The following is a 72,089-nucleotide window of genomic DNA, read 5'->3' on the forward strand; positions in this document are numbered from 1 at the left end:
CATGCTTTGCTCCAAAGATTTTGGAAAGATCATTGTAAAGCCTAGATGGCTAATGAATTGGTGGGGAAATTTGGATTTTTCTGGCCCTTGTGACAGCCATTGTCCCTGACCCCGGCTGTAGAGCAGCCATTTTTCTCCCTGTGCTTTTTTAAAAAAAATGGCACTAGAATATCATCTCAATAACTATTGTACCAATAGGTGTAGCAGTTTCTTTGAAGTTCCAGCTTTCATTTTTAAAAAGTCTCAAGCCCTTCCCCTTGGAAAGATATAAGGAGAAAGGCATATCTCATTCTCTGCAGTGGAAGGAGCTAGAGTCTTACAATATTTTAAAAATGAAAGCTTGGGATTCAGAAAACCTGCCACACTTATTGTTACAATGGTATATTAATATAAAAGATTCTAGTGCCATTTTTTTAAGAAAATTGTAAAAGCTCTAGTGGCCCAGGGGAGGAGGGGTGGTCACCCTCAGTGAACTGAGGCAGGGATACTGTGGAGAAACCTGTCATGTGTAAGCCCCATTTCTGCTGTACTTATCTGCAGCCATACCAGCAATGGGAAAGCACAAAATCATGATGATGATGATGATGATGATGATGATGATGATGATGATGATGATGATGATAACATTCATTTATATGTCACCCTTCAGGACAACTTAATGCTTGCTTAGAGCGGTTTATGCAGTGTGTTATTATTAGGGGTGTACGATTCAGGATTCTGATTCAGGATAAACACCTAAATCGGGCCCAATTAAGAAAGATTTGGGATTCCCAAATTGGCCTCAGCTGGCTTCAAGTGGAGGAGTGGGGAATCAAGCCTGGTTCTCCAGATTAGAGTCCTGCTGCTCTTAACAACTACACCAAACTGGTGAGCACATTGGTGGGCATTCTTTTTGTTATTATAGGAGCATGCTATAACTGCTATAGAGCATGCTTCTCTTTTTCAAGGCTCATCAGTTTTGAGAATCAGTTTTCTGTTGAAGCATTGGTCTTTGCAATTAAAGCACCCATTTAAAGAGTTTCACCAACATGAAGAAAAGTCCATCTTCACAATCTCCAAAACATTAATATGGGTTATACATAATTCAAAAAATATTTCCTATCTCAATGTAGAAAAAAGAAGCATTTAAAACCACACATATTTAATATATGTCCCTTTCATATCAAAAGAAAATTAATTACTTTTCAGGGATATGAAATACAAGATAATCTATCAGGAAGGGTAAGTCAACCCCCAATGCTAAATCATTAATAGAGCACCAGCAAGGGGGATTTGCAAATACGAATGTGGCCTATAAAAGTGGGATTGGTTTGCTGACTCATAGAATGTAAAGTAGGATTTCACAGAGCAGAGAACTGTTCTCGGAGTTATGGCTTCAGTTTTTTAAATGATAGAGAAGTGTACATTAAATTAAGGCCTCATTTTATTGAGGGGGATCATAGCAGGTAAGTTGGCAACCCTAAGACTGAGACTATTGAAAGTGACTGGTTGAACATGCATGCATTTAACTGATTTAGCATGCAATGGATATATGTAAGGTGGGTGAATTGGATATAAAGCAGTTGAGAGAACTGGAGGCAGCAGAAATACAAATCATAAGGGCTTGTGGCTTAAGGAAGTTATAAAGATTATAAAAACACCATACAGAAAGAAGTGCCACTCAGCCATATTGAGGTGGAAAAGGCCCAATATTGGGACTCAACTAGATGATATATGTGACATGTGTCATCATTAATGTTGCCAGCCAATGCCTGGCACTTGATGGGAGATGGAGGGGTGGGGACAGGGAGGCACCATCATCACACACAATGTGACATGACTTTGGGGGAAAGTGGAAATGATGTTATATCATTCTATGAATCAGTGGTGTCTGGCAATTCCTTGAGAGACATGACATATCTTTTGGGTTTGGCCTGGAACTGACATCACTTCACGTGAATAATGGTGATTTTTTAAAATTCTCCTTCTGCCCAAAGGAGAGGTGGCAGGAAGCTCGCAGAAGATCTTCCACCATAGTAGGAGTCTTGGCAACCCTAGTCATCATTTGTAACATTGGGGAGCTAATGTTCCCAGCACTGTGGGGTTAAATATGGCTCATAAGCATGGAGGGAGGGGCCTTACCTCACTTGTTGCCCTTACTGGCCAAATGTGGCCCTGCAGCACTTGGGAACATTAGTTCTCCAAGGTTGCCAGTGACATCAATTGTGTTGGGAGAACCCCATCCAGACCCATTTCACACATGTTGTCTAGTTGAGCCTATGGTATGATGCCTGCCTTACCGTAAGTTCCTATCTAGTATATGGGGAACATAGTATTTTTGCTAGACAGTATAGAACTAGTATTTTTTGCTAGAATGTATAGGACTAGAATGAGAAAATATCAAGGCAAAGAACAAAATGATTTTATTGCATTCTTTAGCTGTTGATGGTGATGTGTGATCTCATAAATGATTATAAACCAATGAATTTTCAAACTGAAACAGGGCCACTATTCAATGTAATATCCTTAGAACATTAGAAATCATATCAGTCTGAACCATTTGAATATTGAAATTCCATATTAATATACTCTAGGAAAAGACTAAGTATTTGATCATTTGAATTGCAAATATAAAGACAAAAACAGCTCAGCTAGAATTCCAGGTATACAAGGACCCGGACTCAAATCTTGTACAAAGCATTAATTTAATAGAAACCTATTGAGAAGATAAATGGGATGATGATTGCAAAGGTGTGTTTCAAAGCCTAGGATGCTTATCAGATACTTATCCATAAAACTAAATCCAAAATTGCCATCTGTAATGCATGTAGCTCAGAAGGTAAAGGTAAAGGTAGTCCCTTGTGCAAGCACTGAGTCATTACTGACCCATGGGGGGACATCACATCATGACATTTTCTTGGAAGACTTTTATTATGAGGTAGTTTGCCATTGCCTTCCCATCATCTACACTTTACCCACAGGAAACTGGGTACTCATTTTACCGATCTCGGAAGGATGAAAGGCTGAGTCAACCTTGAGCCGGCTACCTGAACCTGGCTTCCACCAGGATTGTATTCAGATTGTGAGCAGAGCTTGGGCTGCAGTACTGAAGCTCTTTACCTCAGAAAAATGTAGTAGTATTAAGGGTTAAAGTTCAAAGTTATATGGAAAAACTGGAAATATGAAAGAATTAGTTTTAGAGTAGGTCAACTGATGTATTGTTTTGGACAAGATTAAGAATGTAAGAGCAACCATGATGGATTACACTCATGGTCTATCTAGTTCAGTATGATTCACACCATTTATTTATTCATTTTTACCCTGCCTTTTCCTCCAATAGAGCCTCAAAGCCGCTTATATTGTTCTCCTTTCCTCCGTAGGTTAGGCTGATAGTATGTAACTAGCTCAAAGTCCCCCAGCACACTTCCACTGCAGAACAGGGATTCAGACTGGGTATCCCAGATCCTAGTCTGACAACCTCTATACCACAATGGCTAACTAGATTCCCCTAGAAGGTGTACAAGCAGGAAATGGCGACCCAAGCCCCCCTCTTTTGCTTTTCCTTAACACTGGTATTCAGTAGGGTTTTTTCTGCAATTTGTGGTAAACCTTTCTGATCACTAGGCCTGTTCAGGTTAGCACCAAAAGGAGAGGAAAGAAAGAGGCACCACATGCATATTTGGGATGAAAGCAAGGTCACGACTTTATTCCTCCTCAGCTTCCAGAAATATTTTGGCATTAACTAGTATGGGGATTTCAGATATGCCAAGGTCTGCAGCAACATGCCAAAGATCTGGTTGATTGATTTTGGCCAGTCTGACTGGAGTGTAAGACCACCTGTACAATGGAAGCCATTCTCTGAGATGCCTACGTTCCTCAAAGAAATTAAAATATTCTTGCATAATTTAAATCATTTTTTTCTGGGATATTTGTTAACTGATCTCTTTTCCAGATAATTTACAAACAAATTAAATAGCACTAGTTCCATGCCAATTCCTGTAGAACCCCACTGCTTACTTTTCTTCATTAGAAGAATTACCCATTTAGTCCTACTCTTTTTCCTATTGTTTAACCATCTTCTAATCCACAAGACCATTCATCCTGTTATCACATGACTATTATATTTATTCTGCAGCCTTTGATGAGTGACTGTGTCAAAAGTTTTTTAGAACTTTAAGTATATTGTGTCTGCTGGGATCACCTTTGTACATGTGTTCATTAACCCTCTCAACTGTCCAAAAATGGCAATAGTGGTAACATGAATACATTTATTGGCCCAAGATTATAAGTTTTACTAAATCAAACAGTTAAAAAACATGGGGCCATGGGGGGAAAAGAGTTTTGTTCTATTATACTGTCCCTATTTGCCTATGCTTCTTCAGGGGGATGTAGAATAATATTTTTAAAAAATCAAGAAGCTGAATTCTTATAGATCCCCTTGAGGAATCATAGACAAAATGTCTAGGGGTAATATAATGGAACAGAACTATTTTTTTCCCCAATACACCATTTTTGATTTTTGTTTGTTTGTTTGATCTATCTTTGCTGAGCCCCTCTTCTGCATTCTGTGTGAGTTTTACTCGTTGCCAATCCATGAAACAGCAAGAGTCAAGGAATTAAAGGATCTACTAACAAAAGCACCTGTATTGCAATGTGAAAGAACCAGTAGCTGTGTCAGTAGCTGCCAGTTCTACAGGATTAGCTGCTTTATTGCTGCAGAAAGGCTCATCTGTTACACATGTTACTATAGCACTGACAGGTACCCAATAGTTCTATTGCTCAAACAGAAAAAGAAACATTAGCAGCAGTGCTGGGATCCAAAATACCACATATGGAAAAAGAAGAAAGAACTTGTTCTGAGGAGATATTGATATATATTTGGGAAAGTCTGACCTTAGAACCAAGCTGAAGGGATTTCAATTGGTTACTGCAAATAACAGAGTTTCTTTAAATCCTAAAAAGGACTATTTTGTGCACTGAATCACAGTTTGTTCACAAATTCCAAGCAGCACTCTCAAACATTTGAAAAAAAAATGTTTTAAAGAAAACATTCAAAAAAAGATTCCAAATGTTGCTTGCAGGTGCCTTCTCACTTACTCCCTCCATTACTCATCTGTCATCTTATTTGTATGTTGAAAAATCAGTTTAAAAAGGTGTTTTGATCTTGCTGGAGGGTTGGGGGTGGTAGGCTGCACAGCTTCTTTCTATTCCAACCCTGTCCATTTGCCTATTTTCTTGATCACATTGATCCAATCACATTCTGACACTGCTTTCCCTCTAGATATTCCCTGTCTATCATCCACTGAAGTTCTATTGAGATGAGATTAATATAAAAATCCCACTGCCAGAGATGCGTAAGAAACACCTAAGTAGTCTAGAAGATGTTTTTAAAACCCATCAGACATATGGTTGTTGTCAGCCAGGCTTCTTTGGCTGTTGGACTACAAGCATTAGATTAATAGCCATGTTGGTCTTAGTCAAGTAGGATTTGAGTCCAGTGGCACCTTAGAGACCAACAATATTTTCAGAGTATAAGCTTTCAGAGCTCCCTTCTTCAGTCTCTGAATATTGAGACACACTAGACCTGTTCACAATTTACATCGAACACATCTATAATGTAGTTTAATTCACAGAGAACACATATAATCCATGTACTGTATATACTTGATTTTGCTTTATATGTGCATTGAAGAATTCTCATGTTAAATTCAATACAAGTACAGCTGAAATAAAGCCAAATACTGGTCCCTGATTTTATTTATAAAGTGGACACTTGTTAGCTCTTTCTTCCAAACAGATGTACAACATTAAAGCTCCCCCTTAATGTTGTTCCTGTCCCCATTTCCAGAAGCAGAATGGGGGGGGGCATTTGGGGCTGCAGTGCAAGGGAAGGTGAGAAAGTCTTATTCCATGGCCAGAAATCCTACCATTACATTATTTTACTGGATGATATACATAGAGGAATACATGTCTAAAAACATCCATGTTATATTCAATTGGCTCAGTCAGGGTTATCAAACTAGTGTTCAAAGATATGTGCATATGGAGGTTAGCTGCAGAAATCACAGAAATTATAAGTTTGCTGCAGAAATCACTAATTCACAACAAATGTGTCTGCTACCTAAATTGTGGAGCTATTCTAATCTGATCATCCTTTTCCCAGAGTTATTGCAGGGGGAGGGGGGAGAGCTTAAGCATCTCCTTGTGGTCTTGAACACAACAGAGGGATTAAAATTTCATATGGATTGTTGTTTAAGGCTGCAATTGAAGCACACTGGTTAAGGTACAGATCTCATTGAATTCATTAGAAATTGTTTCTCTGGGAAATAAACATGTTTAAGATTCTGCTGCATGACTGCATATAGGAGAATCAAACAGTAGTAGTAGATCATCCTTTAGTTCACGCAAATTGTCACCCATATCAACAAGATTCATCAATTTATTATTTGAAAAATTTACATCCCACATTTCCAATTTCTTATCAAGGTAGCTAATTAAGTGAATACTTTTCTAATTTGGACTGCAATTATCTGTAAAATTGTCACATGCTATAGCCACAACTCATTTTCTTACACGCATGAAGGAGCAGGGTCATTTGTAGGAGAGAGACAGCAAGTAAAAAGAAGTTATCCGTAACCCTTCCGCGTGTATTCCCTTGTCTCTTCTTGTTTTTGATTTTTAAAAAGCCCTAATACTAGTGCAGGAGGCCAATACTTGTAAGGTAATTAATTAGCCAGTGGAGTATAGTGGCTAGAATGATGGACTAGGACCTGGGAGACCCAGGTCTGGTTATCTGCTGTGCTATGGAAGCTTGCTGGGTGACCTTGGATCAGTCAAATAATCTCAGCTAAGCTACCTCATAGAGTTGTTATGAAGGAAAAGAGGAGGAAAGGAGGAGGATGTAAGCTGCTTTGGGTCCCTACTTGGGGAAAGGTGGAATATAAATGAATTAAAAATAAATATAAATATAAATAAATACAATTAGAAGGGTTAAGCCTAGATTACCGTATATTTTCTCTAGCTAGCTAGCCGAATTTGTGGTCATTACTAATACTTTCCCAGAGAAGTATGGTCTTCTTCAAACATCACAATAAGCTTTGGAGGCACTTGAATTGTCTCTAGTTAGTCAGAGGCAATTCTGGGCCAAGCTACAAGTGATGAATGACATTTGAATGCCAAGTGGATCGAGTGGAGGGCAAGTGAACAGGGAGGAATACACTTGCCGTTCAAGTGTCATTCGTCACTTGTAGTTTGGCCCTAAGCTGAAAAAGAAACTGGCAGGGGGCAGATTTTGTCCCTGTTGCTCTCAGAAATGTTTGGAGCACCTGTGAATGTCAATACCTGTCTTGAAAGTGAAGCCCCATTTTGTTTGCACCTCCTAATGATGTCAATCTGAGCTTTGGAGCAAATAGACACAGAAGGATGCTCACTATGGTAAGCAAATAGGTGAATTTGTGGACTTTGGGTTAGCATCTTGTGACCTATAAGTTATCACTGCAAATAAACGTGGAGGACTGGACAAAGTAGGACTTACTTCCAAGTAAATAAATATAAGGCTGGTTGATTAGAATTTTGTTTCCACAGCCACAACAGATTTCTGTAACTCACTGAAAATAATTTGAAACTCCTTGTGAAGTATAGTTCATTCTGTATTTGCATGTGTCTTACTTTGTAAGGAATGCATGCATTTGCTCTTTGCTCATATACATGTTATTGTTCAAGGCAGCTTCACCAAACAAGTTGGGACAATCTAGAGTTGAAGGAAGCTCAAGGACAGAGCCATTCCCAAAGGTGCGCCTTTTTTGGCACTGGAATCACCGCTCTGATAAGCCAGCATGTACCTTCATGTTCTCAGAAAGAAAAGGGCTTGGCTTACGTACAGTTGTGCTCCAAATTATAAGGAGACGGCCAAGAGTAAAGCCACAAAAGATCTGTGGCATAGCAAGCTATAACACATTATAAGAAGCAAATTTACAGAAAGGGGGTTGTTGCCGTAAGAAGTACAGGAAATGGACCAATGGAATGTTGGCCTCTGCCCAAGACCTGTTCAAAACAGAAAAGGAGGAAATGTTACAAATGGGAAGTGATGTCACTAAAAGATTGAAGGCAAAGTCACTTAGGGCCCTAGCAAGAAAGAAAAAAAAAATTAAGCCATGCTTTATTTCATTATGTTCTTTGCTTCTAGTTAGAACAGCAACATTATTAGCATAGTACTGACAGAAGAAGATGGGCAAGTTTCTACATGCTCTGAAAAACAGCAACCGACTTTTGAACAGCAACAGACTTTTGAAAAAAAAATGCATTACTCTGGCTTTCTTGTCATCTTTCCTTATGATTATGAGATGTGCAAAAACAAATTAATTCTTCTTTTGTTCAACTCTTTCTATACAATCATTCTTAAAATCAGTTGGACAGAAGTGCCTCCTTTAAAGTGAGAAAACTCATGTCCAATTAATTTTCAACATGAAATGAGGATAGGAAGTATTTTCCATGTGCCAAGAAGTTATTGGATAGCCCTGAATTTTTCTTCCTAATTAGCTACATTTTTCTAAATTGCAATGAGTCCTCAGGACAGTTGGAACTTCACATAAGAGGTAGGGCGGGGTGTTCATTTGCTGTGGAGCAAACTCTAGTAGTTTTAAAACACATGCAAAGCTTTCCGTTTCTGGAGCACCTGAGGTGATGAGGGGGTGTCTTCTGCTATAACTCAGTTACTAGGTGTAACTAGGTGTGATAGGGATGGATTTCAGTCAGCTGACAACCACTTAAGGACCCAGTTGCAGGAAACCAATCAGACTAAGGCAATGGGGTCTAGTCATACAACTGATGATGCTCTTTTAAAACCATTTGTGGTCAATGCTTTCTCATATCTATTTTATTTATTTCATTTTATTTCATTGGATTTATATCCTGCCCTCCCCGCCCTCCCTGAAAACGTGCTCAGGGCGGTTAACAATGATAAATGTTCAACAACATTCCCTGGGTGCCTTTTCCCATGGTTATTATTAATGCTGAACCAGACTGTTTCTAGGGAGTGGCTTTACAAATATGTTCACTTCCTGAAATGAGCCTTGATGGTTGTGATATTTCATACTTCTTTGCTATAGGGGAGCAAAATAGCTTGCAAAGGAATAGCAGTAGGGGGAAGGCATTCCTTTTGCTGATCCCATTATGTGTAGTTGACTCATGGGAGCTTGATGGCAATGGAGCTGCACATTTGGATGTGATTGTATCCATTCCTGCAGCTTTATTTTCATTGAGATGGACATTCAGGTATACACATTTCCATTAATGGTTTCCAACTAATTATGTTTATCAAAGTGAAAGTTTGTTGGGCAATGAAAATGCCAGCACAGTGCAGGGGAGCACCAGTGTGTTCCCTGACATGTCTATCCCCCATTCAGAGTCAGAGCAATGGGAGGGCCTCATTTGTTCTGCAAGAGACTCTCAAAGAGCCAAATACGACAATGCAACATGATGTGATCATGTTCACTATGAGATTCCTGATCCTGACCCTGAGTAGCTGTTAGAGGTATCCTTTCAATTAAAACAGTCCTGACGCCACAGCAAATGGGGGAGAAGATACAAACCAGTGGAAAAAAGCACACTAAAGAATGGAAAGTAGAGGTTTTCCCAGACTCTCTCTGCTGAAAATGGCATTTTTTGCATTAGAAATCAACCTATAAAAATGCACATGGCAACACAGAGTTTTAGCCATCTATACAAAATGATTTTCCCAGCACAGACTGGGTCTCCTATGATCTCCCCCCCAGGACTAATTTCCTATGGAAATACATGGTAGGAAAGGTGTAGAAAAGGGAACTCTTGTGTAAGTAAACCTGAGAATAATGCTGTTCCAAGATTGTTAGTGCATTGTTTCCTTGTCAACACCACAGCAAAGTTGAGATGGGTAGTTATGTTGGTGTGCAGCAGAACAGCAGGATTTGAGTCTAGTGGCACCTTAGGGCCAAGCTACACATGACGAATGACACTTGAACAGCAAATGTATTTCTCCCTGTTCACTTGCCCTCCACTCAATCCACTTGCCATTCAAGTGTCATTCGTCATGTGTAGGTTGGCCCTTAGAGACCAAGATTTTCAGAGTGTAAGTTTTTTAGGGTCAGAGATCCCTTCTTCAGACAGTCAAGTTGTACACCATTCTTGGTGTGAATAACTCTTTATTGGGGGAGAATAAAAACATGGCACGTGATTAAGCCAATAATGTACATGTTCTTCTGTTTGAAAGTCAGGTTACTGCAGTGTACATCCATTGACAGGAACAGGGGAAAAGTGTATCTTTGCATAGAGTGCAATGTACCACAAATGCCATGACTAAAGGTAGTGAGTGTGGCTGGGGGGCGGGGATGAAGACCCTGGTCAGCAACTAGTTGTTACCTGAAGACTAAGGGCCAAGCTACAAGTGACGAATGACACTTGAACGGCAAGTGTATTTCTCCCTGTTCACTTGCGCTCCACTCAATCCACTTGCCGTTCAAGTGTCATTCGTCACTTGTAGCTTGGCCCTAATTTGAAGAGAGAATAGATCCCACCTCACCCTCATAGTACTTCTATTGACATATATGCCTTTTATTTCTTCTATGAGGGGGACTGGAGGCTAATAGTTCTTGGCTCTGGGTCCACCATTTGCTGTTACCTATTATTCCATTATTTTCAGATGTTTCATATTAATTTTCCATTTTGATTATTATTTTATGACTCCTTTTGTCCTCATCAAATAAAGATAGCTGGCAAACAACAGAAGTTTCTTTTTAAACATCAACCCTTCCCATCTTAAACTTAGTCAACATACTATGCCAAGAGCACAAACAGATGCTATGACGTAGCATAGCACATTGTCTCTCTACTACTTCTTTATTTGAAAGGATGTCCTCTCTTTCCTGTCCTGCAATCTAGGGATGCTGTCACCCAGTTCTTATGCAGAAGGTGCAAAATTTCTCTTTTATGTCAGCATTGTAGCTTGCAATGTGTGTGCTGGAGTGCGTTTAGTTTCTGAGTAGTAGGGAAAACAATGCCCACGAGGCAAGGCACATTTCATCATGGGAAACAACAGGTTCTCAAGGAAGCAGTAGCCACAATACAGTTACACTTTGTCTCCTGACAAATGAATAATCACTCGATGTCATCATAGTAAATTACTATTCACCACTGTGCCAGACAGGCAGGGCAAGGCCTATAAACTGAAGAGTATGGGGCATTGCTCTGGCTGGACTAAACTGCCAGCAGTCATTGACAGTAATTGAAGCAGGGCCTTAAAAGGCTCATACTGTGTTACTGTTGTTGCAACATTCCTCCTTACTGTTGCTGTTATCCAGGCAGGCTTGGCAGCTATCGCTTATGGTTGAATTGGACCTTTAAAGGGCTCATACTAAGTTTGCCAACTCCAAGTGGGAAAATTCCTGGATATTTGGGGTGGACCCTGGAGAGGGCAGGGTTTGGGCAGGGGAGGGACTTCAGACGGGTATAGAGCCCACCCTCCGAAGCAGCCATTTTCTCCAGGAGAACTGATGACTGCAGTCTGGAGATTCCAGGAGTTCTCCAGGCCCCATCTGGAGGCTGGCAACCCTAACACCTACTGTGTTGCTGCTGTTGTAGCATTTCTCCTTGTTGCCCTTGTCCTGGCTGGCTTCCCACATGATTCCTGAGTAAATCCAGCAGCAGCTTTGGCAATGAGGTGGGCCTAATCCTGGACAATAGATAAACAGACAGACAGATTACCCTATACCATGCTTCTCTTTTTTTAAAAAAAGTTTTTTATTTTTCAATATCTAACATACAAAACTACAATAACAGTAACTACAAAAGACTACAATAGCACAAGGGAAGGAAAAGAAGGGAGAAAAAAGAGAAGGGGAAGGGGGGGTGGGAAAAAAGGGAAGGTAGCCTACAAACACTAAACGCTACACTTCAATGCTTTCCCTTCATACTACCATAATAAGAAAATAGCTTAATAAAGTAGTAGAGGAGTGGTTGATCATACAAATTACAAAGTACAGTTCAAGTTAAATCTTTTTCCCTCCCCTGGGCCTTGGACGCAATTCTCTCTGAGCAGCTACCGCCGCAGCGCTCGTTGCCTCCCCCCTCCCTTCAGGCTTCGGATCTTCTTCTTTTTGCTTGGTATCTGGTCCAAATTCTGGATTTTTTTCCACAAAATCCCTTAGCTGATCTTCCGAATTAATCTTGTAAGCTTGATCTTTATGACTAAACCCGATTCCTTCCGGGAGTAGCCATTTGTACTTTATGTCACATTCCCTCAAAAGAGCTGCCAACTTCTTGTACTTAAATCTTCTCTTCCGAACTAAGAATGGAACGTCCTTCAATATCTTGACTTTATTTCCCAGAAAGTCCAACTCCACATTGTAAGAATTATATAGGATACTGTCCCGGACCCTCCTAGATGAAAACTCAATAACAATCTCATGAGGCAGCTGCCGCTTCATTGCATATTTTGAAGATGCCCGACGGACTCCCAAAATGGCGCTTTTCACTTCTTCTTTAGTTGCCCTCGCGGGTGTCGCTAAAAGTTCCGAGGCGAGATCCCACAAATCCTCGTTTTCCTCCTCTTTAACGTTCTGGAGACGCAAAATGGTCTGTGTTCGCTCCACTTGCAGTCCGATCAGCTGGTTTTCCACCAGCTTCAGCTCCCTGTTCGTTGCTCTCATAAGTGACGCACTTTCCCGGGCAGACTTCTCTGCCCCCACCCGCTGCTTCTTTAATGGCTTTCACATCGCTTTCAATTAAGCCCACCCTTTGATCTGTTTCATTCAGCTTGTCAACAAAGGGTTTTATAGCTTCCATAACCGCTCTTTTAACCAGTTCCTCAAGTGTCTCGCCCCTCTGCAAGGCCGCCGTAACTGACTTGCCAAGAGCAGGGCTCTGCTTTTTCGCTGTCATTTTAGGGGGGGGGAAACCACCAGTCTTCTGAGCCTCTACGAGGGGGGAAAAATCCGAGTCTTCTAGCCTTCAGACCCCACCACTCCTCTCATACGCTTGTAGTAACAGAAGGGATTCGCTTACTTGCAGGCTTTCGCCTAATCCTGTTCCTTGCCGTTTTCCATGGCCCGGCAGCACACTGGGTGCCGCGCTCGTCTGCCGGCCTCCATAGGGACTTACGGGCAATTTACCCCCTGCCTCGATCTGTCAGAGGGCTCTTCCCGCCGCGCCCCGGACTCAGACTCCCTGCCTGAGAGTCTGGGGGCTAACCTTTGCAGATCAGCTGCCCGGCCAGGCAGCTCGGCCACTTCTTCCTGGACCTGCCAAGAAGAGCGTCCGACATGGCCGCGAAAACGAAACCGAAATCCCTATACCATGCTTCTCAATTGCTTCCTAGTCTTCAGCATTCTCACAATTACTTGCTCACATGAGATAACAATGGTGATTTCCCTAGTTTATTAACATGAACTAGGCCACATTGAGATTTCCAGTTGAGGTGACTTTGAGCCAAACTGGAAGAAAGGAGCTCCATAACATGTTTACACTTACTTGAAATATTTCCTTTGTCTTTCAAACTCTGTTGACTTAAACTTTCATAGTTCCTCCCTATATTCTTGCTGTCCTCTCCTGTCTCTTACTGCTCTCCCTGGCTTACTGAGAGGATCACAGCAGCCATTTGGGGCAGCAGCCTACAAGATGGACACCAGGGATTCTAAGGACAGCTTCCTAGACAACAGATTGTTATCCAATCAGGGAGGCAGGAACTTATTTTCTTCCTCTTCCTGTCAGGTATGTGGGACACCCTCTCTTCAGTTCAGGTGACTCCACAAAGCAGTAAAATTGAATGTATCATTCAGCAACATACTGGGAGAAAAAAATATCTGTTGCATTAATATGTACTGTAAATAAAGCATAATCCAGAGGAGGTAGAAGAAAGAGGCAGCAGGGAAGAGGAGGACAAAGACTCAGGGAGGGCAAGATGTCCTCCTTTCCTCAGAGGAGAAGGACCCTTCATGATAAGTGTCTAAAGGTCCATTCTCCCTCTGAGGCGGAAGACATCTTGGGTGCTCCCAAAGCAGTTTCCACTTTCTGGGTGGGATGTGGTCTTCGTCTGAGATCATGCACTGCAGCAGTTTTCTACTGCAGGTGGTGTCTGCTGAATCATATAGATTTAATTTGTAGTGTCTCACCAAGGTCGAGATCAACGACCATGCTGCTGCCTTGCAAACTTCTTGTACAAAAGTGTTCCTGTGTAATGCTGCATTGGTAGCAGCGCTCCTCACAGAGTGAGCCATTATTCCATTAGGAACCTCTATGAAACCTCTTTGTGAGCTTTGATAGTGTATGTTTTGCTATTGGCACCTACAGCTGCTGAAGGCATTTTCTTCCCCAAATTGAGAGGAGATATATTGATAAACAGTAAGTCTGACTTTCTGATTTGCACTGTTTGGGGCAGATAGGCCTTGAGCATCCTTCCAACATCTAGGTTGTGTCAGAGCTTCTCCCTAGGATATTTAGGGTACAGGTAGAAATATGGTAGCCTTATCTCTTGCAACGTATGGAATTTGGAAGAAAGGTGGAGACAGTACCAAATATAACCTTATCGTTATGAAAGATACAGAGTTCAGGTCTGACTGATGGTGCGCTTAGGTTTGAGAATCTTCTTGTCTAAGATGTCTCTGACTGATCTTTGCCTGTCCTCTGACGGGAGCCCAGATGACTGAAGTGTAGCCACTGGAGCATTGATCACAGGTACCTGCAACATCTCATAGCATTAAAAGGTAGTGAGTACAGTTTTTTGACCATGTTTGAGGATTGATTATTGGCTGATGGTTTAGACCATCAGTTCGGCCTTGAACAGTCTCCCCAAATATTCTGGAAATGGGAGGACCTTTTCTGAGGAACCTTCCCTAAGAGACTCTTGTTTTCCTGGGTCTGGATTTGGTATTCCCTGTCTAAGAGTCCTCCTCCCCTGAGGGTAATTCCTGCAGCCTTAAGGCTGAGAATGTCTTAGGTAGTAAATACTGGTAGACCTCAGATTCAGACATCTGGGCTGACTGTTCTGGAGGGATATTTCTTCCTCCATATCTGATGCCCTCATGTGCCAACAATGTCCTTCTGCTCTGTACATTGGACAAACCAGCCAACCTCTACGCAAAAGAATAAATGGACACAAATCTGACATTAGAAATGGAAACGTCCAGAAACCAGTGGGAGAACACTTCAATCTACCAGGACATTCCATCAAAGACTTAAAGGTCACTGTAGTTCAACAGAAACCTTTCAAAAACAAAATCCAACGGGAGGCTGCTGAACTGGAATTCATATGCAAATTTGACTCTGTCAAGCTGGGACTGAATAGGGACTATGAATGGTTATCACATTACCACAGGTAACAGATTTCCTTTACAGAGGTGGGGTCTGGGGGAGCTCAGTGGCACCTGGTGTGGGCTTTCGGGAACCACAGATCTCTTTGTCAGATGCATCTGGCAGGGAGAGCTGTGGTTGTCGAAGGCCCATACTACATTGGAATTGGATGGTCTAGCTGTTTGGCTGCTACAAACTAACAGGGCAAACTCCTTTGAAGCCAACTGATACACACACCAAAAGGAGATGTTTACATATACTAGCAAAGGAATGTTTTGATTGCTCCCTCCCCCTCCCCCCCTAATTGCCGCCTCTCTTCTCTCTCCTGCTCTTCTGTATTTGGCCAGTATCTGTATCAGGCATCTGACGAAGAGAACTTGATTCTCGAAAGCTTATGCTAAAATAAAATTGGTTAGTCTTAAAGGTGCTACTGGACTCTTTTTGATTTTGCTACCACAGACTAACACGGCTAACTCCTCTGCATCTACTTCCTTCTCCTTGTCATTATAGTCAAGGGGGGATTCCTGCCTGTTAAACATTACAAGCTGCCTTATTCTGATTCAGACCATCAGTCCATCAAGGTCAGTGTTGTCTACTCAGATTTGCAGCAGGTCTCCAGGGTCTCAGGAAGAGGGTTTTTTTCCATCATCTACCTGATCTTTTTAACTGAAGTTAACAGGGAATGAACCTGGACCCCTCTGCATGCAAAATAGAATCTCTTCCACTGAGCCACAGCCTCACCCATGGAGGGAGAAGGAGGCAGATACCACACCACTATTAACAGAGGTTTCAGCCTGGCAGAAATTACATATTTCCTCCCTCGTGGTTAGTCTTAGGAAGTTAAAAGGTTCAAAGACATGCAAGTTCGTGCCCTTCATACATACCTGATGGGGAGAGTCCTGTTGTAAAGGCAGGGATACATCCAAAGGGAAAAAAACCTGCTGTGGAATCTCCAGCCAGGAGGTTGGCATGGGTGTATTCGCTGTGGCACCGGAGCTAAGGAGATTCCTGGTGTCTTTTCCCACCAAAAGCCTGGGCTGAGGTAACATGCCAATTCCAGCTACAGAACATATAGCATTATCCTATCATGTGTTAGTCAATGATGCAGATTGAGGATGAGAAACGCACACTGTGACAAGTTGCATTATGGATAAGTAGAACTGGGTGCTTATCTCATGGCTTCCAAAATGTTTCATTTGTCTCTGAGATGTGGAGAGTTGGTCATCTAAAATATCTGTCACCTCTTGTTTCTCCAGATGTCTGTGTAACTGAAGAAAGGTTACAATGTTTGTCTGTGGCCAGAAGCTAGACACATATCTCGCCAGTCCACATGGCTAAATTATGAACCTGTGCCACAGCACCAATGTGTTCATTCTTGCCACTGTACCCTGGACTCATGCATTTATGGTGGTGGTCCCCATGTTGTGGAATGCACTTTCTGAGGGAATCAAGAAGGCACTCTCTGTTTTGGTCTTTTGGAAGCTCTGAAAGGCATATGTAATTGGATGATGTTGTTTTGGAGACATTTGGTAGTGGATAGTGTAACAAACTGTATGATTATGCTGGTTAATGTTGCTGGTTTAAGAAGTCATTGGGATATTTAGTTTTAAAATATTGATGAAAGCCATCATCACTGGAAAAAAGGTGACATAAAAGTGTCATAAATAAATATATATAGTTTGCATTTAGTTTAGCATATATACATTTAGTTTGCAGTTGGTATTTAGCAAGTAGCATTCATCTGCAATTGGTTTGCCCTATAATGCCTGCCCCAGAGAAAATGACTCCAGTGTTCATATTTGAGATGTTGTTCTAAACCATTCATTAGACGGGGTGAGTACCATCATTGGTATTGGGTTCACTCTTACAAGAGTGGGTAATTTTAAAAGACGCGAACATATTGAATAGCTATGGATGAGTGCTCCAACTTCATACCCTGCCCAGTGGAATATGCATACTAGACAAGCAGAAATACTTGATCCATTGCCTTTGAGCACGTATGACAGGGAAGAAAAATGCACAAGCATATATTAAAGGGGAAAAGCATCATCATAGCAAAGTGAATTTATAAACAGTCACAGCATAAGTCCACATCCATAGTGATGTACCAATAGAGTGCCTGGTTAATGTAGAAGCTTAGAGCCATGAGAATATCTATGAATAAAGAATGGAATCTCATTGTGGTATGTGTCTCCTCTCCCCACTCTATGGGTCACATCTTTGTGTGAATAGTATACCAGATCAGCTTCTGGAAACCCCTTTTTTATATAGTTCAAGGTTTGTGGTTTAAGGTAAATATAAAATTCTAAGGCGATTAATCACAGGGAGGGGTGAACTTTGTATGTAATTCATGTCCTTCCAAGTTCTCTACATACCAGTGGCAAGATTTAAAGCTAGGCTGATTTTTTTTGAAATGGCAAAATCAGCTCTATGTAATAACATACCATGCTGACTCATGTACTGACATGTTGCAAAATTAAGCTGCTGCCCATAAAGTTGCAACGATGAATTCAAGTTATTTATTTTAAATTGTGAAGATGAATCCTATATTATCTTATTTACTCATTAAATAGGATGGCACAGGATGTTGTAGGCAATGGGAGACTGTCATCGGTAGAAAAAAATCTTTTAAGTGGTGTATGTATAAAGTGCCATCAAGCTGCAGTTGATCCATGACAACTCCATAGGGTTTTCAATGGAAGAGATGAACAGAGATGGTTTGCCAATGCTTGCATCTATATAGCAACCCTGGACTTCTGTGGTGGTCTCCCATACAAGTACTTCTAACCAGGGATGACCCTGCATATCTTTTGAGATCTGACAAAGTCAGGCCAGCCTGGGCTTTACAGGTCAGGGTTTAAAAGATATACTAATCTATTATCACTGCTATACGTGGTCTCAACAGTGTGGGAAGATGTTGTGTGTGGCCTTTGAACCAATTATCATCTGGATTCCCAAGAACACCTGGAGGTTTCCAGGCCTCTAATTCTTGTTCCAACTGGCAGAAAGTACTAGGGAGTCACTGCAGAGTGTGATGATAGATCAAGTCCCAAAACATCACACTTTAACATCTGAATCATGATGATGATGATGATGATGATGGGGGTGGGGGTAGCAGAATAACCATTGCATGAAAGGCATGGGCAAGGATCCAAAGAGGTACTTTAGGCATGCCCAAGGGCTTGGGTGTGCCCAGGCAGATTTTTGATGTTTTCTCTTTCAACAGTAGACAGCTATGCTGTACCATAAACTGCTTTTGAAATCCCTATCTGTTTCCCAAACAGTTCACAATATGGCAGGCAGAAGGGGAGACAAGTTTCCTTTGAGTGTCCAAAACTCATTGCACCATTCTTTTGGATCCCAGTCATCTGCCATTCACCAACCCTAAACTCAAGCACAAATGAACTCACATCACAGGCTGTCAAGCAGCTTATCACAGGAGTCAAACAAGATCTCCTGGAAGCCAGCAGGACAGAGAGGAAAGCCAGGGGCATTAGGGGCAGTGAAAAGATTATTGCCAATTGTTCAGTAATCATTGATATATCAGAAAAATGAAGTCAGAGCTTGGCCTTCATTCTTGATTCTGGTTTTTTCCCCTTAATATACTCCAAAAATAACATAGATAACATTTATTTTGGTGTTACAGTTTATGTCAAAAACGGTAGTCTTTTAAGAGGCCATGTTATTCCTTAATTGTCTATCCAAACAACCTTAGTGCACATTTTTGTAATTAAGTACAATTACTTTGAACTGCAGTACAAAATTGCTACTATTGCAAATTAATCTCTTTTACAATAATTTAGTTCTTCTTCAAAAGAAAATTTTCTCTGGTAGAAAAAATTGTATCAGTCTAGAAGGAAAACTCTTATGCACAGTGGATTTGACTCAGTTGTATTGTTTTCTTGCCTGGGCCAACATTTCCCTAATAAAGAGCTGGAAGGGATCCCAAGGGGCATCTATTTCAACCCACTGCGCAATGCAGGGAATTCATGGTTATGTCCCCCCTCACCTCCCCTGTTGAACCCTGCTCTGTGCCCAGAGGAAACTCCAGGATACTTGGCCAATCTGGTCCAGAGCAAAATTCCTTCCAAAGTGGTAATTAGCATATTTAGGTGGCCATCTAGCCTCTTCTTAAATACTTGCAAGGAAGGAAAACCCACCACTTTCCAAAGAAGCCTGTTCCACTGAACAACCACTCTGTCAGTAGAGCCTTTTCGGTCCCGGCCCCAACCTCGTGGAACTCTCTGTCTGAGGACACCCGGGCCCATCAGGATCTTCTATAATTTCGACGGGCCTGTAAGATGGAGATGTTCCACCAGGCATATGGTTGAGGCCAGCATGAGATCCTCACTGAGCCTCCTACCAGCCTCCCACTAAGTGTGGGGTTATACAGTGTCCACCGGCCGACTGCCCAACATATGGGTACAGCACGGGGCTATGTAGTGCCCATTCATTGCTGACCCACATATGGGTTGCAGTACATTATCTGTCCGCTTCCCTCCTCCTGTATGTTGATGGGTAGGAATCTGGAATTGACCCCATTTTGGGACAATTATTATCTGTTTGTTGATTTTATGATGAACTGTTGTTTTATGGTTTTAATATTTGTATTATATTTTATAATCTGTTGTACCTCACCCTGAGCCTGCTTGTGGGATGGGCGAGTTAGAAATGTAATAATAATAATAATAATAATAATAATAATAATAATAATAATAATAATAATAATAATAATAATAATAATAATAAAGAAAGTGATCTCAGAATTGCACTGTAAACCAGTGAGGAGGACCTCAGGTCCATTATCATCCTTTTTTCTGCTTATCATCCTTAATTGCAAATTGGCTCCTTAGCATGGCATTATCTTCTCTCTCTATTACTTTTATTAATAATATGTAGCTAGAGAGACACAATAAAACAATACAAATAGTGCTTGAATCAAGTAATGTGGACTCAAATGTCAACTATAATCTTTTTGTGTGTGAGAACCTTCAGCATCGGAAAGAATCTTTAAATAATCTTTTAATAATTAAACACGACCATCCTGGCTTATCTTTAATTAATGAAGAACGAAAACTTAAAGACTTTTTAGAACCCAAGGATATTGCTCTACAATTGTATTACAAACCCTTTTTTAATTGTTTCACTTTGAAACTATTTATCTTTCTTCCTTCTGATGATCCCTTCTGAGTACCTTAACACTGTCACCACAATCACCAGCTTTATTGATGTTATTACTTTGGAAATGCTTTGGGATTGCTTAGAACATCAGGTTCAACAATTATATAACCACTAGTTGTTTTCTTAAATCAAATCCATATTGATGTCCAATTGCCCTAATTTTATGAGAGACAAAGCAATTAAAATAAGTCTTTTATTTGATTCTGTGTTTATAGAAACCAGAAGATAACACTTAACTGTGATTGAACCAGGATACAAAGCCAAAGGATTCTGTTGTTGCTCTTAAACCCAAAAAACTATCATTTGATGAATCATAGGATGTGTTTGCAACCAATGGCAACTAGATTTGGCAATCCTACAGCACAACAGAATACAACTTTTCAAATTTCCCCCCTTTCAGCAGAAAGTGATGTCTTATGGCTAGACATGGGCACAAACCAAAAAAAATTAACAATCCGGAGGATCATGGTTCGGTGCAGACTGGGCCTGGCGGGCACGGGGAGGGGTCAGGGGGTCTCGCCACTCGCTGGCGGCACCCCCCATGTGCCCGCCCGCCAGGCCAAAGTGGAGCGCCTTGGTATTCCCACCGAGGGCAGGAACGTGGTTGAGGCTGGTGGCAGCCGAGCCTGGTGGGCTTCCATTGGGGTTTCCAGGGCGACAGAAGGAGGGCAAACAGAGCTCAGGCATTCCCCTGGCTCCATTGCCAGGGGAATAGATTGCTGGATTCCCGAACCGAGGCCGAACACTACGATCCAGTCCTCTCCCGACCGCTGGATCGTTGGCCATGGACAACCATGATCCGCTGGGTCAGGATCACGCGATCGCCATTTTCGTGGGTTTTTGACGTTCGAAATGTGGTTCATGCCCATCTCTACTTATGGCCCCACGTGAAAGTTGGTAGGTAGATCCATCCCTTGCTCTCCCATAAATATTGGTGAGATATATCTTTAATGTATCATCACCAGCATTGTCTTTTTACTCACCCAGAGGATTGTGTTGAAACAAGCCATGACACATAAAAAGGGATGATATAAAAAAGATGCAGATTATAGTTGCTCCTGATGGAGTGCTTAGATGAACAATGCATCTAATCAAAGACAGAGGAATATCTATTTCACAGCTTTTTGCTGTAAATTGCTTTTATATAGCCCAGACCAAAGCTTTTGCCATTTTATTCTTATTTTGGAATGGAAATTGCAAAAATGTGTTTTAAGCATTATGATTTGTTCTTTATAATATTCAGTTATAGCTCACAGAAAGCAGGGCATTGTATGTCGATCTTCAGGTTCCACAATACCCTTTGTAAATGTCACTCTTATTGAATAATCAGATTATTGGCGCCAACCTTTACAAATGGATTTTAACAGCCTGATTCTGTGCTGAGGAAGAGACACATAAAATCAACTACCAGGACCTAATGCTGGTGCAAGAGATAAATCCCTCCTGTGCAATCGTGCAGCTAGCTCTGTCCCTGCCGTTTTCACACTCTGTAGATCTGGAAACTGGAGCCGTGGACAAGGAAGAGAGAACTTTTAACAAAACTAAAAAAAAGCCCCAGGTTTGCAGAAAAAGCTGAAATCCTTAAAAAAAACCAAACCACTGGGGGTTACCCCTCACAATAATAGAATCAGCACCTGATGCTTTAAGGAAAAAATGTCCTCTGACCTCAGAGGCTATTGCTATGCAACCACAACAGTATTGCCAGCCTTCGAACTTTTGTTTCTGGCCATTTTCATATGGCCATAAATTTAGCACTAAACTAGCGCCACCTCCCACTGAATTCTCACCTCATTCCAGTTTGTCACATTTTCTCCATTCTCCTCCAAATCCACTTTGTGATTCTTCATGTCGGTATTATCAGCTTCCATGTAAACGCCCTGGAATGGGTGTGAACAATTTCTAACGCGAAAGCACCCACTTCCCAAGTTACCCATCCCACCTTTTAAATTTTCTTTATAGTTAATACAAATTTTCCCGCCCAAGACTCCCACAAGCCACTGTGCACTCCACCAGAAAGCCCCCCCCCCGCCATTTTTTAAAGGGAATATGTATTGCGCAATTGTGATGTACTGTTAGGAAAGAACAACTGTATAATCCCGCAGATTATACAGATATGTTTCTTACCTGAAAAATTTCCCATGTAGTGTTCCTCATTCAAATTTGGCAAAAATTTGGTTCAACCAATATTTTCAGCAGTTCATGGGCGGGAAAACTGCTGCCTATCATAAGGAACTTTGAGGATGGGTGAACGCAAATTTGGTATTACAAAAATGCGATATAGCGCAAAAGTGTGCAAAAATAACAAAAAAAAAATAAAGTGGACTGGAATGTGCTTTCACGTGCAGCGTCACAAGTACTTTGACTGCCCCCTCTTGCACTTCTGCCTGTGAAATGTGAACTTGTGGAAGCGCAACAAGTCATAAAAAGATGGGAGAATCTGTTCTGATGGCAATATCGCAGGAAATAATTCATGGCGCCAAACTGACAGAATAAATGGCTGTGTGAAAAACGGCCTCTGTCAGTAAAAGACAGGGGGGAGGGGGAGGGAAGCAGGTGACTTCCTATCATCCGACTTTCCTGACTCACCCAGGCCTAGCTGCTTGGTACTGTTCACCAGCAGCTACTCCACAAAAGCCAGTGTGCTGTAATGGTTGGAGTTTCAAACTAGAATCTGGAAGACTCAGGTTCAAATCACCCCTCAAATCACCCAAGGATGACCTTGGGCCAGGCACACACTCTCAGCCTAAACTACTTCACAATGTTGTAAAGATAAAATGGAGGAAAATAATGTAAGCTTTTTTGAGTCCCCATTGTGGACAAAGGAGTGTTATAAATGAAATACATAAATATAGCTGAGGCTGGGAGGTAGATAAAAGATAGGTTGGTTGGAGAAGGAAGCAGGGGAAACTGAGGATATGAGGGCTGCCAGGGGGGAAGAAAGAGGGATAGTATGGGGAGGGGGATACAGGAGAAAGTGTCCCTCCACATATCCTAGTAGGTTCACCACTATACAACTGGCTCCTGCATCCAATACTGTGCAACTGGGCCAGAGCTTTCTCAGGGAGAGACTGCCAGGAAGGAGAAAAAGAGGGAAAGCTGAAGACAGGAGATTAGATAAGGATAGGCTGACTGATGGGTAGGAAGGAAAACAGGGAAGGAGGGAGACGCTATGGGACTTTCAGTTAAGGGGACAATGATATGTCCCACCAAAAGTTCTTGCAGGTCCCCTGCTTGTATTTTATCATGCTATGAACAAATAAAGAAATACAGACAAATGAAACACTGTTAAAAGCAAGATTTCAAAAAGACTAGCATGTTAACACCAAGAATCAGGGGTTTTATTCAAACTAAACTGCAAAACCAGATGGAGTTACAAATACTCTTTTGTAGCCAGAGGGCTAGTAGGAACTTAGGGAGAGGACATTGTTTTCTTTTAAATTTGGCAATGGGAGAAAATGATTTCTGTAGCTATTGGAAATGGGATAGAATCAAGAGGAAAGTGGCATACCATGCAATCCTAAACAGAGTTGCACCTTCTACTTCAGTTGACATAGAAGATTGTAACTCTGCTTAGGATGGCATTGTAAATCACTAAGAACAGTGTTACCACCTTTAGGATTAACTGATTAGCTCATATTTTTGTAGAACTGACAGCAAAAATATAGCAATGGGTCTATACTGCCAGTGTTCCTTCCAGCAAATCCAGGATAATGAAAAAGAACAGTACATGGTTAAATGTGGATTTAACAGCTCAGTCCTCTTGGTATGCCATAGGGTTGCTTTCCTTTTATGAATGTAATGAGTTCCTTGCTGTAGGACAGTAAGAAAAGAATGTGCACACACTGTAACATTCATGTGGCTTAAAGGTCCCGGGGCAAGCAACTGTTTGAGTACGTTTATATTCTTTTGCTGGGAGGAACATTACAAAGGCAATGCAGTGGGCCCAAATACCTCCCTTGTGCCAAACAGGCAGCTACTTTGGAGGACAGCTTTTTACCCATCATAAATCAATTCAAGGGGAAAGGAATAAAAAGCCTTCAAGTAATTACTGTCTAGCTATTTGGTGTCTAGTTTTACAGCGGGCAGTTTCAAGAGAGTGGCCCTGAGTTTTCTTATATGCAATGTGATGCCCCAAGCCTGAAGACAATGTAAATAATTTGATTTCATTTACTGCAGCAATTCAGAGGCTGAGAGAGACAAGGGTTCGAGACCACACAGGCTCCCCTCCCCGCAGAGTAAGCTGTGGAATGTGCTTGGAGAGAGATGGATGGATAAGAATGTTTCTGTCTTGACATCCTTCTTTCAACAAAGGTTGTGTGCACTGCAGGAGCAGTTTTGTGATGTCTGGGCACTTCATTTCACCTCCTCAAAACTTTAGGATGGTCTTGCTATCGACCTTTTTACATTGGCACTGGCAATTGCAGAAATGGTTTTAGGCAGACTTACTTGAGTAGATACGTATTTAGATGTTAAAAGCTAAAGATAGAATTTACATTTAAAGACTGTCATCCAGACTAGCCCCAGCCAATCTGGCTACAGCTATTGTTTCTATGTAGTTCTAAGAATCGAGCCAGCAAGAAAATACTGAGGAGCACTCTTTGATTTCAGGTAACAAAATCAAAAAGAGTCCAGTAGCACCTTTAAGACTAACCAATTTTATTGTAGCATAAGCTTTCAAGAATTAAGTTCTCTTCGTCAGATGCCTGATCAAAACTGGGCCGATACAGAAGAGGAGGGGGGGAGAGAGAGAGAGAGGAAAGAAGGGGACATAAATCACAAGGGGACAGAATGCAATTAGCATGGAGGCAATCAAAACATTCCTTTGCTTGGAAATGTAAACATCTCCTTTTGGTGTGCAGTCAGTTTGCCGTATTAGTTTGTAGCAGTGAAAGTATCCAATTCCTATGTAGTATAAGCCTTCGATAACCACAGCTCTCCCTGCCAGCTGCATCTGACAAAGAGAACTGTGGTCCCCGAAAGCCCACACCAGGCGTCACTGGGCTCCCCCAGATCACGCCTCTGTAAAGAGAATCTGTTACCTGTGATAATGTGATAACCATTCATAGTCTCTATTCAGTCCCAGCTTGACAGAGTCAAATTTGCATATGAATTCCAATTCAGCAGCCTCCCGTTGGATTTTGTTTTTGAAAGGTTTCTGTTGAACCACAGCGACCTTTAAGTCTTTGGTGGAATGTCCTGGTAGATTGAAGTGTTCTCCCACTGGTTTTTGGACGTTTCCATTTCTAATGTCAGATTTGTGTCCATTTATTCTTTTGTGTAGAGGTTGGCTGGTTTGTCCAATGTACAGAGCAGAAGGATATTGTTGGCACATGAGGGTATATATCAGATTGGAGGATGAGCAGCTGTAAGAGCCAGAGACAGTGTAGTTGATGCCATTGGGTCCTGTAATTGTATTCCCTGGGTAGATATAGGGGCAGAGCTGGCATCTGGGTCTGTTGCAGGGCCTGGTACCTGTGCTGGTGACTCTGCTGGCCGATTCATGATTGTAAGTGAGAAGTCGTTTAAGATTGGGGGGTAACAAAATGTTTCCAAGCCAGTGTGATGTAGTGGCTAGAGTGGCAGGGCTGGGGAGGGTCAGGTTCAAGTCCCTAGTCATCCCTGAAGCTCAGTAAGTTACATTGGGCAAGTCATTGCCTATTGGCCTAACCTACCTCATAGGGTTGTTGCAAGGATAAAAAGAGGAATGGTCTGTTTATGCCTCAATGGACTCATTGGAGGAAGAGTAGAATATAAATGCCCTAGACAGACATTAGAGAAAAGATGGTATACAAATATGATAGTGAGAACTTCAAGTCTCATCAGAAAAGTTTTGCACTTACTGGTTGTGCAAGGGATTGATCATACCTAGCAATCCTTCTTCAAGCCCAACCCATCAGCCAAAGCAGGTTGGGAGCCAAGCCAGGAAAATTCAAACGAAATGTACACTGCATATTCTTGACAGAAGGTAGAATTTTTAACTAATAACTTTCCATACATTTGAATTAGTTAGTTAAATCCTGTATTGCCTTTGCAGAAAGACGGAAAAATAATATATTTACAGTTTTTTATCATCCTGTCTCAATAACATCACAATAAATCCTCTCATTTCACAACACCCCTATAAGGTAGGTTCAATGTCATTTGCTCATGGTCATTTGGTTGTCTTAGCAGCCAATCGGGACTTTGAACTTTGCCATTTAAATTCAAGCTAAACATTCCTGGCAATATTGATAGGTATTTGTGGCTTTTATGATAAGCCTATATAATTATAGCATAGAGCTTTTTGTGTCCATCAATGTAAAGAAGGCATCACACAATCACACAAGACTAACAGAGCAATCCTAAGCAGAGTTACTCCAGTCTAAGCCCATTGATTTCAATGGACTTAGACTGGAGTAACCTTTCTTAGAATTGCACTGTAAGGGAGCATTGTCACAGATAAATGGATGAGAAACCAACACAGCAACATTAGGATTTCTGTATCCCTGCCAAGCTCAGGATGAAGAATCCAATAAAAGATCCCCACTTCACTAGAGACAGATAGCTTGCTTTTGCAGATTCTCATAGTATTTTTGTAAAGTGCTACCCCTTCTGTGGGTTTGGCTTTACTTTAAAAGGGATGGATTGTAGAGAATAGGTGAGGTTTGCTATCAGATATGCAGTGGTGTACTTATCCCTAGAGGGTGAGGCTCTGAGTGGGTGGAACCAGGTATAGAGATTCCATTCCCTATTGGCTGTGTTATTTAGGTAAGTGGAGCCGTCCTGATGCATAACACGAATAAAGACTCAAACTGATGGACACCACCTTAAATGGGCAGACCTTTACTTCTTTATCTATGCTGCTTGTTGTTTTTTATATCCGTTTTAAATTAGTAGTCAGATTTTATTTTATTCTTCTAGTACTCAAACAATTTGTTTTCTGTCCTTCCAACTTTCCTACCAACAAAGGCAAGATAAGTTTAATCAAAGGCTGTTTGCTTCCTTCTGTTTTTAATTCTGTTTTCATTCGATGGCAACTTTTGCTAAACAAAATCTTTCTTTCTTTCTTTCTTTCTTTCTTTCTTGCTTGCTTGCTTGCTTGCTTGCTTGCTTGCTTGCTTGCTTGCTTGCTTGCTTGCTTGCTTGCTTGCTTGCTTGCTTGCTTGCTTGCTTATCAAGCTGCTTGAACCCTGGAACTATGCATAGCTGAAGAACATGCAGGTGAGTGAATACTGGTCCTGTTATATTGTTGTTTTAACCTAAAGGTTCACTAATACTTAAGCAGAAGGAGTGGTTGGGAATTACATTACTGCAAACACAAGACTGGAACTAATACTTTACGGCTGTGAACCTATACATACTTAACTGGGAACAAGCCCTGTTTAAAAACATTGGGTGATTTCCAAGTAAATCTATATTGGCTGCAATAGGAAAGAAGGAGCTGATATGCTACAGAAGGAACAGTGAACAGAAGATTTTAAAACAACTGTCTTTTGCTATTCTGTGCAGTAATATTTTAATTAGTGAAGCAGCTCATGTATTTATAGTACTACTGTGGATGTACACCACTGTATCCAAATACCAAATATGAGCAGTAGTGATACAAGTGTAGAGTGACAAGTATCTTATTTGAGCAATTGTCCATCCCCACCCCCACCCCTTTGAGGTGCAGCAACAACTGTTGCTGTTAAGCGATTTGCTCCTGAGGCCTCTGGATTTGATGCTTGAGAAAGATTTCCAGTGCATCCCAGCTACTAATTAAAGGACAGCACACGAAGCGTAATTTGAAAATGCCCAGGATTCTGTAGAGTATTAACCATTGTGAAAACAAATGGGAACTTTTTCATTATTATCTGATCGGCAATGGTGCAGCCGGTGAGCACTGTATCTTACAAAATGCCTGGATTTTAAATCCATATTCACTTACCTAAAAGTAGCTTGAATTTGGATAGTGCTCAACTACAGTTTGCATTGATACTGTAATATGGCTTGGTGAAAGAAGACTCTTCTTTCCGTGGGAGAGTCTTCTTTCACACTATCTTCCTTATGTGTCTATATGGTATTCCCATGATGAAGAATGGGAAGAGGCTCTCTCAGACTATTCTTAATGCTTTAGGAACTTGGTCTTTCACTAATCTGCCTAAAAACCTTCAAGGGTATGTTGAATGATTGCTCTGGACTCATTGAAGAGTCCACCCAAATCATGTTCCATCTCCATGTTCTTCAGCTGAAAGAGGTCATTGCAGAAAACTAACAGTCACCAATTTCGAAGGAAAAGCTTACATTCTCATGGTATGATTTAATATATTATGTTTTGCCATGTGCAGTCATTCATTTCCATGAAAAAAGGAATACCAGAAAGGGAGGATCATTCAGCAACTGGCTTCTCCTCCGATTTCTACATATTCAAGGTAATGTTTGCTTGCACGCGAGTACACATAAGATCTCTAAACACAATCTAGACTTTGCAAATTGATGCTATGGATCAAACGGATGCTATGGATTGTGTGTAAGGACATGTTTGCTATACAAACAACACCTTGAATATATGGAAGTAGGGGTTGAGTTAATGGGTGTAACCCCAATCCCCTCTTCTATGTTGAATTCTTTGTAGAAATAATTGGTTTTCAGGAAAAACAAAGGCAACAACATGCCTCCATTAGGTACTGGAGTCAGTTTGTCCTCATAAGGGCTGAAGTTTTCAGAGGTACAATATACTGTCTTGTGTATCTAATATCAAGTAAGATCTTGGTTCAGGGAACCCTTTTTGGTTTTGTACAGTTTTTTCAAGTGTTTGGTTTCTTATAGAAATAATCATTTCAGTGAAATATTACCTTCATTTATAGCCCAGTAACAGCTTAATAGCTTTCAAAAGGAAACAGTCTTGATTTTCAACAGAAAGCATTAGCTCTATCTGTAAGTCTGTTGTATACAGCTACACTAATATCCACAGAAGTACAGTCAGTGGATTACGGATTTGAATTTGTTTCATTTACTCTTTAAGTCTTCCTGGGAAAAATTATAAATATTTTTCAGGACACTGATTTGAAGTTCACAGTAGTAGAATCTGATTTGATCTTTAGTTGAAGGCTTATTAGACAATAATTCTTTGCAGCTAGAAATAATGTAAGTTGAATACAGAGGCCCAATTAAAGACTGCCAACAAATAGTACATAAAAATTAAAATTACTATTTCCTATTTCTTTTTACTTTGGATATTGGCTCTTTTCATAGAGAACTCTTTGTGGACATTAGATTCTTTCAAACATTGAAATTTACATATCAGGTGGACACTGAGTTTCTGAAGTCTTTAGCCTGGTTTTCTTTACACATTCCATGCAGTCAGGAAACCTGGCTTTGCAAAGGGTTAACATAATGGGAGGTGAGAGAGAGCTGATCTCACCTACTACCCGTAGGAACATGTTCATAATGAAAAGGCATTTCAAAGGAGGCATGTTTGCATGGAGGAATTTCAGCAGACAGGTTCCTGCTCAGACCTTTTGTTCTCCAAAAGTTTCCAAAAACCTCCAGACAAGTCTTAACATACCCAAGGGAGAGGCCTCATAAGAGCAGGTTTGTACTTTAAAATAAAAGCCTTCAAGCATTTTGAAGTCCTACCTCAGCACTTGTGCGGTTTAGTAACTCAGAGTTGAAGAACCATCTTTCATGATATGATATCTCATGATCTCTGCAGGGGAAATCCAACCCACTTCTACCTAAACCATTTCACTAAACATCTTTTGCAAATCATTTTTGCAAACCATTATTACTCTGAAATAAGTCCCACTGATTTAATGAGATATATTTCCAAATAAATGTGTTTTGTTCCTTAATGATTTTACTGTTTAAGAAGGTCTTTGGTAAAAGATTTACATGGGACAAAACAGGTAAATAGAAACTTGGCCCCATTTTTAGGCACTGGAAAAAGGAATGTCCTTGGAGACATTAAAATACTTTTATTTGAGTATCTCAAGAGCCATGGATAAAGAAGAAATCACTTGAGATTCAGGGAGAAATTTGTAATCTGCTGTAGGATGTTGGGTAACTGTTTAATTTCAGTATGCCTCAGTATACCTCCTATAAAATGGGACTTATAGGACTCCTACACTTCATAGGCAAACTGGGAATTATAAAAGGCTACTGAAAACCATCGGCAATAGTAAGGTCAATTTCCTTTATGTAAAATGAAAGTCATTATTTTTCACAGGGATTTGTATGAGACTAATTGTAAATCATTTTAATGTGCCCTTTTATCTCTTCCTTTCTTCTTCATTGTTCTTTTCTTTATAATATTTAAAAAATCTCTTCAATTGCACCTTTAGATGAAAGCTGCTCTGTAACATCTGAGAGGGAATGTTAAATAAAAGTTAATTCAACATGCTGTGAAATAAAGGAAACTCATCCTTCAACAAAATGTGAAAATGATGGTTTTGGTTCTTTGAAATCCTTTTGAATAGCATCATTTTAAATTTCATTGTATGAGTGAACTTCCATATCTATGATGGCTTTTTGAAAGTCCTTTGTTATGCAGTTTCTTCTCTTGATTACTCTCCTTATACACTGTAAGGTCTTTGTTTTTTTGTTTATTTCCACAGGTTCTAGTATGATGGGAACTCCATTGTCACTGGGTGCTGTAGGCATAGCCACAAAACAAAAGCAATGTTAAAAGGGACCCGCCACACCAGTTGACTTGTTTTTAACAACTTGTGGGGGGGAGGGCAATAATTGCTTTCTTGTGTTGTTTTCTAGTTATCAGTACATCTATCCAGTGTTATGTTCTTTGTATGAACTCATTTGCACGCACACACATGTACACACACACACATGCACACACTCGTCTCTTCAGTGCAGCAGCCATTGTGCAACAGAATTCTCGTGCAGTACTTTGGCAGCTTACTGAAAATCCAGCAGCAGCTGGATCTATCATATGCTGGACTTTGGCTTTCCACACAGATCCCGAACTACTATGATTAGAAAGATCATAGGACAATCAGAAACAGCAGTCCTCTGAATTCATTCTAAGAAAAAGGTGTTTCTTGCATTATAAACCAATACATTCTCCTTTGGGGCTTGTATTTACCAAGTGTTATCTACAGTTGTTCATCCATTTCCAAAATCTGGGTTCTGTCTATTGAATTTTTATAAACATGAGCCTATATGCAAGGATGGGAAAGGTTTGATCCACTATATTATGTGATAAGTGTAACAAATGAAATCTCATGGTTTCCTATACATAATAATCATATATATAAACATAAATGTAGCATGTTGACAGTCCTTTGTGCCTTTGACAATTTCTTTCCTGCTGATAGATGGCAAAAAGGTGATTCTATAACAGAAGAAAACTGAGGAGAAAAAAATCCTCCTCAATTTCCTTTGTACTAAAATAAAAAATAGTCTAGTGGTGAAATGACTTGCAGTAGAAAAGAAAATGCCAAAGCACAGAGTAGATTGAATACACAGCGGTTCATGAGGGCCCACACAAAGATTGTCTTTAAAGTTCCTTGTCTCTTTTTATACATTTCACCTGAACTTCTCAGCTGTGTCTGCTGTGTTTTTTTCTCCTGACATGTGCTGTTGTCAGAATCTCCAAGTATTCTGAAAGAAAGATCCATGGGTTCTGTTGTCCTTCATTCCACCGGAGTCTGTCTCATAACTAATCAGATTTCAGTGGAGTGAAGCACAAGAGACATGGAGTTGAATCAGCTGAAAAAGAGGAACTCCATCACTCTGACCCAGTGGAGAAAAGCATTCGAAGGAAGTATACTGGATAAGTGAGCTGTCCTAGCAAAAACCGAAGGTGGGGGGATGACAGCAATCGGAAAAGTAGCAGCCAGTGGGCATTTTAATGTTCTGATTGTGCTTAGCAAACATTTGGATAAAACCATTTTGAAAATGTACTTAAATTATGCTTGATGTGTAAAGTTTGTTGCTTTCATTTGGAGACAAACTCGATAAAGGACTGCAAGCTGCTTCCTTGGGAACTTAATTACTTCATTAGGAGAAAATTATCAAGGAGTTTGAAGTTTAAATTTGTCTTTTCTGTGATCAGTTATCCAGGATGGGCCTGTTTGTTTTCTTGTGCTCTCACAATGCGGGTGGGGGTGGTGCTCAAACAAACTAAGCCTTACCTTTGTAATAGGCAGGCAAGAGATCACCTGCTTGCATTTGTCTTTCCTTGCATCTGCATCAGCACCATCAACTTTCTGGCAAAACTCCATTAAAATTTAAGGGCCATTTATTTCGTAATAAAACAAATGCAAATAAACTTTATGTTGAAGGACATTTTGGATTTCCCAGGTTCCCTGTAAGATATATCATTTAACGTGTTGGCATAAATCCTGCAAAGGTTAATGCAGTTAAACATATTTGACACATAAAAATGTCACATCTCTCACTAATCATTCAACAGATGTAATTGTGTTTTCATAGCTTTCATCTTATAGAGACATCAGTTAGAAAAACAAAGACTGGCAGACTTCAACCAGAACCAAATAACTCCCTTCTGCCGTCGAGTCCATTATTTGTTCTGACAGATTTAGCACAGTGTTCCAAGAATGTATAGGCCTATATTATTTCCCTCTACTCTCTCTCTCTTTTTTACTCTAGAGTGATTTTGAAAGGATTCAAATCCTCTGTTGTTCAGAAAACACTCACTTTCAGTGTAATAGGAGTCTGTTATACATTAACATGATGGCTTTACCATAAAAACTGTCTTACAAGTCCAGTCTCACATGTGACTACTGAGTAGAACTAGATATCAGTTCTGAACATCTCCTAAAGGCTTGACCTTTCTGACAAGTTTTCTATTCAGTTGCATGGCTAAACTTATAGTCTGAGAGGTAGTATTTTATAGTGGTTTGAGTGTCACAGTAAGATTTGGAAGGCCCATGTCAGAATCCCCCCCAGCCATGAAATCTTTCTGACTGGTCTTTGTCCACTTACACACTCTCAGCCCAGCCTATCCTACAAAAGGGAGAAGGGGAGAATGTTGTGCACCACTTTGGGTCCCCATTGGGGAAGAAAGTGTTGTATAAATGAAGTAAATAAAAATAAACCACTGTGTTAGCACACATATAAATAAAAATTAAATTCATGTATCCATTCAGGAGGGACATGTGATACCTGAAAGCCACAGGTACCTAATACAAAACTGAATGATTCCTAGCTTCACCCATCAGTGTGGCAAAAAGGAGCCATAGTCTGGGGTTAAGTGACTTCAGGTACAAAAGTGGTATAAAGTTTTTACACTTGAAGTGCACATTGTTGATGGAAGGCAAGAACACATTATACCTATTTGAGGATGAACTTTTCCTGAATTTCCAGTGACAAAACAGGTGTACAAAATCCTGATTACACAAAAGTTTTTACCTGCAATCACACTACTGCAGGTATGTATGAATTGCTCCTTCACAGGTATAATTTCAGCCCAGTACATGTGATACAGTCCTCCTCACATCTAAGCATATTATAGTGAAATCAGCATGAGTGGCTTCCAGGTAATGTATTTCAGGTGACAAGATATGGCTCAGAACTTATTTGAAAGCTTCAATGTGGTTTGAAATGACAATTTGTCATTAAGCAACATTCCACCACGTGAAATGGTTTTTATTAGTTATGTTGATCCATTCTCCCCCGTATGTTGATCCAATAAAAGGATGAAGAATCTCTGATTTAAATGTGTCACTATTTCATGAGTATTATAGAACAGCAAAAGGATCATTTCTTATCTACTTCTTGAAGGGTCTTTTATGATGCTTTGTTTACCACCCTTCATCATGAATGACTTAATACTTTCAGAGTTCTTGCTCTTCATACTATGAAGCCAACATTGCCAACATTATTACAGATCCTCATCTTCTGTGAGGGGTGGAATAATTCCAGAACTGGATGAAGTCTGAAGAATACAGATGTTCTCATCCCTGATTTTGATTACAATATGCAAACTTTTAAGTCAGCATACTAAAGTCAACTGAACATAGTTACCTTTAAATAAACAAATATACATTGTGCAGTTAAGGAAATTCAGTGTGTATATTTAGCTCATCCAAAGATATATTTTCTAAGGTTTTTTTTTCAAAATCATTGTATCTCTTGAGATAATGCACTTTTGCTCATTGAAATTAAAAATTAAAAAAAATGTTTTTTGTTCAAAATTATTGACACTTTTTAAATTGCAGCTGTTGGTGAAAAATATAACATTGGCAAAAAAAAAAAAAAAAAAAAAATTCCTAGTCACGTTCAGTAAAAAATCTTCTCTTCAGACAATAGACATAACTTTAATGTGTTTTTAAAGCACTCACACCTAATTCCTCATTTTTATATCCAGTCAGTCCCCTTTATACCCTGTGGCTGTTATACCATTTTAGCAAAAGAGATATTCTAAGTACATGTTTGCCAGGGCATGTCTTTCTTTAGGGCACCTCAAAGGAGGCTAATGAGGGTCCTTTGGGGTTGTCCTTGGAATGGATTTGTGATGTGGATTAATGATGGGCTTAATCAAAATAATACCCTGACACTTGCTGCTGATCCACTTTTTACTGAGCCAAGATCTGAGATAGACATAAGCAGAGAAATGACTGCTGATAGAGTATCAATTTGTATAATTGCTCTCCAGTAATTCTGTGTCAAAGTTCAATGTGTGCCAGACAGTGTCCGAGCAGTACTTAGAGTGCTTGGGTGGAATATAAATGATAACAATAATTAAAGAGAAGAATCATTCATGTCAAGCCCTTGCAATCAGGAAACAGAGGCAATTAGGCGTTTCTATTAATTCAGAGCCCATTCTCCTTTGAAAGCTGACAAGAATAGCAAGTCGTTCCACAGGCCAGCCCCTGACAGCTACTCAGTGATGATTTTTATCAAGCAGAAATCTGGATTTCCTACAGGGAGGGGAAAAAAACCTCCTATGTTTTGTTCCACAAGAAATTATTTTCCACAATAATTGAATTCTATCCTGCAACATTCCAAAATAATATTGTAAGGCAGCAACTCTTCTGCTTTCTGGATGGGAGTCAATTTATGCAAAGTTGTTTGCTCAAACCAATGCAGATTCTTCACTACATGCTTGATATTGACCTTTAGTGTCTTAAAGTACCTGGCAGACAAATTTTATTTCTTGATTTGAATTTATCCTACCCATCTAAGTAACACTAGGTAGCGTACATGGCTCTTTCCCTTATTTAGCCTCACAGCAACACTGAGAGGTAGGCCCAAAGACACCTAGCAGGTTTTATGGGAGAATGGGGATTAGAACCCAAATCTCTCCACTTGTAGTCTGAGTGCAATCCTATGCAAAGTTATTTCAATCAAAGCCCATTGATTTCAGTGGGATTAGACTGGAGTAATTCTGCAGCTTTCTACTGACCAGATTCCTTGTATTATTCATACTACTACCACCGCCTTCCATCCATCCATGCTGACAAATTTATTATTTTTTCTTGACACTGCATTTAAAGAAGTTCCCGAAGGATGTTTTTAAATTCAGGATGTCTCTGAGGTATCTTTCTCTCCCTACTCCGCCCATTTTTGTATATTCAGGTTCATTAGCGATGCTGCATTTATTTTAATTAAGGATATTGTTGCAAACGTTAGAATTAAAGAGAAAGGAAATCTGGCACAATCCTCTGTTGTTATTGTTTGGGGCTGTTTAGAAGGCTTTGGCCCAAAGAAGACTAGAGTCAGAAGATACCTAGTTCTTAGAACTGGCCGAGCTGGCATGTCTCTTCAAACAGCTTGACTAATGATATTCTTAGATCAAATTTCACAGAGTGAACATTAATTATGTAAACAGAAGAATCAGTGATATTTGATAAGATTATGCTGTTTAAGAATTAAACTGAAATGATAGTTTTGTTCTCATTGCTCTCTCGTTTATCCTAAGTGCATCAGATTTACCAGAAAACAGAATCATTATGGTGGAGCTATGCCCCCTGTGGTAATAATTACAAATAATGATTTTCATGAGAGTTATTACAGTGTAGAACTGTTATTTAGAAACAAAGGATTCAGCCCAGAGAACTGCATGTGCATACATGTACTTCTTGTATAAGCAAGTTGCCTTGTGAATTTCAAAGAAGAGACATAAACCACATGCATATTTCTTTATGCATGTTAACATTCCCCTCACTGAACACAATAGGAAAAGGTCTTATTGGGGCAGGAATGCCACCTGCATCCATTCACTTTTTACAACAGTTCTTCCTACAACAGTGGGTCATCATGAGCCCTGATAAATGGTCTGCCAATCTGCTGACATTTCATACTGCATGAATAGGTGCAACCTACTGTATTTACTATATGCAGGGCTTTTTTCTGGGGGAAGAGGTGGGGGAACTCTCACTTGGGGAAACTCCCGGGAGGAGGTGGTGTGCCTCTAAATACATGAACACGCGCTCTCCCGGGATTGCGTGATGATGTCACTTCTGGGAAGTGATGTTATCACACAGGTATGGCCACCCCAGGAGCACTCAGTTCAGCCCAGAATGGGTGGCTCCGCTACGGGGGAGCACTCCCCCACCCAACAGCGGCCGGATCTGGGCCATTTTGGAATCAAATTGGGCCAAAATGGGCCCGAAATGGCCCAGATAATCCTGGAACAGGTTGCTGGCACACGAGAAAGAACTTCCCCGCAGGGCAGCAACCCAAACCTGGCCATTTAGGGCCTGATCTGGGCCATTCTGGGCCAAAATTGGGTCAAAACTGGCCCAAAGGGGCCCCAAATGGCTAGGATGGGCTGCTGCCAGGTGGGGAAGGGTTCCCCTGCCTGGCAGAGGCCTGATCCGGCCAATCCTGGCCATTTTGGGCCCACTTTGGCCATTTTGGGCCCAATTCAGACCCCAAAGGGCCAGGACTGGGCCCGAAACAGCCACGATTGGGCTGCTGCCGGACAGGGGAACCCTCCACCACTCAGCATCAGCCGAATCCTGGCTGTTTGGGGCCCTAAGTGGGTCCAAAATGGGTGAAATGGCCCAGATTGGGACCGAAATGGCGTAGAACAGACGACTGCCAGGTGGGGGAACCAGGGCTGGTGCCAGGGTTTCTGGTGCCTGAGGTGAGATACCTACTTGCTCCCTCCCACTAACCAATTTTAAAAAACAGAAGAAATGTAGGAAAAATGAAAGACAAAACTTGAAACTTTACATTTTTTATTTAAGTTTTATTTCTTAATTTAAATTTTAAATGTTACTTTTTAAAATAAGTGTGAGAATAACAACAATCTTTGTTTTTCTTATTGTAAGCTAAAAATTTATTTAGTGAGCAGAAACAGTGACTTGCATTGAAGTTTTGAGCACACCTCCTTTTGTGTGTGTGTAAAAAAGTTTCCCTCTCTCTTTCTTCCCACCTCTCTCTGAACCCAGAGGCTCTTGGAAGTAGAAGGAGGGCTTCTCTTACAGGGCTTGCTTGGAGGAGAGAGATGTTTGGAAGGGGGAGACTGAGCTGAAGCCTTCTCTTTCTCTCTGACCCTCTCTAAGCCTTAAAATATTGATCACATCTGTCAGAGATCCCTTTCAGGAACTACCATCCATGCTCATCCTTCTCTCCCCCCGCCCCCTGGGTTTGAAGTGATCGGCAGCTGACAGCTAAGCATATAGTGTATAAATATTGAAATAAACTATTGGGGGAGAGGGGGAAGGTGGGGTGATATATGTAAACTAGGGAATGAGAGAAGGAAGGCTCTCTCAGGAAGGTAGTTCCTGAAAGGAGATCCCTTTCAGGAACTACCATCCATGCTCATCCTTCTCCCCCCCCGCCCCCGGGTTTGAAATGAATGGCAGCTGACAGCTAAGCATATAGTGTATAAATATTGAAATAAACTATTGGGGGAGAGGGGGAAGGAGGGGTGATATATGTAAACTAGGGAATGAGAGAAGGAAGGTGATAAAGAGGGGGGCGCATTGTGGGGCGCTGCTCTGCTGGAGTGAAGGAGGAGCAGCATTGAGATCAGAGAAGAAGAAGGGCGAGGGAGAACAAAAGGGAGAAGGGGGGAGGAAAGTAATAGAATTCAAAACAACAACTTTAAACCCAACAACAGTGATTTGCTCCTACCTGTCACACAGGAACTGAAAGGGAATTGGGTGCGTCTCACCTCACTTTCTCCTTCCTCTGTGGCAGTGCACACACAACCTGCCACTCTTTCCACTAAAAGCATCCCCCCCCCCCACTTAAAAGCCTCAGGAAGGGTGAGTAGTATTTTTTTTTTAAAAAAAATTAATTAGTTGCCATATGTAACTACAACAAGTAAACAATAACAATTTGTACATAGTATTGATGCCAGTCGGGGAGGGGGAAAGGGATGTACTAAAAGGAATGACAGGATTGCCCATTGTAAATAATGGGAGAGGCTTGAAGGATCATTGGAGAAAATGGGAGCCAGGAATGCCAATTTTACTTGCCTGGGCTCCATTGAAATGCATTACAACACAAAAAAAGAGCAAGAGTCCAGTAGTGAAGAAGTGAGCTGTGGCTCATGAAAACTCATACCCTGCCACAAATTTTGTTAGTCTTAGAGCCAAAACACACGTTAAGAAAAACCTAGGTTCAGCACGTGTTCTCTTACCTCAAGGTTTGCTGGGATCTGTAGGCGTCCTGGAAGCTTAAAGTTTAGCATTTACAGAGCAGCAAAAAGGGAAAGGGAAATACAGGCGCCTGTATTTTAAGCTTTAAGCTTCCAGGACGCCTTTAAGCTTCCAGGACGCTTACAGATCCTTTAAGCTTCCAGGACTTTAAGCTTCCAGGACCCCAAAGATCTTTAAGCTTCCAGGACGCCTACTTTAAGCTTCCAGGACTCCTACAGATCCCGGCAAACCTTGAGGTAAGAGAACACGTGCCGAACCTAGGTTTTTCTTAACGTGTGTTTTGGCTCCTATAGGTGCTACTGGACTCTTGCTTTTTTCTACTGCTACAGACAAACACAGCTACCCATCTTGATCTATCAACACAGGTCCCAGAGTGGAATGACTGGAATGGCAGCAGGTATGGAATGACAGGGGGTATCATTCCAGTCCCAGAGCCCTGACCCTATTCCCAAGAGCAGTCGTTCCACTCTTCGACCTGTCATTCCCGACCCTGAGCACAGGTTCTATTCCTAGGGACCGTCATTGTACTGTAGGGGCTGTCTTTCCACTCCCAGAGTAATCCATCTGGTCCCGGAGACCTTTATGGAAAATCCATTCCACATTTTCTTTACAACTTTTTTTGTGTTGTGATACATTTCAATGGTGCCCAGGCAAGTAAATTGGCGGCCCTGGCTTCCATTATCTCCAATGGGCCTTCATGCCTCTCCTATTATTTCTAGTGGGCAATTCTCCTGTCATTCCTTTTAGTACATGGTGGAGGAGGGGGGAGCAAGAAAGAAAGGAGGGAACAAGAGGACAAAAGGTCACATGGGAGCTTGCTGCTCCCCAGCCAGCTAGAGTCTCTCTTGCTCACAGAAGCTTCGCCCAAGGCTTAAATTGATAGAGAGAGGGGGGAGGAGAGGGAAAAGACAGAGAGAGAAATGTCCCTGCTGATGGGGCTGAACTCAAAGCTCCTTGGGCATTGGATGAGCAGGAAGACAGGGATGCCCTTCTGCACTCCAGAAGAAATGCCTTGCACCAAGAGAGAACTCCTGCATGAGCAGTGCGCACACTGCAGGAAACACCAAATGATCGTTGGAGGGCCAGCACCATGTCTCCTTCAGAGTTCAGCGCTCAAGGTGGGGGCCGGCTCCACCTCAATGGAAGTGCTGGCAGTGGGGGGAACCCTCCCCCACCAGGTACCAGACTGATACTTGTCATTTTGGTCCCAATCCAGGCCATTTCGGGATTTAAATAGGCCCAAAATTGACCAAATGGTGCCAAAATGGCCCAGATCAGGGCTGAACTGGCCTGGAATGGGCTGCTGCCAGGTAGGGGAACCCTCCCCCACCCAGTGCCGGCCCAATATGGGCTGTTTGGGGCTCTAAATGGCTGAAATGGGCCCAAAACATCCCGGATTGGGGCTGAAACGGCCTGGATCAGCTCACTGACGGGCAGCCAAAATGGTCAAAATGGCACTGAAATTGCCTGGATTGGGGCTGAAACAGCCTGGATTGGGTTACTGTTGGGCAATGGAACCCTCCCTGGCCCGGCATCGGCTAGATCCAGGCTGTTTTGGCCAGATCTGGGCTGTTATGCCACCATTTGGGCCATTTGGGGCCTATTTAGAACCTTCCCCAACCCGGCACCAGCTTGATCCTGGCCGTTTCGGCCCTGATCATTGCCATTTTGTCCATTTTGGGCCCATTTAGGGCCCAAAATGGCCTGGATCAGGGCCAAACCAGCCAGGATCGGGCTGGAGCAGTGGCCTGTTCCAGGCCAGTTTGGCCCTGATTTGGCCTGCTTCGGCTCTGTTTTGGGCCCATTTATGGCCCAAAATGGCAAGGATCAGCCCCAATCCAGCCATTTTGTCCATTTGGGGCATATTTGGCCCAAACAGCCCAAATCAGAGCCAAAACGGCAAGGATCAGGCCAGTGCCAGGTAGTGGAACCACCAGCACCCCGCTTGGCAGTGGCCCAATCCAGGCTGTTTTGGGCCCGAACCAGGCCCGAACCAGTCCATTTTAAAAATATCCACATGACACCAGTCACGTGGGTATTTTAAAGAGCTGCTGGAATGCCATTCCTGGGCTTTCTGGCTCAAAAAAAGCCCTGACTATGTATTTTATTTATAGACCAGTTTTCTCAATAAGAGTTAAGTCAAAATACACAGTGTAAGACAATCAAATAGCATGAGACATTGGAGCAACAATGCAATAGGACGAGGATCACAAAAATGAGAAATAATATAAGAAACAGTGTTAGATACAATATGTAATAAACAGTGCAAAAACTGATTTAAAAATCGAAAACAGTGCAGTAAGAACGATTCCTTTTATAAAAGTGCCGTCTCTTCCATTATAAAAGGAATCTGGTTCTTACTGCACTGTTTTCTATTTTGTCCTTTGTTCAATCAGCTTGAAATTTTACAGGTCTTTAGATTGTGTTCTAAGGAAATTTGCTACCATTGTCTTTACAAACAGCAGCTCCAGAGACCCTCAATAGATTCTCTATTGAAAGTAATGGTCCTACATGGTCCCACGTAGATTTGAATCCTGAGCCAGTAATGTTCTACCTAAAAATCAGCAATCACAGATTCCAAATCTGAAATTATAATTTTTTTTTTTCTCAGCACACACCTCTACTCCTGCCAAACCTAGGCCCTGATGCCCTGTGTTAGAAATTCCTGCCCAGTGCAACAGCTTGTAAAATGCTGAAGTAGAGGTGACAAAACAAATGAAACTAGTCTGTTAGCAGACTACAGGATGTGATGTTACCTGGCAGTAAACCGGTTGTCCGTTTTGAAGTCTCTGATGGTAGGCTGCTTTTGGCTAGCTCCATGAGCAATACACTCCATGAGTATATTAGGCCACACAAATACTGTAACATACTACAAAATTTTGAATGGTACTGTGTTGTTGCAGATCTGCTAAGCAGTTTACAACCCTCTCAGTGGAAACAGACAAATGATACGTGTTCGTTATTGTATCAGATGGATGTCATATATTAATGAATGGAAGAAAGCAAATAATCTTAAAAGTAGATTCAGATTAGACAGTCTCAAGCTTTTAATACCAACCACACAGTTCCCTGTCTTCTAAATTATCATTTTTAAAAAACTGTTCAGATCAGTACTGAGTTGCTTTAGTAAATGTTCAGATTGTTTTCCTTTGCCTGAGATGAACTGATTACACTTTCTTTGATTTCAGGCTTAAATACAATGTTATAGTATGTTTGACATGTCACTTTATGCATTTCTCTGAAAAAGGCTAGGATGAAAGGCCCTTTAGAAATGCAGAGTTGATTGACTGACTGATTGAATTAATTGCAGACATTCTTTTAATTGTGCACTTAATTACTGACACTAAGTGTCAAAAGATTATGTGGCAGCACCTGCAGGAAAGCCTTAGCAACTCAAAGCCAGCTGTGCCAAATTTCAAGGAGGCTTGCAGCTTGTAAAAGGGGGAAATCATATTATTTTAATAATATACAATTAGAGTTCACCATTGCCATCCCACAAAAATATACACAATCCCAACTCTCTTTGCAAAAAGAGGGTCTAACACATGGAGAACAGAGAATACACAAAAGGTGTTAATTATAGGTCCCTGTGACACAAGGTCTTTCTCTGGATCTTAAGTAATTTACAGTGCAGCCCTAACCAAAACTACACCCTTTTAAGGGTGACTTTGAAGTCAGTAAGTTTAAATGGGTTTAACTCTGCTAAGGATTGCTCTGTCAGACTGAAACAGAGAAAAGGAGAACTGATTGCAGACGCAGCAAAATACTTGCTGGGTATAGTGATGATGGAGAGTGCCCTCAAGTCATAGCTGACTTATAGCGACCCTGGGAGGAGTTTTCATGGCAAGAGACTAACACAGGAGATTTGCCATTACCTGGCTCTGCAGCCCTAGTCTTCACTGGAGGTCTCCCATCCAATTACTAACCAGGGCAAATCCTGCTTACCTTCTGAGATCTGAAAAGGTCAGGCTCTCCTGGGCTATCTACGTCAGGGTGTTGGTTCTATTACTGCAATTTTAATATAGATCTTTAAGCCAGTTCATAGAGCCAGTCATTTTGAAGACTGAATGACCCCCTTTTTTTGAGCAGGGTGACTGATTTTTTTTCCTAACTGAATTGTACACTACAAGTATAAACCACACTATTGTTTACCGCAGTTGAGTCTACATTTGGTGGTATACGAAGTCAAGAGCTGTTTTTCTGATTAAAGGTTGATGAGCAATTTGGCCAAGAAACAGAGCACTTGGCAGCACAGACCAGGGTCATGTAAAGCAGCAGGAGGGATATGTGTATACACACATTTTGTTTTAGCTTGTATACATTACTTTTCAGATTTTTTTAAAAAAAACAACTCACACCATTTTCATAATTGTAGGCAGCTCTCCAGGGCTATAGTCAGATTCCCTGCTAGATGGAACTGCTACCAGAGCTTTGGAAAGCTATTATGGACCCCATGAAAAAAGGGCAATAAAGAAACATGACATGAAAAAAATGAAAGAAGTGGGGGGGGGAGGCAAATAATTTCCCCCGGATCTCAGTGGAAATTATTTCTGTTTCATTCCTCTGTCAAAGAGTGGGATGACCTGGGAGAGTACTAACCTGCTCTCCAGTTAAAGTGAAGAATAAAAGGAACTGGGGGTTGCCAAATTGGGGGAAATAGAGTTCATGAGCTGTCAGAAGGTTCAAAAAGGGAATGGCCTGCTAGAGGAGGTTACGAAGGCTCCCTCGCTTTCTCAAACTATGTAAAATAGAACTATTCAGGGGGGCATTTTTCTAAGGGAATAGGGCTGCATTAAAACAAAATGATTCAGAAAGACATTTCAACACAGAGAACTGGATTGTGGACTATGCTACTAATATGTACTATCTGTTGCTGTATGTTTTTATCTTTATCTCACTGCCTTATATTTCTACTTATGTAATATCATTTCTTGCAATGCCTAATATATCATTTTAATACTTATACCTTGTTTCAAATTTCTTGAATTCTAGTCTTATTACATTGTTTATTAGATGTCTGGACTTTCTACCCAGATTTTAGAGCTATGTCATAAGAAATAGCTCAAAGATATACCTTGGTAAGAGACACGGACTGTGTACTAGGCCATTGGATACTATCTGCTGATTTTCTCCAATGACTTAAGAATGATGAACAGCTCACAAACCTTTACCCTCTTTAGATCAACCATTGACTGCATGAGGAGTGAAAGCAGGCTGACTGTCACGGGCTAGGCAAGCCCAAGCAGAGTAGTCCAAGTCCAGTCCACAGTAAACGCCCTCGTTCAAAGCCAGGGGAGAGTTCAGAATCCAAAAGCCCAGTCCAAAATCAGAGCACAAATGCAGTGCCAGGTGTGTCTCCAGAATCCAAAAAGCCAAGTCCAGTCCAGTTTGAGGTCAGTTTTTAATAGGATCAAGTCCAGGTGCTGGCAAAGGCAGGGTGCAAGGTTCACAGACATGATTGCAGGCATTCAACACATTGCATCCATGCCTGGAAGTTCCTCCAGACTGTGTTACCAGAACTGCTCTTTATTATAATGGGGAATTAGCTATAGCAGTCTGTAACTTAAAATTAGCGCGGATCTTAACCTATGTTTACGGAGGTCCTGATTCCAGACACTCTAGTGAAAAAGAGGCAGACTACAAATAGTTTCAATCACGTGTATTTGCTAACAATGTGGCGTAAGCCTAAACTTGCACAAGCATACAAAAGAACACACAAGATCTAAGAAATACAGAGTAGGAAATACAGAGACTTTCGCATTAGCTGGTTCCCAACGATGGTGGGGAATACTCACTTATCCTGAAGCGAAGCAGAGACACAACAGCGAGGTGGCCCAATGCCAGCACTGGGACCACAGACGGACAGCAAGGAAGTCTGGATAGGAATGGCCGAGGCCACGGACAGCAAAGGGGGGGGGGTCTGGATAGGAATGGCCTAAGCCACGGGCAGCAAGGGGGGGGGTCTGGATAGGAATGGCCTAAGCACCGAGTGGTCTGGGAGACCAGCTTAAATACCCCAAAATGTACCCTGGGGCTGGTGCTGTACTTGGTGGTTCTCACAGATTAAAACAAAGGGTCTAATGGGTCACTGAATGGCTTGGATGGGCCACTTTGGTAATCAGATCGTGATAAGTGACACCTCAGGAAGAGGGGACAAAAGAGGGAGGGGGAAATCCAAGTGGGCTGAAAGGATGTTCCAGCGGACAGGGCTTGTCCTGATGTCATCAGCTCTGGAATGCGGAGGTTTCTTTGAGATGCATTCTCTAAGTGCTTGGGATGGTCAGCACTTAGTTCCTTCTCCGGGGCGGCTCCTAAGATATGCAGAGCGGGGCGAGGTACTCTCACTGCGGACGTGGTGTGCCCGCTTCACCGAAATGGCTTCCCAAAGCAGTCTTCTTCCCAGGGTCTTCTGGCTGCCTGAGAACATGGATGCCGGCTGGGCATAGCTGAGGCTGGTTTGCAGGCTGCCCGGTAGCGAGGGCAAGCTCGTGGACCGGCCCGCGGGAGGCTTCAGGCGAGAACTGACCAGGGAGCGCCTAGCCAGGCTCGCTGGAGGTTTCCCCGGCTGGCGCCCGGCTGGTAGCAGCGGCTTGGGCCCATATGAGGCAGGCTTCCATGGAGGCAGGGGGAACAATACTTTAAAACACAGTCCAAAGCAGGGAACAGGCACGGTCCGTGGCAGATGGCAATGCAGGCACGGGGCACACTTGTAACAGAGTCCAAACACACACTGGGAAATCCAGATACAGGGCAGGGCAGGGCTGCCCAGAAATAGAGTCCTTTTGTGCAGTTATCCAAACATGGAGTCAGTAAACTACACAGTCTATAGCAGCAGCAAGGCAATTGACACGCAGGCAGGAAACTGACACGTGTATCAGAACACACACGTGCAAAGCAATCTTTGGTGTAGCAGTAAAACAGCAATGCAGGAAACTTTAACACAGTCCATGGCAGGCTTTAAAGCAGGGGAGGGGGCCTACTTGGCAACAATTCCCCCCCTCGGGGACTCCGGGACGTCAGGCATGGCGGTCCCCGAACTTGACTTCAAAGGCGAGGTGGTCGGCAATGTCCGGTGGTCGAGCTTCGAGCGAAGAAGGAGTGGGAAGGGAAGGAGGGGGAGGCGTCACTCAAAAATTTAGTTTGGAGAACCACATAACCGAATAAGTGCAATTTAGATCAGCCAATGGGCTGCAGGTCTCTGGGTTCACACCAGGGGGTGTGCTAAGTGCAACCGTCAGAATAAATAGCAATAATTCATAGGCAATAGCAATTCATAGTGGTATAAGCGGCAATGAGCAATTCATGTATATAAGCAGCAACAATTCATATTTTGCGTACATAGATCAATTCATAACTGGAGGTAACTCATTCGCAATTCATGGTGGATTAAAACACTAAAACCAGGGGCAATTCATATACATGGATTAATTCATAAGCATAGGATTTAAAAGCAAAGACAATTCATGGTTCAATTCATGAATGTAGGAGTAAAAGCAATTCATACAGGATAAAAGTGAAATGTGCAAGCAAGGCATAGATCAATTCATCGATACAATATTGGAGTAATTCATGGGTGGTTAAAATAATAAATATATATGTATATATGAGGTTAAAAGCAATCGATAGGATAGAACAATTCATAAGAGATTAAAACCAGTATATAAATAAAAGCAGCAATAATAAAAGCAAGTGCGAGGAAATAATTCATGAGGGTAAGCGACGGAAGGGCTCATGGGGGCAGAAAAATAAATTTCGCAATTAAAAGGCTAACTCATGGAGCCAGATTAAAACCAAATTCATAGAGTCTAAAATCAGGAATAAAATGACCTTTAAAAGAGACCGTTCAGTAGGGGTCTCGGTTAAAACCAAATTCATAAAATGATAAATAGGCTAGAATTACCTCGGCGGAGGGAGTCAGGTTAAAAGGCAATTCATAAGGTTAAAATCAAGTTCATAGGGATAAAGTTAATAGGGGGTGATACAAGGGGTCCCAGTTCATGGGAAGATCATGGGCGCACTTGCAGCAAATAGAGGGAGGGACTAGTTCGGGGCTAAATTCATGGGAGTAAAATTCATAAAAAGCAATGGCAAGAAATTCATAAAACAATAGAGCTACAAAGATCACAGACGGCTCAGTCCGCAGTACAGCTGCTGGACTGGGTTGCATATATACAGGAACAAGCAAACTTAGTCCATGTGTTCCAAAACACACTTCCACCCCCCCCCTTGCTGTCTGCGTCAATCCGCAGAGCAGGGTCGGCTGGCGGCAAGAAGGGCTTCAGGCACACAGTTCTAGTCCTCATGGAGGTAGTGCCGCTGGCAGTTGTTCGTAGACGGGCCGTGGGCTGGGAGGCAGAGAAATATGTCCCCCCCTAGTCCACAAGAGGGCCTCGGAGCGGTGTCCGGCAGCAAAGCGTCCATGGGGCTGGTTCAGGATCCGTACACATAGTAAAATACAAGCATAGTTCATACCAGCACAAGCAATAAAACAAACAAGGGCTGAAAACGGGGCGCCAAGAACGACCATTAAGGCAGAATGAGGTCAGGATTATAGCGATCCATGCGGTAAGACATCTGGAGTTGCTGGAGCTGTCGGCAGCTCCAACAGCCCAAATAAAGCAGCGAGGCACATAACAAAACTTGAAAAGCCAAAATAACGACGATCGGGTGCAAAGCCAAATTGTAAATTCCAGTGGCAGTGGGGCTCCAGCCAAAGAGGGTTTCCCACCACGAGTGCTCACCGGTGGTCTTGATCTGTTGGGCAAGGTCCAAGATTTCCTTGCCGTTGTGGGACACAACCAAAGCAGTAGTATCTCCGTCCCTCTGGATGCTCTGGAGGGTGCGGTGGAGCTGCGGGTGGGTCAGGAGCTCGTGGATTAGCTCCAGACCGATGCCAAGGGAGATGGGCTTCACATAACGATAGATGGAGGGTGCCACCAGGATCTCTTCTTGGGTCCAGACCGGTACCGTGTAGGTGAAGTCGCAGGCTGCCACCGAAGACAGGTTGCAGAAGCAGCGGTTGACTCCCGGGATCACGGGCTTAAGCTGGAACGAGTTCAGGATCACAAAGTCGCAGGCCGTTCGCACGCAGGCACATCCTTTCCCAAGGTAGACCACAGCGGAGCTGTTCTCCCGGACGACCTCGAAAGGGCACTCATTGAGGGCGTCGACTTGCGGGGCTACACAGGGGTGATGAGGTGCAAAGGCTCAGTCTTGGCAAATGAAGCCGGTCTGGTCTCGATGCTGGCACCCTTGGAGGCTGACGAGCTGCCATCCGGTCGGGGTGAAGCGGGCCCAATGGTCGGGGTGGCGGGCGTAGAGGACTTCGGTGTCGCTGACTTGGAGTCCCAGAGGCACGACTGGATACACGTGGAATGACTCGTGCGCACTGGCCGTTAATAAAAATAATTTAAGCTCCTGGGTGGTCGGCGAGAATGAGGAATTTACGAGAGACCACCAGGATTCAAGCTCCAGCTCTAGGGGTGACAATTTGGGCATAATCAATCTTTTAATTTCCAGGGGCAAGTGCCCGTCCGTGGCTTGCCGAATTAGCCCCATGGCCACAGCCTGATTTAATTGTTGGGCTTGCATACATGCCATGGCTATTGACACGTTGCGTTCGAAAGACTGCGTTCCTTTGAGCAGCAGAGAAAAATCTCTTTCAATTTGACTCTCCCAGTTAACTAAAATGGAGCTGATCTCGTGTTGCCCATTTGAAATGGAATTTAGGGACTGCACCACCGGTTTACCTAAGTCGGAGATGCTAGTCGTGACATGGGCAAACTTATTAGCGAGAGTCTCAATGTTGACCGAATCCATGATTGCTAAGCCTCCGGCTGCAGGAGCAGTCCAGTCGGCAATGCTTCATCTGGCACGCGAGAGAGAGGGGGAGGGATCGATCCACAGTTGTAGCCATGCATTCCAACCCTTGCTACCGGCCTCCAGATAGGGAGCGCACTGCGGCAGCCTCTGGGTTACATTTAGTTCAGCTAAGTCTATGCGGATCTCTTTTAAAGACATTTGCGGGCGGACTAGAACTCTCTCTCGAATGTCAGTTTTCAAAACATGGGAGCCCACTATATGCGTGCCGCCTTGGCTTAATTGTTCATTGCTAGCAATCAAAGGGTCAATTTGGATGGCGTGGGTCTCCTGGGTCCGGATCAGCAGGGAGTAATTGCCTGGTTCGTGAGTCAAATTTACAAAGAGCAGCCCAAGCCGGTGAAATTTCTCTACTAGGGGCTTGGTTTGGCATTCGGGCGTTTGCTGAACCAGTATCCAATCGGGTGGGCCGTGTTTGGCTAGGTCTTCCTCCTTTACAATCCAGGTCAGGTTCTCCCAGCGTTCTATAGTGAAGGAGAGAACTGTGCCTGAAGGGGGCGTGATAGTGACTGATGCAGACTCAGTGGTAGTAGTGCCTAGTAGGATGGTCATTCTAAAGGGGTCTCCTGCCTTCCATACTGCGGCCGACACTAAAATAACTTCACAGTATGGTCCGAAAGCCTCAGTGACAAATGGCGAGGTTTCGAAATTGGCAGGGGTGGTATATTTGTCTACCACCGGGACTGTGGTGGGGGCTGGCCTTATGCGGGGGAGAAACATACAAGGAATCGGAGCAAGTGGTGAAACTGTATCAGTAGGCGAGTAACATACTAATTCTTGGGACAGAGTTTTTACTCCTACACATAAAATAACAAGCTCTGGGGGTCGGATCCACTGCTCTTCGCAACTGTGGAAGTTAGTGCGATCCGTGGGGGTGGTCATATTAATCTGCTGCACAACTTTGCAGACCATCATTTCATTTCCTGCCAGGGTATTGATACATCTCCAGTGGGGGTAGGGCATTAATTTGAACGGGCGTCCTTCTATTAGGGTGCCTGCCAGCACGAGCAAACACAGAGTAGCCAGGTGTCTCATCTCCCGGCCTTCTTTTCCTTTCTGTAGTGAAAATATCCTGGGGAGACCTGTGGATATAAGTACAGGTTCCCTGAGTTTGTTGTAGCAAAATAAATGAAGCGAAGTGGGGAAAAAGGGAGGGCGTTTTTCTGCCAGCACTGTTTATTAGGCGGGATTCGAACGAGAAGTCCCGGAGCATTAAGCGAGCCTTCCAGCTTGTTGCTCTGGGGAACTCCTATGCGGAGGCTTCTTTCTAAAGCATGTATATTTCAAGGGGGAACGTCTTTGCGTTGGGCAAGGGTCAGCGGAACGTTAGGTGGGATTATGCAAACTCGCCCCAGGGGTCTCTGGGTGCCTAGGCTATGTGGCCTTCAGGTGCTCCTTGCTCGGTGGCGGGCTGCTTTTATTTTGCGGGCTGAGAGGTGTCGGTCCGGCTCGGCCTGGCCTTGCCGCTTCAAAACGAAAAAACTAGAGAGCGGTTTCCAGCAACTATAAGGGTTGCTGCTAAAGGAGACCTTCGTTCTATTTTTCTAAAATGATTTTTAAGTAGGGGTGGTTAGGGTTGAAGGTATGTTTTATGATGGTTTGCTTTTGCTTTGCCTTTTTCCCTCTGCTTTTTTGCAGGACCTCATGTATGTATTTCGGCGGACCATATTTTTTCCTAGGATCAATTTTTGGAGGGACTCCCTCGGGAGGCCCCAATTTCATGTTAAAAGAAAGAAACACACAAAGCAAAAGCACACGGGCGTGGGTTATTTTCAGGTTGCCCTCACTTGGAAGGCCTGGCAGGGCTTCATTATAACTTCAATATGTCTCCCCCCCCCTTCTTTTCCCTTATACGGTACGGGCAAGGGAAAAGATTACGTGGGGCGGGCGGCTGCTGGCGGAAAGGGCCGAAGTGGAGCCGAGGGTGCTCTGCGGCGTTTATCGAAAAGCGGCGGAGGCGGCCGAGATCTGCCGGCGCCACTGGGTCTGGGTTATTCAGGGGTCATCTTGGCGCGGGGGATTCTGGCTATGTAAATGAGGTACGCTGCCCCTTGTGCGTGGCGAACGCACCCCAATAACACATTCCAGAGGTAACATATTTACAAAATACTGGCGGGTCTTTTACCTTTGCACTAAAGCGTATGGACTGGTGGCGCCGTATAGCAACTCACCATGACGAACATGAACATTAGTAAAAGAGGGGTATTGGGCTGTTTGGGGATCCTTTTCCAGGGGAGGCACGGCCCTCAAAGCCAAAGCCGACCATCATGCGAAAGCGTGGGTCTGGCAGGTGAGACCCCGAATCTACGTAGATGCGGGATCTTCACCAGCACGGCGGGTGAAATGTTTTCAAATACAGAGATCACCTTTGTTGGTGTGTCTCCAATATTGGAAATGCTGCAATCACCTTTGGGCTAAAGCCTCTCCAAACACTTTCACACACAGCAAATCTCTTTTGCCTGTGCAATTTTTTCCGAACATGCGGCTCTGAAATCCAATCAAGAATCACTTTCGGTGGTGGTCCTATTTGGCTTTGGTTGCCGTGTTTCCCCCTAGGGTCCCAACTGTGGGGCCCGCCTAATGAAGTTAAAGAATAGAACCGAAAAGAAATTAAAAAAAACATTAAATAATTATAGGAAGCTAAGTTGGCCTTTTACTTGATTATAGGAAGCTACGTTGGCCTTTTACATCTAAATTCAAAAGGGAATTGGGCTTCAGGTTCACACACACATAAAGTTAAGACTGCACAACGAAAAGGGACAGGGGCTGCAGGGACTTGAACTCAAGTCTCCTTAAGGTGGCTTTTCCACTCCTGGTTCCAATCCCTTCCAAATCCTGACAGGGAACCAGTGATTACATTTATTTGGGCTTACTTCAGCCTGGGAGAGGACAAAAGGAAGAATTGGGAGGAGGTCAGAATCCTGGTCTGGCCAGTTTTTCCATTTCAATGAGGGGTGGGGGTATAGCGCTGAGTGGGAACAGTCTGTTTTAGATGCTGCTAGCAACTGGGATTCTTTCTGGAATTTGCTCACTTGCATTATTACATTCCTGACTGCACTTACTGCTGGAGGCTCTACCTTTTCATTAAGTTTTGGGCTTGAGCATTTTAAAATGAGGAAACAGATACACAAATATCTCTGAATTAGCTCAAGCACTACTAAACCACACAGGCTCAACATGAGGTTTTCTTCAGGGGTGTTAGTCAGGGAAGGCTGAGAGAAAGCTATTTGGTGTGTAGTTGCAAGCACTGGATTCTCAAAGCAATTTAGTTCTTTTAAAGGAACTGCATTTTTACTCTCGTCTGTTTGGTTTTCAGGGTCATTGCAAGAGGGCACAGTCACGGTGGGCTGTGTATAGCTTGGCTGGGGGCAGTCTATGGGAGCCAAGACAATTTCTTGGGGAATGACTTTTAAACTCTGCACATGCTCAGAGGCTAAAGTGAATTCTGGCTTCTTGGGCATGGGGGCTGAGGCAGAAATTGGAGGCAAAGGTGACTGGCTACATGTTTCACTGCCTTTGGCGGGGCGGGGTGCTGATTCAATCACTGATTGTTCCTCTAAAGTCTTTAATCTGGCTTCAGTGAGTCTCTGGGATTCCAGGAGATTTTGCATCAGGGTTTTTAAAGTGGCAGTTTCATTATTCTGGTTCTCCAGCAAAGTCTGCATGCTAAGGAATTTATTGTGGAGCTGCTCTTTCTCTATTGTGCAAGCATTTAATTTTTCTTTTAATTCCTCATTCTCTTTATTAAGATCATTTATTTTTAAATTCTGTTCCCTGTTTACACTTATGAGTTCGTGGATTTTATTTTGCAGCTCTGCCAGGTTTCTTTCAGAGGTGTCTGGCAAAGTTGGTGCTGGGTTCTGGGTGCGAATCACCCTTTGGAATCTTTCCTTCTCTCTTTTAAGTTTCCAGCTATTTTTAGTTCCCGGAGGTCGAAGGCTAGCCTCAACCTTTGGTTTTCTCCCACAGGCAGTTAAGTGGGGAGAATAATGTGTGACCCCCGGGCATCCCTATTGGAAAAAGGGGTTCCCAGCTGGTGGCGGCTCTGCTAGGTCAGAGGGCTCCTCATGGTCCTTTGGCCGCAGTCTCCAGGAGTCAGCCTGACTTGGGGGAGGGTAGACCTGGTGATTGTAGGGGTGAGGTGCCCGAGGGGGCAGGGGTGCCGAGGGCAGCGCAGGTCTCCAGGGCTCAGAGGGTACCTGTGGGGAGGAAGGGTAGTGACTGGGGGTGGGCACAAAGGTTACTCCTGGACGGGAGTCCCTCTGGCTGCGGCCCTGAGTGAAGCTACCGCTTCTCCCACGCAAGATGCCACCTCTAGGCTCTGAGTACGAGCTATGCCCTTGAGGCCGATATTGAGAGTGGGGACCATGGTTGGCATACGTGACTGTGTTGATGGGCTCACTCTCTTTCCTATGGGAGGCCGGGGACTTCACATGGTGGATGGCGCCGGTTTCTCGCAACAGGCCAGCAATGCTCCTGATGCGAGCTTCCAGGTCTCCCCATGAGATGCTCCCGGGTTCAACTCCTGCCAGTGCTAGGCGGGTGGTACTATTGAGACCATCTATAACAGCACTTCTGAACTCTAGCTCATCGAAGTCGGGTACGTCGCTCGCGTCTAAATCTACTTCATCGGCTAGCTCAGCGAGGAGCTGTTTCCTAGCTAAGTATGCCTCTGGGTCCTCTCCGGGCTTTTGGGACTCTGCAATGTACAGGGCTTTTAAGCTTTTGGTGGGCCATAGGAATGCGCACAGTTCCTTGATGGCTCCATACTGGCTGCGTGTGGCTAGCCTTCGGTTAGAAATATAGGCATTGAGGGCCGAGACTATTTCAGGGGCGGCGCATTGGCGGGCCAGTTGGGCTACATCGGAACCACTAGCGGAGGGCTGAGAGGTGGTCACATGGGTGAACCACTGGATGGCCATGTCTCGGTTCAGGGGTCCCATGCGGTCCGCTATGGCTTGGAGCTCATCGGGCCTCCAATTGCGGGTCTCTTTAACTATCCAGTCTGTCTTCCTGCCATCCTCGTCTGTGGTGACAATTTCTTTGGTAGCTATCGGATGGAGGGGCTGTGGAGCTTCCTCGGGCTGGGGCGAAGGATGTGACCAACTGTCGGTACTACCTTCGGGGAGGGCCAAGAGGGCTGCGGGATGCACGGCGGAAATTACGGCCTCCTGCATTCCCAGGTGCTGCTTTAGGGCCTCTAGCTCCCTCTTACAAGCGGAGTGGTCCGCGGAGGTTACCTTGGAGTGGTTATGCTCTGCCATGAACTGGGCGGCATGGGTTAGCTTAGCGATTCTTTCCTGTCCTTCGGTTACTGCATGCTCAGCCATATCGGCACGAGCGGAGGCCGCTTCAGCCTTGTGCTGGGCGTCCTGAAGGGCAGTGGTTAATCCTTGTTTTTCCAATATGAAATTGACGCATTCAGCGCGCCACTCAACTGCTTTTTCCTCATGGTCTCTCTCCTGTTCGGCTAGCTTAGTCCTGAGGGTCTGGATTTCTAGACGCAAGGCGTCCTGCTCTCGTTCTGACCTCTCCTCTAGCTCCTCCTGCGCTGAGTGCAGCTTACTAATTAGGGACACGCTGTCCTGCAGGGCGGTGAAAAGTGCCCAGGCTCCATATCTATCTTTCTTGCTAGACCTAGGTTTCTCCTTGTCACAGAAGTCCTGGAAGGCGCTTCTAACTATCTGGAGTGGGTCGGGTCCCTTGAAGGAACCGGCTTCCCAAGGGCAATCTCCCTTCTTAACTAGCCACTTCTCCAGGCGGGGCATGGTGGGGTTTGCCCGGTACATCTTACTTTCGTTTAAGGCTGATCTCGGGGAGGTTAAAGAGTGGATCAGCGACACCAGGGGTGGGGCGATTAAAGCTGCTCAAGGGTTTTAACAACTTCTTCCTCTCTATGTCCCTTTTGGGAGGTTTATCCTTCCCTCAGGTCCTCAAGGGTTTTTACCAGGGGGTTTTAAGGTCCTACTTTTAGGTTCACAAGGGTATTTTTAAGGGTTCTACACTCGGTTCTTCTCCACCGGGGGAGAAGGGAAAATTCCTCTTCCCGTTTCAAGCTTGCCTACAAGCCACGGGACCAGGAAAAGTTTACTGGCTCAGAGGGTGCTCTCAAGCTCTCTAAGCCCAAGAACCAAAACGCTCAGTGCTTCCAAGCCTCTGCCTAGAAGCTAAAGCTCAGGGGTCTCCCAAGCCTATGCGCTCAGAAAACCCGAAAGTGTTCCCAAGCCTCTGCTCAGAAACTGCAATTAAGGGGTCTCCCAAGCCTCTGCTTAGGCAACCAGAAATGCTCCCAAGCCTCTGCTCAGAAGCTACAAATGCTCTCAAGCTCTCTACCCAAGAACTAAACTCAAAGTGTCCCCAGGCCTCACGCTCAGAGACAAACGGTTAAACGGTCTCCAAGCCTTGACCAAAAGACTGAAAGCGCCCAAGGACTGCCTCTGCAAGTCCCCAAGCAAAAGTGCTCAGGAGTAAATTTACTGTACTCCCAAGCGGAAAAGCGCTCAAGAGTTCTAACAACTCCCAAGCAAAAGTGTGCCCAAGAGTCCCACTGACTCCCAAGCGAGGTGCGCCCACGAGTCTGACTTAAAACTCGCAAGCGGAAAGGCGCCCAAGAGTCTAACTTAAAACTCTTAAGCACGGTGCGGCCGGCTGCCGCGGGGCTTCAGGAACCTGGCTTCAGATTCCCAAAGCTAAACTGACTGAACGAACGGACTATCGATCCCTTCATGTTTCCTCCGGAGCGGGGATTGAAGCCTAAGTGCTGGCAGGAACGGGGTTTGGACGGACTTAGGAGAGACGGGGGAGGGCGGAAAAGAGTTTTATATGTGCTGCTTCAGGATATATATATCTATAGCCTACTTCTGGGATCCCACCCACATAGACGCGTTTAGGCGGCCCGGAAAGTGGCCAGGAACTTCACCAGTTCAGAGGTCCTCACCCACAGTACACCGGTTATAACGGCTGGAGGGCCTCGCGGTGCACCACAAAAGGCAAGTAGTCCAAAGCTGGCTGAAGGAGGAAATGGGGAAAAGCCAACCCACAAGATAGAAATGCTCACTAGAGCCACACACACTCACACTTTTAATTCCCTAAGCTAAATTGCGCTCTTTGCACTGAGGTCTGGAAAATTTTCCTCTAAGTCAGTTCGCCGAAAACACGCGTGTCGACTCACGTGTATTCACACGAACTGGGTTATGCCCGCATTTTATCCACCAGTAAACTGTTACCAGAACTGCTCTTTATTATAATGGGGAATTAGCTATAGCAGTCTGTAACTTAAAATTAGCGCGGATCTTAACCTATGTTTACGGAGGTCCTGATTCCAGACACTCTAGTGAAAAAGAGGCAGACTACAAATAGTTTCAATCACGTGTATTTGCTAACAATGTGGCGTAAGCCTAAACTTGCACAAGCATACAAAAGAACACACAAGATCTAAGAAATACAGAGTAGGAAATACAGAGACTTTCGCATTAGCTGGTTCCCAACGATGGTGGGGAATACTCACTTATCCTGAAGCGAAGCAGAGACACAACAGCGAGGTGGCCCAATGCCAGCACTGGGACCACAGACGGACAGCAAGGAAGTCTGGATAGGAATGGCCGAGGCCACGGACAGCAAAGGGGGGGGGTCTGGATAGGAATGGCCTAAGCCACGGGCAGCAAGGGGGGGGGGGTCTGGATAGGAATGGCCTAAGCACCGAGTGGTCTGGGAGACCAGCTTAAATACCCCAAAATGTACCCTGGGGCTGGTGCTGTACTTGGTGGTTCTCACAGATTAAAACAAAGGGTCTAATGGGTCACTGAATGGCTTGGATGGGCCACTTTGGTAATCAGATCGTGATAAGTGACACCTCAGGAAGAGGGGACAAAAGAGGGAGGGGGAAATCCAAGTGGGCTGAAAGGATGTTCCAGCGGACAGGGCTTGTCCTGATGTCATCAGCTCTGGAATGCAGAGGTTTCTTTGAGATGCATTCTCTAAGTGCTTGGGATGGTCAGCACTTAGTTCCTTCTCTGGGGCGGCTCCTAAGATATTCAGAGCGGGGCGAGGTACTCTCACTGCGGACGTGGTGTGCCCGCTTCACCGAAATGGCTTCCCAAAGCAGTCTTCTTCCCAGGGTCTTCTGGCTGCCTGAGAACATGGATGCCGGCTGGGCATAGCTGAGGCTGGTTTGCAGGCTGCCCGGTAGCGAGGGCAAGCACGGGGACCGGCCCGCAGGAGGCTTCAGGCGAGAACTGACCAGGGAGCGCCTAGCCAGGCTCGCTGGAGGTTTCCCCGGCTGGCGCCCGGCTGGTAGCAGCGGCTTGGGCCCATATGAGGCAGGCTTCCATGGAGGCAGGGGGAACAATACTTTAAAACACAGTCCAAAGCAGGGAACAGGCACGGTCCGTGGCAGATGGCAATGCAGGCACGGGGCACACTTGTAACAGAGTCCAAACACACACTGGGAAATCCAGATACAGGGCAGGGCAGGGCTGCCCAGAAAGAGAGTCCTTTTGTGCAGTTATCCAAACATGGAGTCAGTAAACTACACAGTCTATAGCAGCAGCAAGGCAATTGACACGCAGGCAGGAAACTGACACGTGTATCAGAACACACACGTGCAAAGCAATCTTTGGTGTAGCAGTAAAACAGCAATGCAGGAAACTTTAACACAGTCCATGGCAGGCTTTAAAGCAGGGGAGGGGGCCTACTTGGCAACAACTGGCTTTTATAGCCAGGCATGGTTTGCAGCCAGCTGCTGGGGCTCACTCCTGATGCTACGTGTCCTTGTTCTCCAGCAGCTGGTGTGAGCTCAGAAGGCGAGCACTGCACCGTCTCTCCTGCAGCTTTTACCTCTGCTTATGTCTGCAGCTCTCTTTAGGTGTAATTGAACCTAGGGGGTGCGGAAGCTCCTGTATGGGCTTCCCCAGTGGTGTTGGAAGTCCCTGGCTGAGCTTCCCCAGTGGTACGTCTCAGCAGCTGGCTGTGAACTCTGATTAGCCAGCGACTGTGGTTCCTGATCCCTGGGTTTTGTTGAGTCAGGGCTAGGGTTAGCTACACAGAGCTCCTCTTCTCCTGAGGAGTCATGGCTGTTTACACGAGGCTTCTCTCCTCCTGAGAAGTCCCCACTCCCACTGAGCCTAAACTGGGCCACAACACTGGCCCCACCACCTCTCTCTCTGCATGATAACTGAGTGGTCTGCACTGTGCTAATACGGTAGAGTGTTGACATTTATGCTCCCTCCCCATGACTGTATACATGAACATTTCCTTGTACTGTGCAGACCACCCAGCAATTGTGAGGAGGTGGGGGGGAGGGCAGTGTCCTTGTGTCCCTCCCTGCACAGTCAGTCAGTGCATGGATGGGTCATCTGTACAGGGCTCTTTGACGTCTTACTTCCAAAACCTAATACTGGCAGCTGGTTCAAAGCTTTGGCCCTGGAAAACTGTGCTGCTTGTGTTTCCCCTTATTCTCCCCACATCCCTATACAGGCTACATGCAGCGCGGGATCCAGGGATGCCCACGCCCGGGGCAACCCTTGGCTGACTGCCTCCTGCCCCATTCACCACAGGCGAATGGCGCGGGGGGCCTCGCAGCTGCCCGTGCTGCTTTCACCTGCCCCGCAGGAGAGGACAGGGGGCGGCCGGCTTGCCGGGCACCCCCTGCCCTCCAGGGCAGGCAAAAGGCAGCGCAGCCCCCTATGCTGCTTTTGCCTGCCCCACAGGACAGGGGGCAGCCAGCTTGCTGCGCACCCCCTGCCCTCCAGGGCAGGCAAAAGCAGCGCAGGGGGCTGCGAGGCTGCCCGTGGTATTCGCCTCCCCGTAGGACAGGGGGCGGCCGGCTTGCCACACACTCCCTGCCCTGCAGGGCAGGCAAAAGGCAGCACGGGGGGCTGTGAGGCTGCCCGCACTGCCGCCTGCGCGCTCCAGCAGCTGGGAGCTGCTCCCGGCACCCCCTCCCTGGCGGCACCGGGGGCAGACTACCCCCCTGCCCCCCCCTAGATCCGGCCCTGGCTACATGCACAAGAACTCAGAACCTTCTTAACCACAAAGTTCAGGGGGTAGTTGGGGATCCGTTACTCTTTCAGCCCAATACAGCTGCCAGCCTCCATGTAAGGCCTGAAGCTCTCCCAGAGTTACAACAGATCTCCAGATTACAGAGTTCTGTTGGCTGCTTTGGAGGGTGGACTTTACAGCATTATACCCCACTGAGGCCCCTCCCCTAAGCAAGCTCCACTCTCCCAGGCTTCACCTCCAAATCTTAAAGAATATCCCATACCAGAGCTGGCAACCTTAACCTACCTTACAAGGTAGCCGGGAGGCTGAAACAGAAGAGAGGAGAAGCAGGCATACTGCTTTGAGCTCTGTGGATGCTATGACATATATAGGTTTTCTTCACAAACAAGAATTCTTAGACTCTTCCTCTTCCAAGTTGAAGTGATCAGCAACTAATGTGCCCACCAGATCTCTGCAAGTGAGACTCTCACAGTTGAGTTTAAAAACAGCAGCCCCATGGTAGCTAGCTGGAAAATTGCTGAATTAGAAATGTGAGGCTTAATGATGGCACATACTTCACAGGAGAGGCCATGCTACCCTGTACTGCAAACAAAGGATACTATGTTATAAGTTATACGCTATGAAGGCAAAGTGCTGCCTACCAGCCTTTCAGTGGAAGACAACAATGTATAAAACACCATGATCAAAGGAAAAACAAATGACAGAAAATAGGATGGGATTGGAGGGGGAAACAAGATGAAAAGTGCCATTAACAAAACACAACACAGAAATTACATCGAACACAGAAATTGCCTTGCTGCTTATGATGTAGCTTCCTGTCTCTTCACACACAGAGGGACTTGGAGCAGCTGTTCGCCTGTCTCATTAAGGGCCTTGTGAAGGAGAGAGCAAAAAATGCTGTACAAAAGAATGATGGCCTGCCTGCCTCAAAATAGAAGTGGAACTGAAATGACAGTCGGCTAGCTGAGAACAACTCTGAATGGGTAGTGCTGCTTCAAAGGCTTTGAGACTTCTATCGGATACCCTTTGCTCTGGAAAGTGTTAGAAGAAAAAAACCAACCAATAAATACAATTATTCTCAGGCATTTTTTTTCAAGACACTAAGTTCAGGAAGGACTATTAATACATGAAAATATCTTACACCAAGTCAGAAGGGTTACCAGCCTCCAAGTGGCTCCTGGAGTTCTCTCAGAATTACAACTGACCTTGAGATTACAGTGTTCATTTCCATGGAGGAAATGTCAGCTTTGAAAGGTAAACTCTGTGGTATCATATCCCCACTAAACTCCTTCCTTGCTCTAGATCCCACCCTCCCAAGAAACAACTGCCAAAATCTCCAGGAACTTCCCAAGCTAAATTTGGCAAACCTATGAGGCATAGCTACAGTTGCCAACTTCCAGGTGGGACCTACCCATCTCCCAGAAATATTGCTGTTCTCTAGATTTCAAAAATTACTTCCTCTGGAAAAAATGGCTCTTTCAGAGGGAGGACTCTACAGCATTATACCCCACTGAGATCTCTCCCCTCCCCAAACTTTGCCCTCCTCAAATCATTTCCCAACCCAGTGTTGGCACCCCTCATCAGAGCATTGGCCATCTAGCCCACTATTGTCCAGTCTGACTATCAGCAGCTTCCCAAGCCTTTAGAAGGTATCATTCCCAGCCCAACCTCTGGAAGTGGAGTTGCTATATAAGAACCTCGAGTGTCATGTAATGGCTAAAAAAGTGGTCTGTGAATAAGGAAATGACCAGTTCAAGTCATCCTGCTGCCTAGGCTGGAGAAGGAAGGGGTGGGGACTGGGGAAATGATTTTACAGCTATGGCTGCAAGTGATGTCACTACACTATCATGAAGCTGTAGGATTAACTCTAGTTAAACCACAGAGTTTGGGCTGAATCCTATAGTGTCATGCCTGCAACATGATGTTGCTTCTAGATATTTAATGGCTGCAGCTGGTGAAGTTCTTTGGGATTTTCTGGTGTCAACTGAAATTATATTGGGGTGGACCTAGCCTTTGGAGGCTGGAATTGGGCCAATGTATGGCCCCTTAAATAAGTGGAGGTGTGCCCGATTATTGGGGTGGGTGGGGGCTGTGTTATGATTGAATTGAAATTTTATATTGAGATTAACTAAGGGCAGCTGGGTCAGTTGTGTTGTATTGTTGTGGGCAATGATATGGGGTGGAGGTTGTGAAGGGGTTGCGAGGGAGGAGACCAGAGGGGAGTTTGGGATCCCAGTGCTCTGGGGGTGGGGGAGGTATGGTGGTGGGATGCAGGCCAGGAATCAAAGGCCACGGAGATGTGGTAGGGCTTGATGTCCTTCCAACCTGCATCTCATCCCAAGGCATGCTGGTTGTGGGACTAAGAAAATGAATTACCTCACTCCGGCACTGCTGTTGTGTAATGTCATGTCCATTAATAACAAGACCAAAATGCTGCAGGATTTAATTGCGGCAGAAAATGTGGACCTGGTGTGCGTGACTGAAACCTGGGTGAGGGATGGCAAAACAGTCACCTTGAAAGAGCTGCCCCCCCCCTCCAGGTTTCTCAGTCCTTCATCAGTCCCTGACAGATGGTTGTGGGGGTGGGGTGGCTATTCTCATTTCAGAGTCTTTCTCCTTCAGGCCACTGGCCACACCAAAGATCACTGGCATTGATTGTGTTGGACTGATGTGGGAAGCTGAGGAAAGTTTGGCTATCTGCGTAGACGACCACCTAACGCACCAGTAGCTACCCTGCCGAGTTTATTGGAGGCGATGGCGGGATGGGCCTTGGAGCACCCTAGGCTGTTGGTCCTGGATGACTTCAACCTCCATGTCGATGATGCCGCCTCCTCACAAGCTGTGGAACTAGTGTCTTCCATGGCAGCACTAGGACTTTCCCAAGTTGTTTCAGCACCCACACATAATGCAGGCCGCACACTGGATTTGATCTTTGGAATGGGATTCATGTGGACCTCGATGCTATAAAAGCAGTGCTGTGGTTGGACCACTCTGTCCTGAAGGCTTGTCTGGGAATACCAGCTCCCCCCTGCATAGGCAGAGGCTGAATTTAATTGGGTTCCAGAATGCTCTGTGGGATCCAATGCCCCCTGGCAGTTCATTAGATGAGCTGGTAGAGGACTGGCATGGCTGTCTCTCTGAAGCCATCAACGAAATTGCTCCCCATTGCCCTCTCCACCCCCGCACCAAACTAGCTCCTTGGTATACGGAGGAGCTACAATGGATGAAGCAGGAGCTGAGGGTGGCGGCGAAGCCATGTCGAAGAAGCAAGATCATCTTATAGAGCATTTATGAAAGCCTACGAGGTGGCTGTGAAGGTGGCAAAGAAGAATTACTATGCCACCTCCATAGCATCTACAAGCTCATGCCTGGCAAAATTGTTTCAAGTAGTTCGGTTCCTGGTCTCTCTCTTAGAGGGAGACTGCCAAATTGATATTTCAGTTATTAGTTGTGAGAGTTTGGGGAGCTTTTTTGCAGATAAAGTCTTGTCTCTCCGCCGTGACCTGCCTGCCATGGTTGATACAGTAAGGGAACTGGAGACCCCTTGGCTGTCCTCTGGGCCGATCTTAGATCACTTCAGTCTGGTCTCCCAGGAGGATGTTGACAGGATCCTGCAGTGGGTGAGGCCCACTATGTGCTCCTTGGATCCTTGCCCTTCATGGCTGGTGAAAGCCAGCATGGATGGTCTGAGGGCTTCACTGGAGGCCATTATCAACTTATCTTTGAGCTCTGGGTTTTTTCCTAGGGCATTAAAGGAAGCCGTGGTGAAGCCTCTTCTGAAAAAAACAACTTTGGACCCCACCGACCCGTCCAGTTACCACCCCGTCTCGAACTTCCCGTTTCTGGGTAAGGTGATTGAATGGGCAGTGGTGGAGCAGCTGCAGGCTTTCTTGGAAGATGCATCGGTCCTGGGCCCATTCCAGTCTGGCTTCTGCCCAGGCCATGGGACTGAGACAGTGTTGGTCGCCTCGCAGATGATCTCCGTAGACATCTGGGTTGAGGCTGGTCAGCGCTGCTGGTGTTATTGGATCTTTCAGCAGCATTCAACACAGTTGACTATGAATTGCTGACCCACTGCCTTGCCGATGTGGGGATACAAGGGACTGTCTTAAAGTGGCTTGTCTCTTTTCTCCACAGTTGGGGACAGAGGGTGGCACTAGGAGAGAGGGTGTCTGCATGCCGACCATTGGTATGCGGTGTCCCTCAGGGGCGATTGTCTCCCCATTGTTGTTCAATCTGTATATGTGCCCCCTTGCCCAGCTGGCATGGAGTTTTGGACTGGGTTCCACCAGTACACATATGACACTCAGTTGTATCTGTTGTTTGATGGTCGGCCTGGCTCAGCTCCAGAAGCCCTGATTAGAGCTTTGGATGCAGTGTCTGGTCAGGTGTAGCAGAGCAGACTGAAGTTAAATCCCACGAAGATGAAGGTCCTGTACTTAGGTCATGGGAAGTTGGAGGGGGGGATCCAGCTTCTGGCCTTTGATGGCGCACCTCTTTTGCCCGTTTCGCTGGTCAGAAGTCTTGGTGTGATGCTGGATGCCTCTTTATGGAGGACCAGGTCGCAGCAGTTGCCCGGTCTGCTTTTTTCCATCTTCGGCAGGCCAGGCAGCTTGCTCCCTATCTCTCAACCCATGACCTGGAAAAAGTGATCCATGCAACGGTCATCTCCAGATTGGATTGCTGTAACTTGCTGTATGCAGAGCTTCCCTTGAGTCTGACCCAGAAATTACAGCAGGTCCAGAACACTGCTGCCTGTGTCTTGATGGGTGCCTTTCAGGACACATGTAACTCCAGTTCTGCAGCAGCTACACTTGCTTCCCATGGAGCTCCAGATCAGGTTCAAGGTTTTGGTAGTAACCTATAAAGCCCTAAACGAACTGAGACCAGCATACCTGAGGGAATGTCTCTTCCCACATACTCCCCAGAGGTGGCTGAGATCAGCCAGTAAGCACCTACTGGTAGTCCCTGGCCCCAGGAAGGCTTGATTGGCCTTGACCAGGGCAAGGGCCTTTTCAGTCTTGGCCCTGACTTGGTGGAACTCTCTATCTGAGGACACCCAGGCCCACCAAGATTTTGTCTCCTTCAGGCAGGCCTGTAAGATGGAGATGTTCTGCCAGGTGTATGGTTGAGGCCATCAGGATTTCCACCAAATGAGCCTCTCTCCCGGTCTCCTCTATGTCTGTAGGGGGTATTGACCATCTACCCCCCATATATGAGCGACCACGCATGGTTAAGCCACACTTCCACCTCCATCAGATGTTATAGGGTTTTTATACGGTGAGCAGGTGTTTTATTAGAAAGCTGTGTTAATTTATTGTGATTTTATCTTGTATATTTTATCTTCTGTTGTAACCTGCCTTGAGCCTGCTTGCGGGGAGGGTGGGATATAAATCATCATCATCATCATCATCATCATCATCATCATCATCATCATCATCATTATTATTATTATTATTGCTGGAAGCTATGTGACACCACTTTTCTGACTATTTTTTACTCATTGCCCCACTGGGTGGTGGCAGGCAGAAAGAGGGAAAGCAAGAGGTCTCCCTACTACTGTTGTGAGCTCACTGTTAGGCAATTTAGGATTGCCAAAAGCCTGGTGAAAAATTGTCCTATCACTTTAATACAGGTTTAATGGGATTTATTTACCAGGTGAGGTTATTTACCTCCATGCCCTGAAAACTGTCCAATTTTACATATTAAACCACTATTAAAGGGCAGAATATTTTTTCCTTTGGGCACTTGGCAGCTCTAGGCAACCGACTATCTTTCATCTTCAACTTCCCATCTGCAACACGGTTAAAATATTACTGATGTGTACTATCCATGCTTGATGCAAGAATTAGAGAATGCATGGAAAGCACTTTGAATATTCAATAAGTGTTTTTAAAATGTTAACTATGATTAGCAGTGGAATGCAAAAGCTGGTGAGAGGGGGCATGGCTCAGTGGTAGAGTATCTATTTAGCATGAAGAAAGTCCCAAGATCAGTCCCTGGCATCTCCTCTTAAAATGGTCAGGCAGTAGGTGATGTGAAAGACCTCTGCCTGAGAGTATGGAGAACCACTGCTAATCTGAACTGGCAATACTAACTTGATGATTTATGGTCTGACTCAGGGGCAAACTGAAAGGCAAAAATCATGCTGGAAGAAGTTCCCCTGGTCCCCTGGTCCACCCTAGCCCTGTCCCCAAAAGGAGGGAAGAAAAGGCAGTCTGCCTACCCCACCTTGCCCAGCCTCCTCAGTGGGCAGGAAGTGGCAGCCTGCCTACCCAACCAAGTAGGTGCCTAGGGTTGCCAATCCCCACCCCCCACCCCAGCTTACCTGGCTGGCATGGGGTGAAAGCGCCTCATGGATGCACTCTTGCACAGCACAGCAGCCCAACCTGGGCCTGTATCGGGGCTGAATCAACCCAAATTGGGCCACTGTGAAGCTCAGCAGCACCGACTCCCCCACATCAGGTGGGCCACACACAACCTTTCTTCCACTGGTCTGACTTGGGTTGGATGGGTGAGGGGGGGCAGAAGACATCCCAGTGTCCATAATGGCTAATCTAGCCCTGTTCTGATTCATTGTAATACAGAGTCATGTGTATTTTTTAAATCAAACGGATTAAATGGAGACAGCATAGACTTTTCCATGCCATGTTCAAGGTTGTGTGGGAAGCATAGGGGTACACAATAAATGGTAAATTCACTATTCCAGTTCTGTAAATAAAAGACATAGGACTTTTTCCAATTTTTATGTAATATAATGCCATTTCTGCACAGTTTTCATATTAGTGCAATACAACATGAGGACTTGCATGGTGCTGAGGTTGAAACCAAGATTCAAATCTACCCTAAAGTTGTCACGGGATGACCTAGAGTAAGTGCATAACCTATCTCACAGGGTTGTTGTTGTTGGCATGGTGGATGGGGTGTGATTATCTATCTTGTCTTTCATTCACCCTTCAGTCCTGCACTGTAGCCAGAACACAGGACACTGGTAGCTTCCACAAAAGCTCCCTTTATTGTTTCCAACCAGGAGGGAACACTTACTGATAGAGAACACTAATACATGCTGAGAGACTACAACCTCAACTCCAAAACCTGACTCAAGTGAGGCTCCTCCTATATGGTCTTATAGAGGAAATTGAAACTCAAGGGCGCACTTAAAATTAGACACATACTCCCACATCACAGTTATGAAGGGAGAGTCTTGTTTGCCACCCTGAACTCATCAGAAAGATGGAATGGTGAAGAATGCCCTCAAAGCATAGCTGACTTATGGGGACCCCTGGAGGGGTTTTCATGGCAAGAGACTAACAGAGGTGGTTTGCCATTGCCTGGTCTTCATTGGAGGTCTCCCATCCAATTGCTTATCAAAGCCAACCCTGCTTAGCTTCTGAGATCAGACGAGATCAGGCTTGCCTGGGTTATCCAGGTCAGGGTCATCAGAGGGATAGCAGGATAAAAATGTGATAGATAAATATAGGAGATCCACTGGATTGGTGAGACTACTTACTTCCCATACAAACATACTGGAAGAAAGATTGACCATTAGAGATAGATATCTGCATTCATTTACACACAACATTTTCATCTGTCTTGAAACATGCATGAATCATAAAGTATTGTAAGAAGCGGCCCTAAATCTAACTGAAAGGTTAGCTCTCTGAAACTAGGTAACAGGAGTACCTTTACATTAAATCCAAGCAGTTGCAAAGAGTAAGCACTTTTATTGCTGCCACGGAACCTGGTTGGTATACATCTCTCAATGTTTATGCAACTCAGCCAATATGATTACATATTCATTTACTTATCCAGTGATATGCAACTACTCTATACAGCCTCTCCTTATAAAGGAAATGTTTATTAAATAGGAACTCCACTGGATCATATTTAAGGCATTGTCTTGGCAGATGCCATTCATGAGATATATGGAATTAGAACTCTGGTCAGCTCCTCTGGAGGTGAGATGGAAGGTGGTGGTCCAGACTACAGATGGGCCCAAACAGAAAAAAAACAATCAACGTGATGTTTATTGTTCATTGCCATCCACGAACAGGGACTCACAAACAACCACAAACATAGCCCTGTTCATGAACATGTTCGTGGTTGGCTGTTTGTGGGGGCCAGCAGGCTCTCCTCCAGCCATCATCAAAGTTAAGATCCCTACTGCACCACTCCCAGAAACCTGACCTGAGCAGGCACCAGGAAAGGTACCAATAATAAATAATAGCTTGGCCCCAGAGCCTGGCATCAGCCCTGGAACTTGAAGGGGTAGATCTCTATCCCACCACACTCAAAGAAAATTCAAGCTCCAATGCACTCTCTCTATCAAAATGCCAACAGCAACTCTCTCCCTCTCCTCTGTCTGCAAACTAAACCAGAGCTGGGAGCCCCCCTCCCCCCTGCTCTTTGCTCCCTTGTAACAAATTTGGAGCTCCACACTTGAAAGAAAGACCAGCCTATCAAGCTAAATTGGGCTTAGATTGGGGTTTCCAGGGCAACAGCAGGAGTTTAGACAGAGTTCAGACAATCGCTGCCTCTGATTGCCAAGGGAATTGATTGCAGGTGCCAGACTGTCTGGCTTGACGAGCAGCAACGGACAGCAATGAACGAGGCTTGCAATGACTACCTGTTCGTTTAGAATGGGGCCTCACAAACAGCTTGTTCGCGAACAGCAGATTGGGCTGTTTGTGGCTTTTTTTTGTTCGTATTGCTGTTCGTGCCCATCTCTAGTCCAGACTTCCTGCTCCATTTCCTAAAGTGAATGGTTGATATGAACATAGCCACCTCTCCCTCCATGTCAGTAATTTTCCTCTGCTTGACAGTGAGGGGCCTCATCATTTCTCAGAAAGCCAGCTTTGACCTTCGGGCCTCCAGTTGCTAATCCCAAGACTAATCATTATGTTACACTACCAAACAGGGGACCAGTACAAATGAGTACCAACAAATTGTCTGTATGTTTTCCGGTGTCATGCTTTTGTCCACCTGTTGGCTGCACTAGATGTCTTAAACTATAGTTAACAGAAGGTCAAGGGTATACAAAAGCTGCACTCCCCTGTAGAACCTCCAAACTAGTTAACAGAAAGAATTTTTGTGGATTGTTCCAGAAGTTTATATCTCATATACTCTAAAGAAGTCCAACTGTCCCAATTAAACTGAGATTTAACTTGGAAGCATTTGAGGCTCAAAACTGCATACCAAATACAGGTCAAAAAGGGGATTGTGGATGTCTGTGCAATGCGCATCACTGTGATACAGTAGGCTTCACTTCTCCCTGACAGGCAGATATTGAAAGCATAGGAGTTCTCTGTGAGTAAGGTGCCAGCCCAGATTTTCTTTCTTTCTAATGGGTGGGCTTAAATGCTTGAAGAGGGAAAATGTGCATTATGGATCAAATGCATAGAGGACTCCAGAAACAATAGTTCAACAAATGCCTCCTGGTTCTTGAACTGAGGGGCAATGTTATCAATAATAATAATTTCCTTTTCATCTTGAATATTTCCATTGAGCATAAATTTGTTACTAGTTTTTGCATTTCTGCTATTTGAAAATCTGCTTCAGTATGTTTTTTCTTGTATGAAGTAACCTTATATTTGCCTGCCAATTGGTTTCCTTGCATTGAATTTTCCCATTAAAATTAATCTATTTCAAATTTTTGCATTATTTTGCATTATTCTGCTGTACAAATATCATATAAAATAGAAATGAAACAGCATAGAAATGGTGTAAAATTACATTAAAATATATTAAAATTGTTTAGAAAAGCCCTAAATATTCTGTAAAAGAAACAATAATTGGCAATACCTGGGTGAAAGAAATATGCTCAAACATGTGAAAAGAAAAGAAACAAAGATAGGCATGCTCATACTTTTCTTACATATTTTCCACAATTCTTTTACATGTTTTTCATCTTTGTTACAGTGGATAATGACTTACAGTGCTCTCACTCATTAAAAGCCTTCTTGAGGCATCCATCAAAATGTTGTGCGTTTTCCTAAAGGTCAACCTTCATAAACATAGGGGCCAGTTTCAAGGAGCACATAATCCCTGTATACTGCCAACATTGCTGCCCTTTGAGGGGTACTGAAATATTGATTTAAGGATGGTGGCTCTTTTTTATACACTCTACATTAACATTGGTGATAACGGCATTAGCAGCAAATGGAATGTCAGGCTGAATGTAAATCTATCTCTTCATCAAACCTGCTTTGTAAGCATAAAACTGAAGCTCAAGCAACACAGCTTTGTCCCTTACACAACTTTTGGATTCATGAGGGTGAAAAGCAAGCCCAAATTATAGAAATAACAAATAAGTGAACTATGAGGGATTTGGGGGGGATGGTCCTTCTCCTCCATTAATTTCCCTTCTTTCCCTCCATCCTCTCCTATTTTCCTTTCTTCTTTCCATTCTCTTTCATCTTCCTCCTCATCCTCCTACTCTGGGTTGTAAAGAGGCTTTGGCATCTGGCCAGGTGGCAGCCCAAAATGGCACCCAAAGTTTTATAAGATGACCTGGCACAGCACCAAACCATCTTTGGGCAGTTGAAGTGTGCAGTTTCCACTGTGCTATTGGGCCTATTATCAGAGTAGGGATGTGCACTTTATGTTCAGTATTCCCTTAAAAATACCGAATTTTACATGATTTGGTAAAATTTGATATTACTGAACTCAAAGGGAAATACCAAATCACATTCGGTATTCTCAAACTTAAGTTTACCAAATTAATTCAGTTAATTCGATAAACTTTGGTAATTGTGGCTGGGATGTTCCTTTGCTATTCCTTTGATAAGAAACACTTTTCCCTGCCTTTTTTCACAGATAGGAGAGGGAAGAAGGAAGGGGGGAATGCGGCAGAGGCAGAAGGGAGGGGGGAGTGAGTAGCTAATCTTTGCAGGAGCATTCCTGCTCTGGCCAATAGGATTCTTCATAAGGAGAGTGCCTTTCTTAATCTGCAAGGAGTTAAATAGGCAGGCTTGCCTCAGAGCAGCCTTCATGTTCTGTAGTGTGTGTGCTTTGGTAGCCTGAGGGCCAAGCAACAAGTGACAAATTACACTGGTCTGGCAAGCGAACAGACTCACGTGTATTCCTCCCTGTTCACTTGCCATTCACTTGCGCTCCGCTTGATCAAGCTTAGCTCTGAGAGATCAGAGACTTAGCTCTGAGAGATCAGAGACTCTGCCTGCTACTGGCTGTGACTCTCTCTCTCTCTCTCTCTAGCTTCTGGCTTGGGCCTGGCCTGCTTTGGGTTTGGTGTTGACTGCAACTGGATCCTGCCACCCAGTGGATTCCTGTTGCTTCCTGCTGAGATCTCCTGCTGCATCTGGAGGACTTCTGCTGCCTGGTTTGAAAGTCATAGAATCACTGGGTTTTGGGGGGGGGGGTTGGCCTGGTGTCTGGGAGGGATAGGGTTGAGGGGAAAGGGGAAAGGGTTTTTTTTAACTTTGCATTTTAGAAACTGCTTTTTTGCTGTGTGTGGGAGCTTTGGTTTGGCTTTTGTGGGGGTGTTGGTTTGAAGTTGGTTATATTGACTATTCATTTTGCTGCTTGTTCTTTGGTGGGGGGCGGGAGAGTCTTTTCTGTTTTATCCTCTGGCTAAAAATCCAATGGATTCCTGGTGTTGCCTGCTGAGACCATAGAAGTTTAGCTTGGCTTTGGTGTTCAATTGTTGTTAGTTGGTTATTCTTCTTCTGGGAGAGGGGATTGTTTGCTGGGGTGTTTGTTAGCTGAAATTATCTAGTGGTGTTTAGATGTAATTTATCTATTCTGAGTGGGTTGCATGAACTATTAAAAAGAGTTTTTAAGATAGGCTAGTTGTAAGTCTTGTAAAGCAGAATTTAATTGGCAGCTTTTAGGGAACAAACAGAGTTTTTCCCCTTTAATAGGCTTGGGTAGTAATTAAGAAAAGTTCAAGTTCTAGTCAAATTCTATAGATAAAAAGACTGCTCATTAGTGACATTTAACTAGGTCTTTCCTGTCCATCTCTGGCTGTCCTGGAGCCAGACCAAGTACATTAGAAGTAGATTTTTTGTCTTATGTTTACTTGTAGATTGGGGTTCAGGCGAGGGATAGCTTGATTCCTGAAGAAGAATTAATCTACTTGCTAGTTTAGCACCACATACCTAAACAGGGCCTTCTGAAAAGGGATCTGTATGACCATCTCCAAGTTTAGACCTACAAATCAAGCTTTCAGAGTAGGTAAGTAGGTTTTAAAAGAGACTCATTTTTGATTAGGTGCTTTGGGTGGATTGATAATTTAACTATTTCATAAGATTAGTTACTAGTTAATGTAGGTTTTGGTGGCAGAAAAATGAGTGATAGGAGACCAGAGAGAGGCCCTGGGGGAAAGGCAAGGGATACGCCTAGAGGGATGGAGGGAGGGGGAGGGCTGTGGCTCTCCCTCCCCCCCCCATGCTCAGAGGAGGCCCGCCCCAGCCCAGCTGCCATTCACCAGTCTGGCATCTGATGATAGCAGGAGTTCACAAGGCCCTCTTTCCTGAGGCAGATGCAGGAGCATCACCCCCACCACAGGAGCTGAGGCAGGATCTGGCACTGGGCATGGATCTGCTGCTGAGAGTCATTCTCCAGCTGTTGAGACCCAGCTGTGAGAGGAGGAGCAGAATGATGAGTCTTTTGGGGTGGGCTTGAGGGACATGAGTTTTCTGTCCCTTGTGCTCACCCCAAGGACCCAGAAGATGATGGAGGATCTGGTGGAGGGGCCCACCATCAGTGAGCCTTCCCTAGTTTCCTCTGAGGCCAGCCTTTGAGCAAGGCAGGAGGACAGGATTGTGGTGGAAAGAGATTATGGAAACGAGTGACCCCACACACACATCTCTACCCTTTTGCCCTCACTCATCTTCTTCTGCCCATCTTAGACACAGCATATCCGGTCTGAGCCTCTCACAGGAGGAATCTCCTGGAGTGCCAGGCATGTTCTACAATGTCTGGGAGTATTTTCAGAAGACGGAGTACCCCTAGTATACACAGTGGCAGCACTATAGGACCTTGTTCAGTCGAGGGAAGGATGTGAATCATCTGTTGATGATCAGCCTCAGGATCCACATAAGGAAGTACCAGAAGGAGAAAAAGATTGGCACCACATGGCTGCCAGCAAGCCAGTGGGGCGTTGTTCTGTGACCACCTCTGGTTCTCCCCACCCCAAGTTTCCTGTAGGAAAGAGAT

At 44.1% G+C, this 72,089-nt stretch overlaps 1 long non-coding RNA gene across 1 annotated transcript; it reads left to right on the plus strand.

Moving 5' to 3' along the window:
- Positions 1-27,271: 27,271 nt before the first annotated feature.
- On the plus strand, positions 27,272-30,882 carry LOC129331315 (uncharacterized). The gene is made up of 2 exons (XR_008597115.1): positions 27,272-27,678; positions 28,785-30,882. It is a non-coding gene; the product is annotated as an uncharacterized LOC129331315 (long non-coding RNA).
- The last annotated feature ends 41,207 nt before the right edge of the window (positions 30,883-72,089 follow it).

Source organism: Eublepharis macularius, chromosome 5 (genome assembly GCF_028583425.1).
Source record: "Eublepharis macularius isolate TG4126 chromosome 5, MPM_Emac_v1.0, whole genome shotgun sequence".
Taxonomy (NCBI): domain Eukaryota; kingdom Metazoa; phylum Chordata; class Lepidosauria; order Squamata; family Eublepharidae; genus Eublepharis; species Eublepharis macularius.